Source organism: Cupressus sempervirens, chromosome 5 (assembly GCF_028749045.1).
Source record: "Cupressus sempervirens isolate cs-2001-9-10 chromosome 5, ASM2874904v1, whole genome shotgun sequence".
In the NCBI taxonomy this organism is placed as follows: domain Eukaryota; kingdom Viridiplantae; phylum Streptophyta; class Pinopsida; order Cupressales; family Cupressaceae; genus Cupressus; species Cupressus sempervirens.
Genome location: NC_143122.1, coordinates 246122591 through 246194679, shown reverse-complemented (window position 1 = coordinate 246194679; position 72089 = coordinate 246122591). Strand labels below are relative to the sequence as shown.

The 72089-nt window shown below is 34.8% G+C and overlaps 1 protein-coding gene across 3 annotated transcripts; it reads left to right on the top strand.

Annotated features, from left to right (window-relative positions):
* The first annotated feature begins 17146 nt into the window (after nt 1–17146).
* LOC149555450 (kinetochore protein) lies at nt 17147–64916 on the top strand. 3 transcript variants are annotated; one of them, XM_089829516.1, is made up of 12 exons: nt 17147–17231; nt 17375–17763; nt 18094–18184; nt 18618–18797; nt 24272–24361; nt 60480–60587; nt 60966–61019; nt 61120–61234; nt 61355–61512; nt 63983–64081; nt 64267–64369; nt 64463–64916. In XM_089829516.1, exons 2-11 carry the CDS (start codon nt 17387–17389, stop codon nt 64330–64332), a joined length of 1338 nt encoding a protein of 445 aa, XP_089685642.1. In that variant the 5' UTR covers nt 17147–17231; nt 17375–17386; the 3' UTR covers nt 64333–64369; nt 64463–64916. The 3 variants fall into 3 exon arrangements, with proteins under 3 accessions (XP_089685642.1, XP_089685640.1, XP_089685639.1); XM_089829514.1 differs by having other exon boundaries at nt 17147–17763; XM_089829513.1 differs by having other exon boundaries at nt 17147–17763; nt 64267–64916.
* The last annotated feature ends 7173 nt before the right edge of the window (nt 64917–72089 follow it).

Genomic DNA, 72089 nt, shown 5'->3' with positions numbered 1-72089 from the left:
TAGCTTTGCATTGTGATGGATCTTAAACAGGATAATTGTTTGAATCTTAACCATTCAACATTATTGTGCTTTTCTTTCTTAAGTTTGTTTTTTGGTTATAGGATTCAGGCCTTGCTAATGTAGGATTGAGCATGTAGGCCTTGATATTTCTTCAAGTATAGTTGCTTCCCTCTGAGATGTAACTAAATCATTTACTGATGGTTACTAGCTTTGATAAGGACTTGTTGTAGTCACTGTCTTATAGTTTGATCTCTAAATCATCCCTCTAAATATTGTTTAGAATCTCCTTTAACCTTTAAGTATCTCCTTCTAGTCTTTCTAACATATCAGACTTTTAATAAGGGTTTATGGAAAGAGCCCCTCAGATATCTATGGATTATGTTCTTATGTTACTCCTACTTCGATATGTTATTGCCTCTTTCAATATCCTCTATACTTGTATATATTTCTTCTCACTTTTTATTGTATGCCTCTATTGTATAAATTATTGTGTCTTTCAATCTATGTATTTTCATATGGCAACGCGGGTATTTTGGAGGATCTTCTATCAAGTAGTATTGACCATAAATATTGGTTATGTACTAAGCTCAATAAATTTGATACGGGTATGTCTTAACATAGTATTCTTATTTCTTTTAATGAATATATGATCCATGCTAGCATTGGTTAATAAGGTCTGTACTAACTATGTGTTATCACCTGCACTTATTATAACTGAGTTCTTCAATTCAAATAGCAAGTCGTGTCATTGGTCTTCCTATTCCTATCTTGAAGGTTCTTGACTTGAAAGAGACTTTACAGATGTATGGAGAATTTATATGCTTGCTTATTCAAATTTCTTTCTTCCTTTTTCTGGACTGGTCTTTATCTCTGTATTATCTATTGTCGATTTAGTATTACTTTAATGATTATCGTATATATCTGTATGCTGATCTGGATACCTCTCATCTCTCCTTATCATTGATGGGTGTGTTTATTTCTAGAATAGATGTGTCTCTCAGAGCAGGTGATGATGTTGGAATCATTGGTTTTATTTGCTGACTGTAGTTATTTCTAGTCTTATTACCAATTATATTTTTGTTGCTAATCTAAGATTGCTCAGAATGAAAATAGGATGCTCGAGAGATCCTTTCAGTTTCAACTTTGTCTGTAGGTGCTAGGGTGTTCATTGTTGAGTATGGTCCAATTTGTTACTGCCTGTTCGCTCCTTCTAACTCAGCATTGCAGTGTCTTGTTGTGATTAGTAATTGCAATCTTCTCTTAGATTATTCGATGGTTTTTGGCGCTATCATTCCTCTGTCCTCAGTGATGTTTTTCATCTGATGTTTTTCCATTACGCATTTTGTTATTTTCTGTGTTTAATTTTGGATTTAGGTTCTCTCTGCTTTTGTATTTTTATCAGAATTATCATTTAGATCCAATGCACCCATGAATTATACACTAGGTTTTCTATGTTCCTAAGCATTATCTATTTTGACAGATGATCTACAGATTTAACTCTTTCTACTACTCTATTTTAGCGTAGATTTCAGTATGATGGTCTGTCGGTGTAGTATCTCTTTCTGACATTTGCAAACCACATTTGGGTAGCTAATAGGCAGATAGAGGTTTTTCTGAACCCTGATAACGTTCGAAAGATCTGGTTTCGTGGAGAGGCTTTTATTCCAGGATTCAAGAGGAGAACATGATTGATATTTACTAACTAATTAGATCCTTCTCATTATTTACAGTAAATCTAATTAGGATATGTAGAGTTTTCACTTTATTGCTCTGTAGATTTTTAATTAGGAAGTTTGTTCATCCATAATCTTGGTTTGTAGTTAGTATTTTTGCTAGTCCTTGGCTATTTCCCTTTGATACATAGTTTGTACTTTTAGTCCTTTGATCAGTATGATAAAGGGTTCCATACTTTTCTTCTCATCTGTGATCTTCATTTTTCATCTTGGAGTAGGGGACATTGCAGTAGGCAGTCTCACACTCAATTGATGATGGTCTTTGTTTTTAAGTTTGTAAGCATTCATAGTAAGTGCATTTTAGCACAGTAGTTTTCTTTAGACTTGAAAGATTGACATATCCTATGTTGTCTTCTTTAAACTCTGAATGTAGAAGGATTTTGATTTGTTGAAGTCCTGTAAGGTAGGGAATTGATTCCCGTGCTCCAATCTTTACAGGGACTAGTAGTCTCCTGACTAAGATACTTTGGAGGCTTTCGATTACTCTTAGAGTTGTGTCACTCTAAGTTTCCATTTTGTTTCAGTATCAAGACAGTCGGATTATCTTACTAGGAGATTATTTTTTAATTTAGCCCCCTCATCGGATTAGGTAATGTAATTACACTTTAGTATCAATTTTCCTCATCTTATTTTGTGAATTGGATCAACTAACTCTACTAATGACTCATGATGTTTTACACTAGATGTTTTCAGACAGGTATTTCGATAAAATAAGGTTTGACCTCTTTGCTGATAAGAGGGAAGGAGTTTTTTAGCTAGACAAACTCGTCCATGGGAATGCCCATGTGGAATTTTATGTAATTTATTAGATCTGGGGTATGCCCCTATGGAAATGTAGTAATATAGGACGCAAGTGCTGGGCAAGACTGGAGGTTTTCTTCTTCGTTCTTTCCTACCAGTGCCCGTTTGAATGGAGAAACGCTATGTATCTTTACTTTTCCTTTTAATAAAATGATCCAAGGCTCTGGCTATTTACTAATAAAAAAATAAAAAATAAAACAATAAAATAAATATATTTATTTTTTAATTGAAACAAATATAATTATTTAATATATTTATTAAATTATTATTATTTAATTTAATTTAATAATTTTTATATAAATTATAAATTCATTTCTTAATTAATTTTGAAATATTAATTTATTGAAATTTTAAATATAATATAAAATTACTAAATAACAAAGACTAATATAAATAAAACATATATTTACATGCCTAAACCTCCCACACGAATTAATAATTATTATTTTTGGCGATTAAAAGAAAAGGGTTGCCATAATTCTATGGATAAAAATGTTATGTTTTAAATGTTATAAGGAATATGAAAGCACCAATCATGACAAGAATTCCTTTGCTTTAGAAAAGTTAACGCGGATGACCCCTATCGTGGATTTTCGCTAATCCTTGAAGCAAAAATTAAAATATTAAAAAATATAAATTATTTATATTTAACTCATTTTTTATGATATATATTTTTTGTTGCAACTTCTGAACAAATTCAACCTAATTTCACCATAGACATTCTGTCGTACAACTTGCATATTAAAAAAAGTAGCAAATATTAATTCTGTGACACACAATAAGCGTGCTAAGATTAAAAAACATATAAATACATTGAGTATTTGAATTAAATAATTGATTTTGGTCATGCAAATGGATTTCCCTACCATTGACAAAATAAGAGAAGTATTTCGTTAACAAACTCCCACGTATTTAAGATTGAAATCGATAAATAATCGTTTGTGATTGGCCACCTTAAAAAGTCTTGGATTTTTAATTGAAAAATAAGAAAAATCCCCCGCAAAAATAGGGCTGACCAATCGAAAAAAGGGAATTTTTAAAAAATAAATTGAAAATGACAGATTCAGTTGTACGAGCTTCACAAACATTATAGTTTTTCATTAATATTTGCACTGCCCGATGCGAATTAATTCAAAGCGGCACACCGAAAACATTAATCCTGCCTTTTAAAAGTGAGACTAACAATGCTACTTATTGAATTTTATAATACCTTCCTTATCTTTTTGGTGGTCTTTCAATTATGTAGCTTTGAGTGCATGAATCCGACAATCTACGCAAGTTCATAAGTAGAGTTTTGCTCATTGTGCAATCTTTATTTTATTTTATTTACTAACATGATGGCATAATCGTAGTCTTAGGTGGATCTCTTGTGCTAGTAGAAAATAGAACTACTGATGAATCAATGTCAGTATAAGGCACATCCTTATAGTAAGCGATAAAATGTTAGAATTGTAGAGTAGGTGTTAGGGATTCTAAATAAAGCAAAAATAAATAAATATGTACTGCAGCTTGAGTTGGATCTCCATGAGGCACAACCATTGATGAATTAGTGCTGATATGAGGCACAACCTATATGGAAAGCAATAAAATGTTAAAATTGTAGAGTAGGCATTAGGGATTTATATCATACACATAAGCAATCCAAATTGAGATCACAAGAGGGCTTCAACTAAGAATCTAGATGCATACCTCTGGCCTCTATCATATTTGACCCCATCTTTGATGCTCGAGACTCCTAACAAAATGAAATGAGAAAGGATTTTTACAAAGTCTTCAAGTGTCTTGTAGTACATAAAAGATAAATAACACATGTTAATAAGCCAAAATTGTTGATAATTACTATAAAACTGGAAAAAAAACATGTACTCATTTGTAAATGCAACTGTTTAATATGTGTATAAAAAAAATACATACCATAACCTCAAATGCATGTCTTGTACTCGTAGAAGGCAACACCACTGACAAGGCAGCTTTGACAATTTCCTCGATGAAAAAACATAACATGCTATGACACAGTGATAAAATTTAATAGAAGGAAAATATGAGATTTTACCTTATCACTTTCCTGAACATTAGTAGTGTCAGGTGCATTCATCAACTCTACAAAACTCAATTGTTTCTACATATATTCAACAAATAAGTCAATGCATATTCATCAATATTGAGTACATGTATATACATTCATTCATAATAAATTTTAAAAATATAAACTTCACTTGTATTTAATACATTTGTAGGTTTGGGTGTTCTTGTTGATTTCTTTCCCTTTCCTCCCAACCTCAAGCTATGTGGAGTACCCTAAAGCATAAACAAATTACATAAGAAGAATCAATAAGATACATCATGAGTTCAACTCAAATTGTAAACTTGATTGGTGTGCAAGCTATGATACCGCATAGTTGTCAAGGCCCAAGTTAATAACAGAAAGCATGGCATCATCAACTTGAGAAATTTCAGCCCTAGACAAGCCCTATAAAATAGTAAAGAGTATTGTTATAAATATTAGATAATCTTGTAAATGGAAAGAAGGCACAAGAACAAGAAAAAGATCACAAGAGGGCAAGAAGACACAAGAAGGACATGAAGGATGAGATTGGAAGGATAGTTGAAAGATAGAAAAATTTGGGGCTCAGAAAGGTTACAAGGCCTGAGTTGAAAACAAAGAGATTGAGAAGGAAAATAGTGGTGTGAATGAACTTTTGGCACCTTTTCAAGAAATACAAGTGTAGATTCGTGACCTCCACACTCTTGCAAGATAACCTAAGTGATATGGAGGTTGATAGGTTCTTTAACGGGGATGAGTATATGGAGGATGGACTCACGAAGTTCATTAGATGGGGTTTGAGTAATGTTAGGAGCAGGAGATGTGGATCGGAATTGGATGGATTTGATGAATGGGAGGGTTTTAGTGATGGTAGGAGATGGAAGGGAATTTATAAGAGGGGTTTCAATAATGGTAGGAAATGGAGGAGGATTTATAAGTGGGGTGGATGGAAGAGGGATGATAGTTATGGGAGATGGAAGAGGAATTATGGGTGTGGGAGATGGAAATGTTTTAGCGTGCTCACAACTTTACATGAAGTAGTTAGATGACATGACTTGTCAACTTAACATTGACACATATATTCTATTAGCTTCCTTGTAAAACTCCTTAAAGACTGAGTGTTCCTTGTAAAACAATTAAGAAGAAACATTTAGGGAACTTTGTATTATTAGTGTCATAAAAATTAAGAAACAATATTTCAAAGTCAATACGTATTATTCTACTTTTAATAATATTGAAAAAACTTTACCTCGAGTGTTCTTGCTCCTAGCCTTGCACTTGTAGCAGAACGAGTACTATGTGGTGTTCTCATACTACTTGTTGCACCCTACATTGCATATTATTCACATATCAATCTAGAGTGTTTCATAAAATAAAATAAAAATGTACTTTTACAATATTTAGGTGATTAAATAATAATATGTCAAAACTCAAACAAACAAACAAACTTGTGTCTCCTCTCCACTAAAGACCATCGTCATCAAATCATCTATGAGTGTTAAATCTCCATCTTTGTACGCATAACATGTCTTCCCACAATGTACACATGGATGAGATGACACTCCATCCTAAGTCGCCTCTGTCATGTTCCCCAATTATGGCTATATAATTTTTTTTTTAAAAATGAAACAAAATACTTATAATAATTATTCTAATAAATACATTTAAATAGACTATATATATTATGAAAAATATTACATACTAAATTACTGATGTAAATAATTGATTTATAAATTATATGGGTTCATTATAAATAAATATGATTTAATAAACATTGAAGAATAGAAAACAATATATTATTGTGACAATAAGTGATAATTAATCTAATAAGATCAAAATATATCACACAATAACAATATATTATAATACTAATGTATTAATCATATGTAATAATAATATATTTATAAATATAATAGAAAATTAAATTAATAATATATTCTACCTATAACATAATTATTAAAATAATTCCTAAGGGACACAACCTTTGAGAATTTTAAATATTTAATACAAGGAAGAAACAAGGAAAGGGGGACGATCAGGAAATATATTTCATTTCATCTAGAAAAGGCCAAAAATATGATTTGGATCATCACAACGTCACTATCTACCCCATCACATATGTGTTGACAAGTAAAACAAAAATGTTGATTAGGCCTCGAAGACTGTAATGATGCACATGATGATGATGCAGGTGGCACAAATGGGGATGACACTAGTGGTGTAGGTGATGATGATAGAGTTTTTGTAGGCTGTGATGACCCTAAAGGCACATTTGATGATGGTTGAGGTGTCGCAGGTGAAGTAATACCACCTAACTATGAGTCATGCTCAATGATGATATGTGTCAATGATGCAGTTGCAGGAAGAGTTTGTAAATCAATAGAATCATTTACGATTGTTGGGAGCACAACATGAGGCATAGTTTTTTCTATTGTACATCTCCTCTCATCTTGTGGTATCACCCTACAAGCCCCAAGTCTATCCCACGTGGAGCCTCTCCCTCTATCCTGGAACTTATGGATGTCAAAAGTAATTTGGCTTCTCACCAAGGATGAACTCACAATATAGCTTTCTCAAAAAATATAGAGGTGCCTCATAATTACTATATGGTGGTAGGTCAAATACCATATACCACCTATCCCAAAAACATGATCTCATCCTAGCATGAGTGCACCAATGAATAGGAAAAGTTTTGGTTGTGCGTAATAGGGAGTTGTCTGAGATAGGATCAGTGAAAAGAGCGCATATATTATCTTTTTATGTCCTTATCTTTCACTTGTTGATATGATAATCCATCGACGTAAAATTCACGACACCTATCCCTCCATGAACCTCATTCTATAACCTCCCTAGACACTTCATTCACATTTTGAATCATTTGTTCAAGTTTATTCTCTAGGTTTGAGTGGTGAGGAAGTGTAGATGACCACAACCTATTAACCACTTGGGCAGTGTGAGTGTTATTTTGTGTAAGGAAGTTTATTAGGTCCTCTTGCGTAATATTTACATGATGTACTGGTATGTGTGAAGGGTTTATAGGTAGCAATGGTTGTTGAATGAGAACATTGAGTAGAGGGTTTCCTGCCTATGTTGCATCATGTGGAGGGTTTTGTGTTTGTGTCACAATGGGTGGAGGGTTTTGTTGTGTCACGATGGGTGGAGTCTTTTGTGGTTGTCACTATAGGTGGAGGGTTTGATTGTGGTGTTTGTAGTGGAGGTGGTCTTTCGGCTTTACCTCATTCTCTTAGATTCTTGGATGCATATGATATTCAATTTTTAAAAAATAATTACAAATTATGAAAACAAATTATAAACTATGATGAAAAAATACATAAACGATAAAGAAAATGAACACATACCTTATTTGTGGGGCACCATGGAGGAAAATGCAAAAAAATACACCTTTCTTTACAAACTCGATCAAGTTTATGCTTGTCACTATCACTTAGATGCCTACTATTGTTGTTTGAGGGTATAAAAATGCCCTCAGACATGAGCAACAACAAATATTTATATTCCTTAAAACCTGATCAGGTTTTACAAAACTTGATTGAGTTTTTAAGAAATATAAATTAAAAAAATTTGATTGGGTTTTTTTATTACTATTATGGCCAGGCTTGGATACCAAGCCTTGTTGACATTTGAATTTTTGAATAACCTAATCGATTTATTGAGATTTTTTATTTTATGGGGTGTCCACTTTTTTGTATACCAACTTGGTGCACACACACACACATTGTTTAAATTTATTTATTTATTTAAATTTATTTCGATATTGTTCTCTGAGTGCAACAATATTTTTTAAAATTTATTTATTTTTGTCATATTGTTATCAGGCTTTAACTGTGTGATTTTGAGTCACACTCATTGACCCATATTTCATGAGTAGTGATTGAACATGAATCCATCTCTCATTAGAATAAATGGAACACTTAGCACTCATTAGATCTAGACGATGGGTCAATGAGTTTGACTCAAAATCACACAGTTAAAGCCTAATAACAATATCACAATTTGACTCACTATGGAAAATATTTCCTATTTGTTTATTTTGTTTCAAATTAAGTATATATTTTAGAACAATTACTAAAAGAAAAATCAAATGACATAATTTCTCATTTACAATATTCACTATCTACTAGATAATTCTAAGTGAATATATTTATTTTAATCAATGTTTTAATATTTTTATAAAAAATAATTCAAATAACATGTATATTTTGGAACAATTATTAAATTTTAGTTTCATTATTTATTATATAAGATTTAGTTGATAAATAATTTTACATTACAAAATATGTGTAGATAAATAAATATTTGGTTAACATTTAATATTTGAAAATTATATTTTAATATTAAAATAACAATTTCATGTTTTAAAAAGTAATCTAATAATAACATATGTCAATTTTTTATTAAAATTATTAATTTTAAAATTATTACGAATTAATATTAAGTGTTAAGCATGTTAGAGCCTATGATGGGTGCTACACCAATAATTGAAGAGTTGGAATTCATCAACCCTTCCTAAATTAAACAATGTTGGTTTTTTCTTTTATCAATAAGTGGCAAATGCCCATTTTAATTAATATCAAAAATATTTACAAAAAAACCTCGTTCAGGTGCAGGTGCATGGGGAAAAAGAACGAGGTTAAGAAAACCCTCGGTGTAGCAACTAAAGTTTTGAATACATACAGATGCCCTAACAGGGACTTGAACTCTTTTACAAAGTTTTTAGAGGGCATTCCCTCTATTACAAAAGTTCATAATATTTTAAAGGCTTAAACTATTACATTTTTAAAATATTTTATCCTAATACTTATTTAGTGAGTCAAGTTATAGTGAGAGGGGAGAATCCCATCCCTATAGTAAGATAGAGCTTGGAGAAAGATCCTAGATCCAAAGAAGAAGTTGCCTATGAAATTCCCTTGCCAAAACATACGGATAGGAAACCAAAAATAAACTTTTCTTGACAATGAATTAGTGCCTTATAACTTTTTAAAACCACAAACTGATTTTTATGAGCCATATGAATACATCAGATAAGATTAGAGACAAAAATCATTTGATTGTAACTAGGGATGCTTTGATCCCAAGCTAGCTCAAATAATTAAGAAAGAAAGAACACATTATGAGTGCCCTTTATGTCTATTTAAAGGAGAACTTCAAAAAAAAAACCAAAAACCCAAGCCTTTCTAATTGATTTAGGGTCCATGTTCAATCCTTGTTTGATTCCTATTTGGAAAATCTCCAAACCCACTACTTATAAAGCTTAAAGATTCATTAAAAAGAATCCTTGGAAGCAAAGCCCATCTCTGAGTGAAATAATGATGATATTGAAGATTTGTAATAATTAGTAGAGCATGAAAACTTGATAATACAATCAACCGACTTGTCCTAGCAGAAGATCATTGTACGACCATTCAGCCATACTAGCTAAAAATGAATAATATTCAAACAAGTATCCATTAAGAAATTGCCCTAGTCCCTATACTAATGGCCTCTTTAAAGTGAGTGAGCGAGAGGATATAATAGCAAGATTTATTGTCTTATTATGTGTAAAGATATATTTTATCATATATCCATAGGTTGTTAATCCAGTCAATGGATGAAATGGAGACAAGAGCGAAACATAATGTATATCGTAATCATGACATATAAGCATAAAAATTTATAATGCATACAATGGTCTTGGGAAAATTTTAGAACTCCCAATGACCTTATAGATGACAATAATGATTAAAAATATATTTACATTAAAGATAATCCACTAAGGAATTAGCTTGGTCACGGGTCTATTGGTCACCTAAATTCAAATGATCTGGAGACCATGAAGTTGACTCAGGCCACCATGAGTTCCCACTAATCTTCAAATTTTAATGAAAAAATCATTCAATTTCCTTGAGTTTGAAAAATTTCTGAGTTAGCTCTAAATAAAGTAGAGTTTGGAATTACAATAGAATTTATGCACTTTGAAGTTTACCAATATACATAAATTAAAGAGTAAATTATTCAAAGAAAATAGATAAGCTCCAGATTAAAATAAATAAGGTTCCATTAAGCTTATAAAATGTACGAAAGTTCATTTAGTTACATAAAATTTAAACGATTGTAAAAAAAAAGAAAAGAGTTTACGGGATGACAACTAACAAGAAAATACATAAAGTCTATGGAAAAAGGAACAACAATAGGCCCTAATTATCCCTAAATGCTTCTTGAAGATCTTCAATGGTCATCCTAAGGGATATTTCATGGAGAATCCCTTCATCCTCAAAGTAGTTTTCCAACCAGTTATCTTCGATAGGGTGGAGAATGACAAAAAAAGAGAGGAGAAATCAAAGATTTATCTAGTTGACCTCTCAATCTTCCCAGAAGTTGGTTGGGTCTTCAATAAAGATTATAGGGTAACTAGGGACTAGTTCCCCCCTTACGTATAACATGTTGTTATTTTTCACCAAAGGGATTGTTAGATCACCTTTGATATTCCTCGAGATGGTATCTTGATCTCCCAGTAATTGGTCATCAAACAATTCTCAACAAAGGCTGGTAATAATGTGATCATCTATGTAGAAGTGGTGAGAAACTGCTATAAACATGGCCACAATGTTTGCATTAAAGCGAATTTTTTTGGGGTAGTTGATAAATTGAGTCCCCAAACATTGAAGAACAACTCTCTAGATTACCTTATTTCTCACTAAAACAAACTGCATGATCCTCTCTATCTTAATGGGTTTGTCAAAAGCCATAAGTTGAGAGGGAGAAGTAAGATTAATTGGGGTGTCCATGGCTATTAGAATGCATAAAGAAGTCATCATCCCTTACCAAAAAAGAAAAAAGAGTGAACAAAACTCATTAATGGCCACATACCTCAAGAAGTTAAGTGCAGTTAAAGATCGCACATAGGATCGGGTGATGCATGTATGGAGAGTGCTTGCCACCTTGTCCATAGAACTAAATCATTGATGATCATAAGTACATCCAAGATTAAAATTAACAATGTTAATTAGAATACTAAAAAGATAAGAGAGTTTTGAGGGTTGCGGGGTGAATCAATGCCCATTATTAATTAATGTTAGTATGGCCATGAATGTCGACTAGTGGTAATCTAAATAATGATTGAGGTAGTGTGGGAGTGACCTAAAACCCAAAAAAGGTTAACTTATTTGTAAGTAACTCATTTCAAATAAAGGTTCTTGTGTGTTGAAGTGATATCACACTAATTTGAAAAAAGTTTTTTTTTCATCGATTTGAGGATTTAGACATTTAAAATAAAATAATTATCTAAGTTGTCCAGAGTTAGATCATAATCAAGGTGGGTAGGGATGGTGGAAAAGGATGGTTTCATTTTTCCCATCAGCTCCTTCATTAGCCAATTTATTAGCTAAGTTGTTGACTTCTCTATAAATATTATTAATAGTTAATTTATTGATGTTTTTAGCTAGATCTAGAGCCTTGGATGAGAGTTAATTCAATATTCAATTGGGCATCGATTGCTTTGTAAATGCATTAATCACAATTGCTCAACCATCTTCAATTTCCACTTGGTTCATATTAATTTTTAAACAAAGCCATAGCCCTTCAATTAAGGATCTCAATTCAGCTTCATTGTTAGTTACCCCAACTATTGGTTTCATTCATTTGGCAAGAAGTTATCCTTGATTATTTCTAATACAACATCTTATATTAGCAATCCCTAGGTCACCTCTTCAATCATTATCAAAATTATGTTTGATCCAATTTTCTGTTGGGGGACACCGGACACAAAGGGCTCTTTTATCCTTGCTTTCCTTGTCATTCTTCCCATAGAAAGCTAGTAATTTCAGCCTGGACCACTTGTTTCTTATTTATCATCGCATGTGTCATAGGCTTGGTTGTCCCCATTAAGGCTTCAAAATCTATTGTTAAGGGTTTCTATGATAGAAGCTTCTAACGTAATAACTAGTTAATCCCATCTCATATTGTTGTTTTTGAAAATTCTCATGTTTCTCTCCTCCCGTAGTTCACACAAAATAATGGAAGGAGATATTATCCACAAACCACAATATATATTTCCATAATTTAACTTGGGCCAGGAGAGAAGAAGCGATAAAAAAGAATTAGGAAGAGCCATGCTATAATTCATTTTTCCACATAATCGATACCATACCTTCGACGCATAAGAATAATTTAGTAACATATTATCATCATCTTCCTTAGTAATTATAACCATCTTTTGGGTTATATTCCCCATCCTTGGGTATATCCCCTATTATTTTGTCTTCTTGACTAGAGAAGGTTAAAATTCTCTTATTTAATACTTTGATTAGTTCATTTTCCTCTCAAGGGGGGATATTAAAGTTAGAGAATGATTTCCATCTCCATCCAACTGAGGAATCCTTATCTTCCTCAACATAGTTAATAAGGAATACACCCGTTTTTTCTTCTAGAATGGTACATGTTGATTAGAGGCTTGCCATTTTGGAACAAAATTGATAGCCTCCCCATGAATTAGACTAGAATCTTAGCTGATCCCCCTTGACAACTTTCCATGTGGCTTTGTTCAAAATGATAGATCTATAACTTGACACAGAGTTCCATTAAAAAAAAAACCTTTGGACGGTTTCTGGTTCTAAGAACATTGGATGAATCATTAGGATGCAAATATTTATTGAAAAGGGTCATTTTCCATTTCAGACGTGTACACTTGATCATCCTCTAGATAAGCTGAGCATTGAGGGCCATTATTTGATCCTTAATATTTTTGATACTAAAACCTCCTTCTTGCCTAGGTCTACAAACCTTGTCCTAGGCCATCAGAAATATTTTTCTTTTATCCTCTGACCCTTGCCAAAGAAAATCTTTTAAGATTTTGTTAATGTCATCCCTCTTTTGAGGTAGCATTTCTAGAACTGAAAGCTGGTGGGACACTGGACAAGACTGACTTGAGTATGGCAATTCTTCTAGCTATGGATAATCTTTTTCCTTTCTAGGATTGGACTCTTGCTTTAAGTTTGCCAACGAGAATATCCCAATTCGAAGAGTTTTTTATGTTGTTGTTCTAATTGAATACAAAAATATCTGCAAGGAAGGGTGTCCTTCTTAATATTCAAAATCTAACTAATTTCCAATTCCAAAGTTGCCTTGGTGTTGAAGAAGAAGATTTCTGATTTAGATAGGTTTATTTCTTGACCAAAAGCTACCATATAATTTTGAAGAATACTTTTCAAAAATTTAGCTTCTTTTATGTTGGCTTCCCCATATAACATGGTATCATCTACAAATTGCTAGTGGGCTATGGATTCCTCCTCTGTGGAAAGCTGAATTACTTTAAGGGATAAATAAGTTTTGAGATTATCCACGACCCTTCCCAGAGCTTCAGAGATAATGATAAATAGAAAGGGGAAGATAGGATCCCCTTGCCTTAATCCCTTGGAAGGAGAGAAGAAACCCTCTGGTGTCCCATTTACCAAGACTGAGAATTTTGGGGTTGAGATGCATTCAAAGGTTAAGTTTATCCAACACTTAAAAAAAGCCAAAGGCTTGCAAACATCTACATAAAAACTACCAATCTACCTTGTCATAGGCTTTGGTGATATCTAGTTTGATCATCATGCTTGAAACCCTATTGTGGTTGAGGGAGTGAATTACTTCTTGTGCCATCATAATCCCATCATAAATGGATCTTCCTAGGACAAAGCCAATTTTCTCTTCACTTATAAGAGTTGGTGGAAGGATTAACATCCGGTTTGCCAATGTTTTAGAGAGAATTTTGTAAATAGTACTATATAGAGAAATAGGCCTAAAATCCTTAAAGCTCTCTACTGAATCTTGTTTTGGTATGAGAGCAAGAAAAGTTGGATTAACCTCTTTAAGGAGGCCTCCTAAGTTTCTAAAACTTTCCAGACCTTCAGTGATCTCATCTCCTAGGAAGTGACAACATTTTTTAAAGAAACATGCAAGGAAGCCATCTAGCCTTGGGGATTTATTCAAGTCCATTTGGAAGAGAGCTCTGACAACCTCTTCCTTAAATATTCTTTGCAAAAGTGCTTTGTTATGATCATCTGAGATAACTTTTGGAATGTTATCTAGAAAATTATTTTGAAAGGTTATAAAAGTTCCTTCCAAGTTATTTAACATATCTTCAAAATAAGAGATCGCCTCCTTGGCAATTTCATTAGGTGATTCAATAGTAGTATTTTCTTTATTTTTTATTTTAGCTACTTTGTTGGTGGCTCTTTTTTGTTTAGTCTTGTTGTGGAAAAAATTATTGTTTCTATCACCCTCCCTCGACCAGGTTTCTCTTAATTTTTGTTTCCAAAAGATTTCTTCTTTGTTTAGGGTATCTTCTAGTTTTAATCTAAGGTCTTTTTCCTCAAGAAACAAATTTTCATCCATACCTCTCCTCTTCATTTATAGAGGCTAGATCATATTCAATTTCAACTTTAGTTTCAAAGACGTAGTTTTGTTCGGGTGAATAAGGTTTTCTTTAATAATTTTAAGTTTTTGTACCACCTTGTATAACTTAGAACCTCCCACTTCCGAGTTTACCAACCAGTGTTCAAGTAAAGTGAATAGGGATTCATCTTTAAACCACATATTCTCAAATTTAAATGGATCCCTAACTGGAGTTCCTTCTAATTCAAAAGATAAAAGGATCGGATAATGATCAAAACTAGAGAAGCAGAGAGTCTCAGAAAGTAGAAGAGACACCTCAATAGGAATTTCACCATATATAAGAAATCCATCCAATTTCTCAGTTATTTGACTGAAACCTTGTCTTCTATTATTCCACGTGAAGAAATTATCCTTAGACTTAATCTCTAGTAAAGCAGAGCGATGCATCCAATTATTAAGGTCCATTGAAATTAACTCTCGAGAAATTTGTTTCAATCAAGAGTTTAATATTATTAGATGAAACAAAATCCTCCTCAAACCCTCTGATTTCTCCCAATGAGTTACTTATTCGACTAAGAATAGAGTTTTGTAGTAGTTCAACCTGGATATCTTTAAACAACACCCATTTCATTACTTTAATATTATCAAAAGCATAAGGATCAAAATCCAGTTCCCATTTTATAAACTTTAAATGATAGTCCTTCAAAAAAATTGGATCTCTATACAAAAGTTTTTTCCTTAATTCATGGGTTGAACAATCTAAGAAAATAACATTATTCTTAAGGGTAGAGATTCTTACCTGGTCCCCAAAGGAAGTTTCAATCCATTCCTAAACTAGGGTTCTCGAGGGATCCTCACCGCTCCATTTAATGAAGAGACCCTTGGATTTGTAGTAATTCCATAACCCATTTGCATAAATATCATTGATAATTAGGGTTTTAGTATCATCATATGGCCTCCCATAAACCCTAGTGGGATTATTTTTAGTGTTAGCCTCCAAAGTTGGGGGTACCCTTTGATGATTCATAGCCAAGAGCAATTGAGATGGAGCCGAGGGAGGAGCCCTATGAACCCTTGAAGGGCCAAGAGGAATGACATTTGCTCTTGAAGCAATATTTGATGAACTATTTAGAACAATCTAGATTTGTTTATTAGAATGAAATCGCTTAGGGTTTTCGACTCAGGCGTTCCCCTCTTCAGTTCTTCTCCGTTTAGCTTTGTAATTCACCGAATCTTTGGCTTGCAGATTAGCAGGAAGGGTAGAGGAAGCTTTCCTCTTTGTTGAAGCCAAATAGTTCTCCATTAGCACAGTGAAAGGGTACCACAATGCTGGGTTTTAAATTCCAAGGCATAATCATTTTTTTTTGCGAAAACCCCTTATAATCACAATACTATCTTTCTTGCACCAAAGAATATTTCAAGATATTATGGATAAGAAAGATTCAAGGGTATTTGACCAAAATCTAATTAAATATTCTTCACATTTGCAATAAATTAGATACATTAAACTTTTTGTGCGACAAATCAAATATTGCAAAAACATAAACAAGGTCTCCTCTCTGTACTCTTGATGTGAAGCATAATTTATCATACCGAAGATGTAGAGAAATTGTTTCCTACATGTATAAGTTGCAAATGTGATGTATACTATGCACATAAAAATGGAACATCTTGGCGCTTACTTTCAATGGTTTAATATAATAGTCATAATATATCGTGCTATTAGCGTAACCCTTGCTCCTCCTTTAGGTGCAAATGCTAGTTTATATTTAGTTTTAAAATGACCTACTATTGGGGTTTGTAGTGTCTAGTAATGGTGACACGTTTTTTTGGCCACTTTCTAACCTATACACACTAAACAAGTTCTACATAATATATCGTTATAGGCAAGAAGCTGAAACCTTGGTTTTAAGCAGTTAAGTCGCATAAAAGAGCAACACAACAAATTAGAAATTTTTGACATCATTTGATACCTTAATTGAAAGCACAAAATTAACTATAGCTACCACTCTATATCTTCCATTGCTATAATATTTTATAACTTTTTAATAATCAAAAGTATGGTTTAAAAATATTCAAAATATTAAATCTGTTTTTTTAAAACTTAAAAAAAAAAACGGCCATGTAGACCATCAAATCCAGGCCTTGTCAATAACATCAATTAAATAAAAAAATTCAATTTCAAAAAGTCCTTACCGACTTGCTGAGCGGGAGAAATTCATGCGGAAAGAAGAGTTCATTCGGTTGAAAAAATTGTGTTCTGCAGGAAAGCGATCAAGGTGAGAATTTTTTTAACCCTCTATAGCTGCAGGTCCGACCAGTCCAGGCAAACTCCGTCTCATCATTATACATGGTTAACTTTTTGAGAAAAACACCAAAATTTTTACCCTACCCATTTGAGCTGTAGCTCGAAATATTGCAGCACGCAGTCAGGATGCCATATTCATTCCCTATCCTGTGCATCAAAGAAATTGTAACTAACCTGGCAAGTTTGGGAATTGGGTCGGTAACTGCTGAGCAGCTCATAAAAATAAACTCAGAAACTGCCGCCTATTTGTATGAATGCTTCGTCAAAAACATAATGACGGACGGTGCAGGCCGAGACGACCAGCCGGTATTTAGTGGATTGGATGTCTTAGAAGACCTGGAGCTGCACAGAGATTCAGTGGGCATTTTAAATAACATTCGGAAGGTGCAGAAAATAATGCGTGCTGCAGGGGCTTATGATTTCTCTTCCAAGGACATTTTTAAGCCCGATCCCCAGCGCACTCTCAAATTATTAAGTGCGTTACTCAATTTCTCCTGTTATAGGTAAGGGCTATGGATGATTTTACTGGTTGGAATTCGTCAATTGGTTGGTTTTCTGCAATCCGTTGGAGAGGTTTTCGTTTGATTTCTCCACAACATTATCTCTTTTCTTTGAGAACTTGCCCAATTTTCCTACACAACATATAATTTTGTTTTTGAGTTTTAGCCATTTGAAGTATGCTATCTGAAAGTATTTATTAGCTTCTGATAATGCCCGCATCTTATATAATTATTTCTTGGCACTACCAATGTCTAGTGCTCTGTAACGTATCTTTTTCCTCTCGAATCTCTGTTAATGCCCCACATTGACTTTGTTCTGTTTCTGCGCCACAGGGAAGATAAGTTAGCAGTTATAGGTTCGACATTGGAAGAAAGTCATCACGAGCTAGAGAAAGTTGTACTCCTCGAAGAGAGGAAAGGCGAGGTTCTTTCTTAATGCCCCTCTCTCTATTTCACATATTAGTTTTTTTCAAGTTGTCTTTTTTTTCGTGAATTTGAACCCCTTGGACTCCCTACAATAATCTCTGCGAGTACCGTCACAAAGAGTAGGCTTTTTGAGTGCATAATCACAGCAGCACTATATACACCAGTCGAACTTGTGTTGCAGATCGATTAAGACACGCAGATTAAGGGCTATCGAACTCTTTGCTGGCTTTTGATCCTTTATATTTATGCAGCATAGACTAGGAGGATAATCCCACAAAGATTAGAACCTAAAACACTATTGCGCTAATGCCCATTTATGCCTAGTTTAGGCACATGAGAGTAGATTTTTAAGTTCTCTTGTGTAAGATTTGTAATGGTGATGGACTTGTTCTATTAGGTTTAACCGCCTTTCAACTCTTGCTTGTTTTCAGTTGGAGCGTCAATTGGAAGAAATTGAGGCAGAGAGACAATCCAAGCAGCCCCAGATTGAGGCATTAGAGTCTGAAATTAAGGAGCTCAATCAGAACATATTAGCCCTTAATAAACAGCAATCGAATTTGCAAGCGGAAGTACAAAATCTGAAGGAGAAAGTCATTGGTTATAGTGACAAGGTAAACTTTTATATTTTTGTGGAGGTCCCATTTGAATTTAATACTAATCTCAGGGTCAATTGATTGTAACAAAATGGAAATATGACTACATACATTTATGCTTGGTGCATCTGACCGCTCGCCCAATCCTTGCATTTTTTGAGATCTGCATGGCAATCTCAAGATGTGTATCCTCAAAAGCATGCCAAATTGGCAAATAGCAATGAGTTACTGCAAGTATTTCATGAATTGTTGCAATAATTTATAATGTTAGCATGAATATTAATTTAGCTTCCCTGTAGCAATGGGTGTGAAATGGGCTGCGTTTACATTTTTTTTGTTTTTTATAATTGATGGAGCATCTATAGGGGCCTGTGCTTAAAAAAATATGAGAGATAAATACAACTCAAATAGTCTGAATGACTGATTAAGAACAAGTATAAAACTTGGCTTACAAAAACTCACCACCAAAAACATTCATCAACCTATGACAACCATCAGCAAAAGCAAAATAAAGAACATAGAAACAAATTCCCAGTAGAAAAGAGTTGCTAGCAGCTTTTGATACCCCTAGCCATGAACACCCTAGGCCTCAATTTCCTTTAACGCCACTTGCAAGCTTGGAATCTTATTTGGCATGCCACAACCCCTAGATGTGTTAAGACTAGGGAATTTGACCTTGTGCGAACACCATGGCTCGTTCCTGCACACAAATCAATCTATCACCATCCCTCCAAGGTAACATCAATGATTTGGAAACTTCCAAGTAACCATCAAATTTTTCATTACCATCCTTGAATCCTCATGGTGGGCATTAACATTTTGCATCTCTTGATAGAGTGCTATAATCTCTTTGCGTGCCATACTTATACCCTCCTTAAAATTGGTGGTTATAGTAGTCACACTTTACTTTTAACCACCTCTTTTTTTTTGATTTTAACCAACATTGGAGGGCCAAGGGTAGAAATGCCTTCAACTTCCAATCCATCAACTTCTTAAAGGAACAAAAAACATGAGCTTTCCACAATTTCTTAAGATAATGATATTCTGGCTTTTGGATTTAGCTGTGTCTGGTTTTTTTGCATTAATTTTTTGAGTTACACTATTCTTTTGTCATCCGAATAATTTTAGTGGCGTGTTATCGAAAATGTTAATTGGAAAAAAAGATAGTTAAACCCAAAAAATTGAATGTTGTTACTGTCGTAAGGAACCAAAATAGAGAGTTTTTGCCCCAAATCAGTCACGAATGAAGGCTTTTAAATAATTCACAGGAGATCTATCCAATCTTGATGAGCCCATAACAGTAACACACTTAATGAATACCAATGAAACTGAATCAGTCAGAAACCACACATAGGTCTTGCTAGACAAATTACCCCTAGGAAAGATATCCTAGGCTTTTATTAACAATTCTGTATTTCTAAGTCATCATCCACCAGAATAGAGTAGAACAGTGCATACAATCTCTTAAGCCACTGAAAAGACTAGCCACAAAGTGAAAACACAAAAGCTAAGCTACCAATCATGGTAGTAGTTCAAGTTTGCATTTTTTGTTTGTGTGTTTGGCCAATTTGTTTTTGGAGTTGGGTTGGTAGTAAAAATGTAAAAAACATAAATATATACATATTGACAACATGAAATCAAGAATGTTAACACAGTACACATATTTCTCAATGTTGTTAATTATATACTAAGTTCTAAGGTTCTTCCCTCAAGGGTCCTAGTCACAGATTTAATCAGGTTGGGAACAAGTTTGGTGTGACAGCATGCTGGAAGCAAACAAGGCACATCCTTGTCACCTTGGGGTCCCTGTCGGTACCTTTAGCATACCCATATGGAACTTGATGTTGTAGGGGTGCGTCTTGGCTTCTCTTGGACTCTCTTGTGACCTTCGGGCATGGATTTTTTTATGCAAAAGAAATAAATAAAAAGTATTTCTTAAAGGATTTTAACATAAAAGCAAAGCTTAAAAAGTGCCCCCAACTGTAATTCATGTATTGACAGATCTACACATTCTGCATTTTGAGGAACTTGGAAGATCTGATCAATAACTTCTGGATCCAGGCTGATGATGATGTTACCATCTACATCCTTGATTGTTTTGGTCTTAGGAATGAAATGCCGAGCACATCCTAAGATGAATTCTGGTTCCAGGGCAGCCATAGGAAAAGTAGACACGAACTGAATGTTACTTCTCTTGATGTGTCTAATCTCTCTGTTTGAAGGAGTTTCAACCCTTTGTAAGAAATCAGCCACGTCAACGTGTCTAATCTCCGTGTCAGAAGCTTGATTAAGAGGAGATGAGATGCAGCTGCATAGCTGACTCTTGGTCATATTGGTATTTCATCTTTCCTTTGGACTTCATTGATGCGGGCATATCTTGTGTTGCAACATGAAAATTCCAAAGGGTGAATACATCATTGGAAGATATGGACTTCATGAAGATATTGGCAAAGATGGATCTCTGAAGAACAATGTGTTCGGAGTATTGATTAAATACTCATGAAACTTATGCAATGAATTGAATGGGATATGGAAAATACATGTAGGGGGCGAAAATGCAACTTAGCAATATGAAATGCACCTGGGTAAAGATGTGCTTTATGCGAATGCTTCAAGAATGTAAGCTAGATGCATGAGAATACATGCAAATGATGACTTTGGTATTTAAAGAGTGACCTTCTACCAAAGTTGGATGTAATCATGACTTGATGTAATTATGGTTGGAGAATGGAAATGCATGTGAGTATAGACATAGTTACATGTAAATGCAGATGGAGAATGAGAATACATGTAAATGTGAATGGATGTATTTGTATATATTAGAAAATAGATGCAATGTGCTTTGGCACGTGTTGGTGAAATATGAAGTGGTGTGATGCACTTGCATGAAAAGGTGAAAAGTGAAATGGTGAAGAACACTCTTGTATTCTTCGGAAAGAACCTTAGCTTTTTCGAAAGAGGAAAACAAAACAAGCAAACAACAAACAAAACTATGCACAAAACAAAAACATAACTTTGGTTTTGACTCAAACATGACAAATACCCAGTTGCTTTCGTATGCAATTTCGAAATTGGAATTTTGGGAAATTCCAAGCACTTAAAAATGGAAGTTTTCATCTTATTTAAAGAAATTTTGCACAATACATGGCTTATCTTTGGACAAATGTACAAGGATGAACCAAATTATGCAATGAAATAGCAAAGGATTGAAAGCTTTAACTTATTGGTGATCAAAGAGCCAAATATGGAAGATTGATAGGTTTGAAAGAGTGTTTCTCCTCCAAATTCGAATCTTCAAACAACTTCTTGACTTTTTCAATACTTGCAAATGATGGATTAGATTGAACAATGTATGAGGCGTTTTTGGATGGGGATGCCAAAAACGTGTTTCTCAAACCTTCAATATGCCATATATTTAAAAAAAAAAACCATGCATTTGGATGTTTTTATTATAAAAAACGTGATTTCCCAATTCAAGAACATAAAGCGTTTTAGCAAGGAATGGCAAAAACATGACTTCCAATAGCAATAAAATGCATCCAAACTAAAAAATGACACTCCATTGATGGAAAACATGAGCTGGAAATGATCAAATCTAGGCGTTTTTGGGCAAAAATGCGTCCTATTTTAGCTTTGAAATCAATCGATTTGGAAAGGAAATGAACGCCAAAAGCATGAATGTGGATAGAAACTTCAAAACGCCTCCATGTAGATTGATTTCATGGATTAGAATGAAGAAATCTGGAATTTATCATAAAAAATGCACCCTTGGATTGCATAAACATGAACGTTTTTGTTCTTGAAGGCAAAATCGTGGTCTCAAGATGTAAATGCATGTGATGGAATGTGAAGTCACACTCTATGAAGGTCTTTGCATGTTTTAAAATGCAAGTCTTTTGGTTTTATATGTAAATCACACTCTCCAAGTGCTTTTGCATGTTTTAGAATGCATGTATTTGGAGTCAAGAGGGAAATCACACCTTCTAGACTTCATTACATGTGAAAACTTGCTTTAAGAGGTTGAGAGAACAAATCACACTCTCTAGGCCCTTTGGCATGATTAGAAATATGCAATATGTAATATGCATCGAGCAATTTTGGCCTCAGAAAGCAAAATCACACTCTCCCCATGTATTTACATGTAACACTTAAATTGTAAAAGACCAATTTTATGCAAATTGCATTCTTGGAAGTCAATTACATGTTTTAAAAACATGTTTGAAGTGTTTAAAAGTGCCTTTCTAGTGCAAATCACACTCTTGGAGGCCCTTTATATGTTTAATTGAATTTTGAGGAAATATCACTTAATTGGGTCAAAAATAAAATTTACACTATATAATTAATATATCATGTGCAAATATCATTCAAAAAGTAACGTCTAACTTAGATGTTTTGAAATAAAACATTAAGTAACTCAAAAATAAATCAAACTAAATAGTTTAATAAAGTCATTTAAGTGAAAAATTAAAAATCAACTCAACTTAAAATTATAACATAAAGTGCTCTATAGTCACTTAAGTGATAAAGTAACTTAAAAACATAACATTAAGTGATTTTAAGTTATATTTTTCAAAAACTGAATTAAAGTATAACATGATTTTTTTTAAAATCATGCAGTTGCACCTAAAGAGTCCATTATTTGGGCATAAAATGATCATATCTTTTGATTCCTAACTCTGATTAAGCCCTAAAATAGACCAAATCGAAGGGAAAACCAAAAGCAATGATTTGAGCTAAATCAAAAGACCAAGAGTTAGCAAACACACACTCAAAAGTGAGAAAAAGGACATTGAAGGCTTAAAAAATCAAGCATAGGCCAGAACAAACAGAAAAACTAAAAAGAATTGATGAAAACCTTTAGTAAAAGGATCCATTATAACAATTGGAGTCGATTTGTTAATCAATGTTATCCAATTAAATAACAAACCAACTCAGAGAAATGCAAAACTAAGTTGAAAAAGTTTCGTACTGTTACCTACATTTTGTGGTGACAAAATGCAGGACAACAATATCAACACATCAGTCTCATATTTGACCCTTTTTCACATTCAGGTTAATGATAACAAGCATTTAGAATAACTATTGCACAAAGTGGGCAAAATGCTGTCAAATTGGGCAATGGAACTAAACACCAAAATTGAAATAAACCCACACCAAAAGATCTATACATCTGATTGAGCAAGACAGCCAGTCTACTTGGATGCTCTGGCATCAGTCTATGCCTAATTCTAATTTCTTTTCAAAATTTTGATATAGCTTGAATTCAGTTGTTAGTCCATTGGTGCTTTTTTGTCTTACCAAGTATGTGAAAAGTATTTCTAACAGCATATTGAAGTGGATTCTTTTTCATGCGTGCTGAAACACAAATTCTAAATTTGTCTGTAGTCTTATCTGTTGGTTTTTCAAAATGAGGCTAAGTAGAGCTTTTTTGTTAGTGAATGATGATCAGAGGGTATTGTAAATGCCAATTTTTTTTGTTTGTTTTGTTGCAGATTAGAAATGCAAATTTCTTGTTTGTACAGAAGAAACAAGAAGCTAACGAGCAGCAGACTCAAATAGTTCAATCACCAGACAAGCTTCAGGTTTATACATTTGAAAGAATAAAATGCTTTTTTGTTTCTGGTTTCTGGTAAATATTGATTAGTAATTTGTATTTTTATTCTTGTTTGGAATGTAAAATATTATACAAATTTATAGTTTGTATTTTAAAATTGTAAAATTGTACATTTTGTGTTTCATATATTTGACTTGTAGATTTGAGTGGTATGCTTGAGAAAACATCAGATATTATGTACAATCGTCATGTAGAGCTGAACAAAATATAAAATTAACATAGATCACACAAAAAATCGAGGGAATACAGTATGGTTATAATTTTAAATTTGGCTGATTAATATTAAATTTTTTAATTTACATTTTTTCAATACAATAAATACTGTTAGTTAATTGGTTATAAACTATGTTGCATGGGTACTCATACCCATATTCCTGGGACACATACCAGATATTTGTACATGTACCCAAGTACAGGGTACTCAGTGGAAAGCATCATAGCGAAGGACCTTGATTAAGATTTCTAATATTTTGATTCAGTTTTTTGTTTGTGTATCAGCTTCCTATTTATCAAGCTTATTTCAATATGCAATCTCTAATCAGTTTGATACTTTGATACGATAATTGTATGACATTTCAATTTGTGTACTTAGTTTTCAAAGCTAATGTTTGACAGTAAACTTTATCACTGCTCTTGTTTTGAAAGATCAACATTATACTTTCAGATTTTTTATAAAATATAAAACTATATATAAAAATGATGCATCCAATGTACCCATCTCCTATTTTGGAAAAATAACCTTACCTGTAATTGTACCCATACCCGTCTTTGAAGGGACCCAAGTAACTCCATCTCCGTGCAACCTTAATTATAAATCACAAAATGGCTTACTAACAATTGACTACTTGGTTACTGCAATGGGCTATAGTTTATAAATCTCAAATTAGTGTATGGGCTATATCTTATAAATCTTTAAATGTAATACTTTGTTATTGTTGGCTAATAGTGTGTAGGTGGTTGAGGTAGTTGTTTGCTGTGAGCTAGTCTGTGAGTTGTTTGTTGTGAGCAATGTGGCAATTTGTTGGTTAGAAACTTAAACAACTTTGAACTGTTGTTCTTCTCTTATTATTGTGATGGTATTTTGATTTCATTTTAGCTTTCTCTCTCTTATTGCACTTGACACATGAAATAAACAAATGCACCTTATAAAATTTGCAGGTACATGTTTAGTATTGCTGTAACAACAGTTCAAGCTTTTGCAGTTAAATAGTCAATAGAAAATGTGCTGAAACCTTTGTCAATTTCTGGAGTTGGTTTGGATTTGTTCCTGATTGAACGTGGCAACCTTAGAATTTCTTGGGTACGAGTTCCAATATTTCAAAGAAAATGCTGCAATTTAAACCTCGTGGAAGTCCACAATTTCAAGCTGATTTGGTGACATAGGAATATAAGGCTTACCTTTAGTAATAACACCACCCTTGTGACTTACTTTTATGTTAATAAATAATTCATGTTATTTTATGGGTGGTTAGGTGGGTGGATTTTATTTACAAGAATCCAAAGATACTATAAACCAGTGCATATCAATGTAAAAGTCAACTGATTGAGCTTAATACAATAAGCTGTTTACATCGTAGTTACATGACTCAGACTCACCTTATACTTGGCAAGCTAGGTTAGGGCACAAACTTAGACCCAATGTCCAGACTCGACAAATTAAAAAAACCAAATAAATTCAATTTTTTTTTGAGGATTTAAAGCCTTTTTCATGCATTATTTAGTCAATTAACATCAAATACACAAAAATTGAGATAAACAGAAGCTACTTTGCACACATACCCAAGCTTATATAGATCACATAAGTATAAATGCAAACTTCTAAAGGAAATAAGTTAGCTATTAAACTAGTTACTAAATAACACATTAGTATTTTGAAATATAAATAATGACACTATCTTTAGTCTACAATATATATGGAATATGAAATCCATGGAATCAAAAGTTCTAAATATATATCAAAATAAAAAACTAGAGCCTAGAAGACTAAGGCCTTGCCACCCTATATCTTCCTGCATGTACACCTAGTTTGAGCTCAATCTCAGTGGTATCCTAATCATCCTCCTCTTCATAATATTCATTATCCTTGCAGCCTTAGGGTCTTCCATTGGGTCTCCTAACGCTTTAGCCCCCTCCAATGCAATCACTACTGTCTTTGCCTCTCGATCCACTTGATCGACCCATTCCAAGTCTTCATCTCTAAAGACACGAATCATCAATCTTAGTGTTCCACTCTACTAGTGGATCAACCTCCTCTAAAATGATAGATGTATCGGTGCCTAGGATTTGTTTATGATGAAGGTGAAGGTTGTAATGCACAAACACAAGATCATTCTTCCTTTTTACTGCCAACCTATTGCGCTTCTTCAAATGTATATGCTTGAATACATTCTAATTGTGTTCACATCCTAGATCACTACACGGCTAGCTCAATATATGAATTGTAATTCTCTGTAAATTTGGCACTGTATTACCAAACATCTCCCACCATGCATTTAAACAAGAAATTTTAAAAATCAATTCTATAAGTTTGACTTTATCTAGTAAAATGGTAATAGAACTAGAACTTAAAATTAAAAATTTAGGTCTTAGAATAATAGATTTTTATTAGCATTAGGGGTGTCCTATTTTTCTTCCATAAGTCTCCTTGCGAACTATACATACATTTCTATCTCATGGAGTACATGTGTTCTAATTGTTCCATCTATGACATTCTCTCGATAACATTATAGAGCCCACTCCACACCTCACATCAACCTTAAAATTTGGGTGAATTGGAATGTCAAATTAAAGAGGTGGGTAGTTGCATATATAGGCTTGTGAAGTAGATTGTGCCATCATTGATCAATGACAACCCATACGGGACCATATTTATCCAAATTCCTTGCATAAAATTTTCTAGTGGCTCTTTCACCCTATCCATCCCCTCATAAATTTAATCTATTGCAGGCTTCTCTTCAACAATTTGTACGAGAACAAGAGGCACTATGAACTGCAATCATTGTGAAAGTAGGAAGAAATATTAAGCTTTAATATTTACTTTAAAAAATGAACAATGAACATAAATAAGTGTGAACAGAAATGATGAAATGAGGACAAAAAGGAAAATTACCTCCCCACTCTCCTTGACCAGTTGCCAAAAGCCACTCATAAAATATCCGATCAATTGTCTCACTCCTTGTATTGGTCTTTGCATATGATCTAAGTCACAATGTTCGAGTTCGGGTTTGAGTCGAGTTCGACGACTATGAAGTTCGGATGAAGTTTTAAAATATATAAAACATAAAACAAAAATAAAATGATAATAAAATGTAATCTTAGTATTTAGAAATTAAAAATAATAACAAAGTACACTAATAATAAATAAATTAATAATCATAAATAATTTATAAATATTTTATAGATTAAAAATAAATAAATATTCATGTTTTCCTACCTTTAACATACATTAATGGAATATTTTACAAAAAATATATTAAGTTTTCCTATATTTTACATAAAACATAAGAAAACATTAAATGTAGGAAAATATAGGATAAAGATTTTATTAAAATAATTAAAATATACAAAGTATAAATGTTTTACTACATTTAATCTTTGGTTAATAAAATCTAATAAGAATAACATTTATTGTTTATGATTATAATCTTATAACATATGAAAACCTAATAATATAAATACTATTTATTATAATATCTTATCAAAGATTAATCTAAACAAATAAATAAAAAACAAATAAGAGTTTGTGTGTCGTCGGCCATTGAGATACCAAAGATGGCAGAAGCAGACAACGCTCAAGCTGAAAAAGCAGATCACAATCGGAGCTGAAAACACAGGCAAAACTAGAGCAGCAGACACCAAATGCCAGATGCCAAACACGCAATCGTTTTGACCTCTTTTTAGCAGAGAAAAGGCATGATTTTGTAAGTTTGTTTTGCCAGAAAACTCTTAAAAATAGTCGAATATTATATCATTTCCTGCAAAACGACAAGAAAACTGGTCCGTATGAATTTTATGACGAACTAGAGCGAATTTTTAAATTTTTTTAAGGGTTCCCCGATTTTCGGATCTAAAGCCGAAAATTCGGTGAACCTTGTGACTTAGCATATGATGATGCAGTCCACTCCACATTTACAAACATGTTTCAAAGCATCCTTGAACTTAAGCAAAAATTGCACTGGGAGAAAATTTGTTGCAAATTGGGTGACCCCTGGATGAGACAACTTCCTCTTGAGGTTGAGGACCCAAGTATGATTATATATGGATTTACTTATATCCCTTCCTTTCTCTACACATTTTTATCCAAGTAAGTTTGCTAGGATCTTCAAATGTGAGGTCAATGCAATGAGCAACACAAGGGGTCCAGAACAAGTGGCAGTGCCTCTCCATAAGAAGTTTGCATGCAACGACATAATTTGCTGCATTATTTATGACTATTTGCACCACATTCTCCTCACCAACCTCCTTCAAGACTTCCTCAATTGCCTCACAAAGATACTCAACATTTTTTGTTTTCCTTGAAGCATTAATTGATTTCAAAAACAATGTGGCACTTGAGAGAAAAAAAGTAATTTAGTACAATCATAGTGTAAAACCTTAATCAGTGAATCAATAGTTTACTACTACTAAGTATAAGTGCAAGTATGGTGAGCAAAGAGGCAGGCAAAGTTTTTCAAAAATGCACTTTTGCAGGAAAACAAAGTTGACCATGGCAGATCTGCAAGCACAGAGGAGGTAGTTAATGGACATTAGAGGTTTAAAAAATACTTTTTAGAGGGAAAGCAATAGTGCAGCCAGCTAAGTCCTTTTTCATCAATCCTAGGTTCTAGTTTCAGAAATTGAATCAACCTGTTAGGGCAAGACATTCAGTACTACTTGTCAATCAACCAAATGTCAAATTGGGAGAGATTAAGAAGAGAAATTCTAATTGCAGTAGTGCATTATCGGATTTTTAAGGTTTTCAGACTTTTGAAATTGGGGAATCTTCAAAGGGCAATACATTTATTCGTAAGCAAAGCAAGCAGGACAAGTTTAAGTGAGATAGAATGTGGGATACACAGATTCATTCACTCAACTGGTACGATAGATGGGGTAATAAGGGATTGAAAGATCGAGGACAAAGAAGGGCAAGGGCTCATAGAAAGCAACAATAATGGGGCTGAACAAGGGCGAGGATTCACAGAAAGCAACCGGTCTTTGATATATGTGAAGGTTCCCCTCCACAATCTCCTTGGGCTAACCATCATCTATTAGTTAAGGAAATTGGTCATTTGGATCATTCTATTGCAAATAGACATGAGCTGAGTAAGGTGGGTAGAAAATAAATATTGACTTTGGGCGTTTCCCTTCTTACATTTCATGGTCGAACATTGCTCCTATAATGAACTCTAGATTTCTTAATAGTCCAAATAGTGTGCCGCTTCTTCAAAAGGAACCTCCAAAAGATTTTTCAACATCTACATATAATGGCAGAGCCCCCTTCGATTCCAAAAAACCTACAAAATTGTTGATGTTTTTGTAGCTTCTATCGGATAAATCCTATGAGACAAATAACTATTGAAGATACATACATATATTTAGTATATATAATACATTATATATATACTTAACACACACACACACACACATATCTAAAATATAATTATTATGTAATGCTGAAGAAATTAATATATTGATCCAAGAGATATCATGTGCATATACATATATATTTTTATATACACAGTCATAAATAATTGGTGTTTTATTAATCACATAATAATGAATACACATGTCCCATGAAGGGACATGTCTCTCATTAGCTCATCCTCAATATAAATGCAAGAGAGATTGCTGCCTTTGGAACACACAGAAATCATAGGCAGTGTTATTACATTTGCAGCAATAAAAACCTTAATACGGTATCAGAGCAGGTCGATTTCTGCCTGTCATGCATGCTGCTGGAGCAGTAGTTGAGATAGGCTGACTCACATAAAATGCAGCATATAACATTGTAACAGAAGTTGGTGAGAAGGAACAAATGAGAGAATTAGAATCAGTCTTATGCAATAAAGGGTATAACAGTAGGTTGAAAATAATGGCTTCAGCAGTCAACTTTAGTGAAGATGGTGAGATTGTTTAGAATATTCTAAATGAACATTTAGCGAATCAATTGCCAAAGTCCATATGTGGAGGAATCAAATTAACTATATAAACAAAGAGATAGCATGATTACTACAGACGTTAGCAACAACGTCTTCTACATATATTAAAATATGCAGATAAAATACAAAGAGTAAGATATGCATTATACATCATAAGAGTTGCATAGATTAAAGAAGCTACATATCTTTTATGCCAGAGATAAAAATGGTCAAGTTACATGAAAGAAAAATTCAAGATATAAGTCATGCTTTCAGAGCTGAAATCAATGAAAGGCAATAACGAAATAGTGCCATCGTGGATTGCCAATGATGTAGACATTCCATGTCACATATGGAGTGTGCAGATTAAAAGGGTAAGCGACTTAATTTTAACAAAAATTTCAAAAGCAATGAATGGCCTAGACATGTCAGCATGGAATATACATGTCTGCTGCCACTGAAAGTCCTCAAGGTCTAAAGACCAATAGTTTTTGAGATTATTGATGCCAAACCATGGGAAAGACAGTGATGCATTTATCTTGCTGTAAGTTCGAATAGTTAAGACAGAAATAGGATAAAGAAGGGCGTTAAATACAGTAAGGCATGATAGTCTTACTATGACATCGATGAAGCGTGTGCATGGTCTCAGTCAAAGTCGAGCAGAAGATTCCAAGGCAGCCCAACAAATCTAGAATAGTGAATATGAAGTAATACTAAGTGAATCAAAGCCATTTGAAAGCCTATGCATAAGAACAAAACGATGTGATACATTGCGACCATTGGGGATTGTTTTCACAGGCTCACTATGGACCATGATGAAACTTATATTAGCAACATCATCAATTATAAATTCACCATATTGTACATCGGTGAGTATGATGAATGGATGAGAACAGATGGAGAACAAACCAATGCAAATCTTGATTGACATAGCATTGAGGAGTCAAGAATTTTGAAGCAACCTATGCATCTGAAGTTTTATATGGCTAGAGTCAATACAAAGGTTAAAGGAGTATAGGCGATTTCGAGAGTGAGGTGAATACAAGTTTGATGACGACAGAGGTCAACAAGAATATGACTGAAGTTAGATGCTTGCTATAAAAGATGAATATATTGAGCCTCATAAGAATAGTTAATAATACTCAATATGTGCCGCTAGAGTAAGTTAATTGAAGTGGAATAAAATTTATTAAAAGTGGGATTAAAATGAGATTGAGATCATAATAAAGGAATTTAATTAATAAAATCAAAAGGTGCGATGTAATATGTATTGAAAAGAGAGGTCTTTTTAAAGAGTCATAATTGTTCATGAGAAATACAAATGTTATAAAGAATTCATTTGTGAGTAATTGAAGTACAATGAATGAGGAGGATATGTAAGAAAAAAAAGAGTGGAGTGGATAAAGAGCAGAAGAGAAAAGATTTGATGAGAAAATAACTCTACAGTGAAGAGTTTGTAGACATCTATTTGCTTGATCCCCACAATGGAATGGAGATCGAACAATTTTCCTTGATTATGACCCACAGAGGCAAACACATTTGAGAGGCAAATTGAGGAGAAATGCATGTAGGAGTTGTCGATAATCAAATCTACTGACGGACCACTAACTGGAAACATTCCATTAGAGGTTGCCAATCTTCATAATATTCAACTTTACTTCAATCTATCCAACGACCAATTAATTGGGTAAGTCCTTGGATTACTTATGTTAAATATTAACCATGATATTCATATTGGTCTAAGAAGTGCGGACTGCACCTTAATCTTCTCCCATTATATCATAGAAAGCATATATATATACTAGACTTGGTACTAGAATGGGCGGCGATCCTTGGTAAAAATCATATCTTGTACTATCCATAACAAATTGTTATGTTAGTTAAACATTGTATTATTTCCTTAAGGTGCCGATTTCTACAAGTGGTGTTTGGGCCGACCTAGAGAGGGTCATGTCCTTTTAAGGGACATGCCCTTTGGTCTTGATATAAAGGGTAGGTGTTATTGTAGTTTGAGGACACACAAGAAACATAAGTCTGCTCCCTCAAGCAATAATATCTATATGAATTTAATGCAGATATAAAACAAATTCAGATCAGAGTTAAAAGGTGATAACTCCTCCTACCTTCAGAACGTTAAGAAGATCATCTTCAGCAATTCAAAGGATATTATAGAAGTCTGAGTTTTAGAACAGAATTTGCAGAAACTTTGCATGGTATCAGAGCTCTGGTAGTCGAACCTAGGCTCTGCAAATTAAGTAATCATACCTTTATATATAGCTAGCATCATTCTCCTATCTTCAATGGCATACACAATCAGACTCGAGGACAGGTTTGATGGGAAATAACACTTTGATGCCTGGAAATTCAGAATCATGATGATTCTTGAAGAAAATGATGTAAAACAATTTGTTGAATCAGCATCCAGACAACCTACAGTTGAACCTCATAAATCCTTTTGGATTAAAGGAAATAGGAAAGCTATTCAGATCATATTAGATGGAGTGAAAAAAGATATCGTACCTATGCTAACAAAACATCAAACAATATTTGCTATGATGAATGCACTACAAAATGCATATGAGGTTAACAATGCAACTAAAGTTCTCGCACTAAAAAGGCAACTAAATCACATACAAATAAAGAAGGAAGAATCGATGAATTCTTACTTCCTAAGGGTTTCCAGCCTAAGAGATGAGCTTGCAAGTATAGGAACCATCATTAGTGACATGAAATTAACACTGATGGCTATAGATGGATTACCAGATTCATGGAAAATTTTCGCACAAGGAATAAGTGCCAGATATAAACTTCTTGACTTCAATATACTTAAGGGAGATTGTCTTCAGGAAGAATCCAAAAAACTAAAGAAAGGAGGGAAATTGAAAACGGAAGATGAAGAACTTCATGTTCTTAATACAAACTCCTATAAAGGCAAGAAGAAACATTTCAAGAAGAAAAGGGGAAATCAAAAGAATGACAAATCTAAGAAAGATCTATCCAAAATAAAGTGCTTTAGATGTGAAAAGTTTGGACACTGCAGATCTAATTGCCCTTAGAATTCTAAACAACAAGTGAATTGTACAAATGTTACTAGGAAAGAAGATAACTACGATCCTAAGAATCGTGTATTGTATTCGTCACTATTAAATGAAGTCTCCAATAAAGCATGAGTGATTGATAGTGGATCATCTAGACATATTACAGGATACAAAGAAGCATTAGACACTATATCAGAAAAAGTTAATGGCGAAGTCACCATCGGTGATAATTCAACACATTTCGTCAAAGGAATTGGAAATTACACCTTGAAACTAAAATCAGGAAATTCTCTTCTTCTCAAAGGAGTACTCTATGTACCAAGAATAAAAAGAAATCTAATCTTGATCACAACACTCGAAGATGATGGACATAATGTTGCATTCATGGACGATAAAGTAATAACTTGGGCTAAGAACTCCTCAACTAAGAAAGCAAAATTGATTGGTCAGAGAAAAGGGTATTTGTATGAATTAAATTCAGAACCCAGTCGACCTATTCAAGCCTTAATTCATGAAGTTGTAGACATAAATGAAATATGACACAGAAGGTTAGGACATCTAAATTTCAAAACCTTATCAACTATGGAGAAGATGGTTACTGGTTTACCTAAACTAAATAAAGACCACTCAAGCATAGGCAAAGGGTGTGCTCTGGGTAAGAATACCAAAAGTCCATTTCATGATAGCACTAAAAAAACCAACAATGTTTTGGAATTAATCCATTTAGATTTATGTGAACCTATGTCTGTTCCTTCTCTTGGAGGATTTTGGTACTATATTTTGTTATAGATGACTTCTCTAGGAAAACTTGGATTTACTTCTTAAAATGCAAAGAATCAGAAGAAATCCTAAAGAGATTTAAAGAATTTAAAACATTAACTGAGAACTTATTAGGACATAAAATTAAAACTATTAGAACTGATAATGGAGGGGAATAAACCTCAGATTTGTTTAAAAGGTTTTGTAAAGAAACAAGAATTAAGAGGGAGTATATCGTTCCTTATAACCCAAAACAAAATGGGGTAGCAGAAAGAAAGAATAGAACAATTATAGAAGTTGTTAGAGCTATGATATTTAATCAAAATCTAAAATATTATCTTTGGGTAGAAGCCTCTTGTACTGCTGTCTATATTCAAAACAGAAGCCCTCACTCCTACTTTAGAGATAAAACTCTTGAAGAAGTCTTTACTAAGGTTAAACCCAATATAAGTCATCTTAGGATTTTTGGGTGCCTTGTATATATCCATGTTCCAAAAGAAAAGAGAACTAAGTTAGAACCCTCCGAGAGGAAAGGTATTTTTGTAGGGTATAGTGAAACATTTAAAGCATATAGGATTTTCATACTTTGACAAAAAAATATTGAACTTAGTAGGGATGTAATTTTTGAAGAAGATCTAGCATTCAAAAGAGCCCTAAGTTCTGAAGAACCCTCTCCTTTACCTACTTTTGAAAGAAATACTATCTCAGAGGGAGAACATGGAAGAAATTGAAGATGAAATTCAAAACCTCAATTTTGGAGAAACTCAAAATTCAAAGAAAAGACCACTTTGGGCCATTAAAATAGTCGAGGAAGTACAAGACTTTGCTACACCTTCTAGAACAATCAGAGGAAGCAAAAAACCCAAAAGATTTTCTAGTTATACAACAAACAAGAATGATTTGTCTAAATCGGAACCAACCAATACTTTAGATGCTATTAAACATATAGCTTGGAAAGAAGCTATGATAGAAGAATAACAATCTATTATGAAGAATGATGTTTGAGAAATTGTTCCTATACCTTAAGGAAAATTTGTTGTTTCTTCCAAGTGGATATTTAAAATAAAGCATGTTGCTGATAGTAGCATTGAAAAATATAAAGCCAGATTTGTAGCTAGAGGATTCTCTCAGAAAGAAGGGATTGATAATGAAGAAACTTTTGCTCCTGTTGCCAGATACACCTCTGTAAGAGCAGTCCTAGCCATTGCAACATCAAAGGGATGGAAAGTGCATCAGATGGATGTAAAACAACATTCCTAAATGGAAAGATTACAAAAGAAGTATATTTGGAGCAACTTGAAGGATTTGAAACTCATGATCCTAACGTTTTTGTTTGTAGGCTCAAGAAAGCTCTCTATGGGCTTAAGTAGGCTCCAAGGGCTTGGTATGAAAGAATTGATAAGTATCTCACCAACTTAGGATTATCCAAAAATGAAGCCGATCCGAATTTATATTATAAAAGGGATAAAGATGATATGGTAATTTTGATAGTGTATGTTGATGATTTACTAATAACAGGTGATGATCATCTCATAGATCAATGCAAGAAAGATCTAATTAGAGAATTCGAGATGAAAGACTTGGGACTCCTTCATTACTTCCTAGGACTGGAAGTACGACAACATTTTGACATCATTATACTTAATCAAGGGAAGTATATATCAGATATTTCGAAGAGATTTGGAATGTGGAATTGCAAGTCTATGTCTTCTCCAATGGAGACTAATCTACATAAACTTAAAGAAGCAACAACAGAATCACCTGCCATAGATTCTACCCTCTATAGACATATGATTGGGTCCCTTATGTACTTGGTAAATACAAGACTTGATATTTGCTATGCTGTTAATGCCTCAAAATCAGCTTATGTGTGAGCCAAAGGGGATTCACCTAGTTGTAGTAAAACACATTATGAGATACTTACAAGGCACTCTTAATTTTGGGCTCAAATATGAGAATGTTGACTTTTACATGGATTCACTAACTCAGATTGGGGTGGAAGTGTTAAAGACAGGAAAAGTACTTTAAGATGTTTTAGTTTAGGATCAACAATGATATCTTGGATATGCAGAAAACAGTTTTTAGTAGCACAAAGCTCCATTGAAGCCAAATACATTGCAGCAGCGATGGCCTCCTGAGAAGCAGTTTGGCTAAGGAAGTTATTTGTGGGATTATTTGGTCAAGCCATGAATCCTACGATTATTCATTGTGATAATCAGAGTTCCATCAAGCTTTCGGTGAATCTAGTTTTTCATGATAGGTCCAAGCATATCGAAATTGCTTACCATTATGTAAGAGATATTGTAGACAAGAATACTGTAAAATTAGAATACATTTGCACTGCAGATCAGACAACAAACATTCTCACCAAACCTCTCTCTAGAGTGAAGATAGATCACTTCAAGAAAAGACTTGATATGCTTGAATTGTAATTCATTTGTATTCTTTAAATTATTAATTAAATAATTTTATTTGTTACGCTATTGACTGTTATGGGCTCCATCCTGTGTATTCATTATTTAAGAGGTGACGATCTCTGAGGTAATGAATACTTGTATTAAAAACACTATGAGAGATGACGATCCCTTTTTTCTATTAGATATAAGAGAATCAAAAAAGACCAAAGGTCACTAGAGTTACATCACGAGAGCAACGGCGATCCCTTAGATAATGTATTGAACAGTATAGAACTACTGTTAGATCTAGGTGAGTTCAAGATCATTTGTGACATAAGCATTTCCATGTCTATGAATCACAACTTGGATAAAAGAAGAATTTATTATTCAGACTTTATCCTGTGTTTTGGTAGATCTTAACTGAAGATCAATTTGTGATATAGGATTGCTAGTTCCAATGAATCACAAAATGGATAAATGACGAACTTAATCGTTCTTTAGATTTTATCCTGTGTATTGCATTACATGCAATACTGACATCACTAGTATAAAGTGATAAGTCATATCACAGGATGGTTATATGACTTAGTATCATATGTTACATGATACCATTTTTCTTATAAGATTCAAATAAATATAGAGTATCAATTTATGGTTATTCATTGTAATTGATGATGCTTGATATGTTATCTCTCAGTATGATTATCAAGTTAAGAGGGAGTGTTAAATATTAACCATGATATTCATACTGGTCTGAGAAGTGCAGACCGCACCTTAATCTTCTCCCATTATATCATAGAAAGCATATATATACACTAGACTTGGCATTAGAATGGGCGGAAATCCTTGGCAGAAATCATATCTTGTACTAACCATAGCAAATTTTAATGTTAGTTAAACATTGTATTATTTCCTTAAGGCATCGATTTCTACAAGTGGTGTTTGGGCCGACCTAGAGAGGGTCATGCCCCTTTAAGGTACATGCCCTTTGGTCTTGATATAAAGGGTAGGTGTTATTGTAGTTTGAGGACACACAATAAACATAAATCTGCTCCCTCAAGCAATAATATCTATACGAATTTAATGCAGATATCAAACAAATTCAAATCATAGTTAAAAGGTGATAACTCCTAACTTCAAAACATTAAGAAGATCATCTTCAACAATTCAAGGATATTATAGAAGTCTAAGTTTTAGAACAAAATTTGCAGAAACTTTACAGCTTGGGGGAATGAAAATAGTGCAAGCATTAGATCTCTCTGATAACATATTAGTAGGCATAAAATCAAGCAATTTGTCTATGCACTAAAGAAACAAGTAAGGGGGATGCTATGAAAAGAATCAGATAGAAGAAGAGCGGTCAAGAGCTGGTTGAGTTGAGTCAACTTTCATACTTGTTTGGAATGGGATAATTTCAATCTAAATACTAGAATGACCTCTAGCATGGGACTTGCAAACAAATTCAGCGTGCTTGGAATAAGTGGGAATTTTACATTGTGGGGGGAATAATAAGCAATGTTCCATTCCCATTGGAACCATCCTTAGAGGGAGATGTCAGAGAAGAGACTATTAGAGTTAAAATTTGAACCGTCCTTAGAGGGGACACGATTCAAAGGGGAGATGTCTCTCAATCAATTTGAGAGTGTTTACTTCACAAATAAAGTATTATAGAAACCTTCATAATGACAAATGGGACCACGAACAATATACTCAAATTGTTTGACAAATGCTTATATGGAGGCATTTTTTGATTTGATTCATTGGAGCAACTTGTTTTAGTTTCAAGGATGTTGATTTACAAATAAGTATTTATTATTGTAACATCCACTTTTTCCGGTTCTTAACTAACATCATATCATATCAAGGAAATACAGTTAATACTTCATATTCATAGGAAGGTAGTTATAACAGATACATTCATGTAAATGAGATTAATAGTTACAATCAGTTAAAATGGAAATTTCATAACTAACAATTGAAGACACCTTTAATGGATTTAACAAGGAATTTAAATCTACATACTGTAGAATTCAAAACCGAAATCTATCTATGGCTGCTTTTGCAAAACCCAGGTTAGTCCATAAATATTGGTGAAGGAATAAATAGCTATACCACTTTATCATAATGACAAATAGCATCAAGCACCATTATATCATCTAGGGCATCAAATACCACTGTATCATTTAGGACATCAAATACCACTGTATCATTTAGGGCATCAAACACCACTGTATCATTCCTTTTCTTCCTATTGCTAACTATGACAGTAACATATAGATAGAAGATACACATATTCATTATTCACATGAATGAAAGACTGAAATAACAATCCATCAGATAAACCTATCTCTTCAGTTGGAAGATCAACTGATCTAACTGGTTACCAATTATATAGACAAGAAAAGTTGCTTTCAATAAAGGAAATAACTTAATCAATGGTATAAATCAATCCATCATATCTTCTACTTGTATAACATCATAAAAGTAAAATACTTGTTGCCAGCAAATGTTTGATTGCATAACTTATCTTTGTTTGGTGCAGGTTTTGACATCTTGTGGAGAGGGAAAACATTGTTAGGGGCTTAACCTCCCAACCGCGAACTTTAACTTATCCCCACACAATCTCATCCGAGAAAGGCCCTCCCTACGTGAAAATAGATGGGGAACACCATATCCTACAACTGAGCATCTTGGTATTAGAGTATCAACTCACCATTCGATTTGGCAACTGAGTATACTTGGACAATCATGAGCTAATGTTTAAGTAATTTGCATTTAAAGATTCTTATCATTTATGGAATGACTGATCATGTAGTTTCTTTCTTGTAGGGGAACCTCTTCTCTTCATCCATTATCTAAGGCTTCTCCGCCTTGGTGAGTCCTTGGAGTTTACCAGACTTCTTGAGATCCTTTTACACAGTCTTATTAAATGTATTCACATATAAGAAGTACAACGTGCATTGGCACATACTTTAGTTTACTTCTAAAAAAAACCAGAGCTTTCTTAAAAGGATAAAGTTCATAGAATATAAGAACAAGATATGGATCGTATCATAATTAAAGATCATTTCTGGCCTTGAGTTTGGCCCTCTGATATAAAACCCAATTAAACATTTATAAACTTGTTGGCCGCTCATATAGAGGTATAACAAACATAAACTATTGTAACAGAGAAAACATCAACTGAGCACAAGAGTTGTATAACTAAGTTCTTCCCAACTCTTCTTGCATGAGCCAAAGGACTAGGCCGCAGGACTATATGGAGAGGGAGAAAGATATGAGGAAATAGAAAGAATGCTTGGAAACTATTCCCTGCTTTGCAGAAATGTCAGATGTATCTGTGAAAATATTAGAATTACTGCTTTGCGGATTTAGCAAATGAAATGAGAGAGAGATCTATATCCAAACCTGTATCTGCGATGATATATAATAGGAACATGTTGTGAGGTTTTCACACATCGCCCCAAAATCTTGGGGACCCCCTTTTTAATTGCCTTTAGGGCCAGTGGAGAAGGTTAGATGTATTTTTCACCCGGTTTCAACTTGATTTTCCAGAGCTATCAGTTCTATCCTTAGGCCGAATAAGTTCAAAATTGATTTCAACTTGGCAGGATAAGATTGTGAATTTTGTACTTAGACGATTTCTTTTGAAAATTTGGATTTAATTGTAAATTTGAATGATTTTCAAATAAGGAAATTTTTCGTTAGACTTAGGTTCTTGGAAAATCTTATTTTTTTTTGGTGAAATAGAATTTAATTTTGTAAGATGAAGTTAAATTGCAGAATCGATTTTTACTCTAGAGGCAATTTTATTTTTTGTCATAAAATTTTAATTATTTAGCAAAATCGATTTAGAGGAAAATTGCAAAAATTGGCTTTAATAGATTAAATTTGCCTTGAAAGCTTTTGGTATTAATGAAATTGGTAAATTAATATTAAGAAATGGCTTTTGGTTAGCCAAAATTCAACTTCAAGGATGTATTAATTAGCAAACCATCATTAAATAGAAATTTTTAGCATCCCCAAGGCACCATTTAATTTCGTTTTGCAATTTGTGGTTAATTAGTAAATTAAAAGTGCAGTTTTCATTTTAGAAAATTAAAATTTTGGCAAAGTATTTAAAGTGGGCCACTAACTTAGCTTTAATTTTGGTTTTTTTTTTCCTCTATAGGACCAAGTCGGCCAGCCTGGGAGGAAGGTGAAAGCTGCTATAAAGGGAGTCCCCTCCCATTTCATTTTCATCAATTCATTTGCTCCTCATGCTTGGGCGAATTTGAAGCAAGGCCAGATTTCCAAACTTGGCCGAAATTGGTGGAAGGCAGTTTTTTGGCGATTTTTGGGCAATTTCTCCATTGCCATTGTTGGGCGATTTGTCTAAGGGCCAGATTTTTTGCGTTTTTGGGAATTTTTGCTCCACTTTGTGGGCTGCGATTTGTGCCCTAGGTGGCAGATTTTACAGATTTTGCTCCTCCTTTGCTTGGGCGAATTTCGTGGAAGGGCAGATTTTTTTCATGCTTAGCCGAATTTTGTGGGGGCCGAAATTTGTGGAAGACAAAATTCTGATTTTCTAGAGGGGCTGCAATTTTTATATCAGATTTGGGCAATTTTGTTGGGAGAAGAGATACATATGAAAGTTTGATTTTTGCATAGAAGGCAAGTGTTGGATAAGCTTAGAGGCTTTGTTTTCTAATTTGCAAAGGGATTTGTAATTCTTTGATGTCATATCCCGGGTTCCGAAAAGTTGCTGTAAGATTATTAGTTAAGGTGAAAGTCATCATCTAGAGTTGCAAGGAGTGCTTAAGCTGACATCCATTCTTTCGCTCTTTTCTAAGAATTGCACTACTTGGTTCTTCTTGCCTTTTGGTCCACCACTCTACCATCCCGTAATAGGGCGACGAGCATGGAGGATGATAGTGCAAGTAAGAATCCCAAGCGGGCAAACGCTAAGAAAGACAAAGAGGATATGACGCCCAAAACTTCCTTCTTCTCGAAAATGAAGAAAATAACCGATACTAATATCGCTACAGTGGACATGATACGGATGAGGGACAGACTAAAGGAAGGACAATCCCCCTTGGCAAAGAGGATATACAAGAGCGGAATTGTACATGCAGCAGCTTTTCCTCCTACTTTGCCTTGTTCGGAATTGATTATGGAGTGTGCATCCAGATTTGATCTAGACAGTAAATCCATCATTTTTGGCGAAGGGAAGAGAGTGTTGGCCAACATTGGCGAACAAGCAATTGAAGAGACATTTAATATTCCCCAGAGCAAGGGCATGACAGTTGTAATGGTGGATCAGGCGGCCAAATCATTTCAAGGTAACCAAGAGGCCTACTTCTCACATCTAAAGCGGAATTGGATACACGAAGGAAGGAAAGGAGTTAACAAATCAACAAGGCTTACAGTGGCAGATTTCAAGCCGGAATATGGCGATCTCATTGTTCTTCTCAGCCGGATCATGGGCCTAGCTCAAGCTATGCAATTCGAAAATTGGATGTACTTCTTTATTGATGAAATTGAAAAGGGAAAAGGAAAATTTGATTGGGCTAGGATCATAAGTGAAAATTTAGAGTTGCAACTTAGAACAGTTCAAAACCAAAGGCAATTCTACATGGGATCCTATCTGTTTTACTTAATTGCTAGATTGTATGAGAGTCCGGGACTTAGGGCCTTAGGAGAGATTGGTAATGGGCCGGGGCAATATTTGGTGCATGAATGCTATCCACAGCTTCATTTGCACAATAACAAGGATTACAAGATGTTTTGCGATGCATTCGCCATGAAGACAGTAAGGGTATTACAAGGGGCGCCTGCTAAGAGACTTTCATCGGAAGCAGAAGCAAGGATTAAGAAGTTTGGGAGTTGGTTCATCCAGTTCTCGCAATTCACATACATTAGAGTGGCAGGAAGTACAGTTTGTCCCAAGAGGCTTCCAAGATACCCGCCCGACAAGGTAGTTTTGATGGAATTGGCTAGGCAGCTTGAGCACTATGATAGAGTAATGAGGAATTAGGGGAAAACAGGCGTTTCCTTCTCAATTATAATTGGCAATGATAGTTGCCCAAATCGGGCCGCCTTTGAGGCTGCGGAAAAGGAATTGGAGTGGTATCATCTAGGATGGTACAGAGCAAGGCAAGGATTCGACCCTGTTGGTCTTATCAAGGCATCTCATGGAAGCGAATTTAAGCATGTTCCCACTATAGAGGACTTTTGGGCCAATGCAAAGGATGATTTTCACGTGAGAAAGCTAGCTTTCTCGAGATTGTCGGTGAACATGATGAGAGATATCAGATGGAGAGGCCTTGATATTCCCGATCAATTGGAGGATGATCGTAGTGTGTTGAGAGAAGACTATGAGACAGTAGTTGGAACAGAGTTGAATCCAGTGGATTGGGACGATCATCAGGATCCTTCCTTGGAGGCAGTCACAAGGACAGTAGATTTGCATACCGAGTCGTGGTATAATGCCAAGTTGAGAAAGCTACAAAGACAAAAGGTTCTCCTTACTTATGACATGATGAAACGGAAGGAAGGTCTAGTAGAATCAATCGGACAGAAGGGTGAAGGAAGTGGCCGGCAATCGGAGGCAGTTAGAAATAGCAAGAAGAGGGCTTTGGAGGTAGAGAAAAGCCAAGAACGTTCGGAACCTCCAGCCAAGAGACAGCGGGCAGCGCCGTCAAGGGAGAGTATAACTAAGGCTAGAAGCCAAGAGGTCAATTTGAGTGATAAAGGGGCCGCAGTGGAGGTGAGCTCTGATTCGGAATCAAGTGGCTACAGTGAAAGTACGAAGTACTCCCCTCTCTCGGAGAACCAGCAAGGAAATATGGCAGAAACTAGTAGAGAAGAAGATGGGCCGATTGATATTGAAGAGATAAGTCAGGCGTCTAAGACCGTTGGTGATGCTTTGTTGGTCGAACCGAATCCAGATTTGGGGAGATGCACTGCACCACTATGGTTAAGGCAAATGCTTATGTCGAGAGGCGAGGTGGTAATGGCTCACGCAGTTGATGATATCCAATGACTATTAGAAAAGGATGATAGCGAGAACCAAAAACAGATGGCAAATACGGTGGCAAGGGTAATTAGAAGCCACAGTGATGGTCACCGAAGGGTTCAGATTGCTATACCAACAGTCAATAAGGCAGCGGATGAGATTGCAGCCCAGGAGTACGAAATAGTAGAACATAATTTGGGATGAGATTGCAGCCCAGGAGTACGAAATAGTAGAACATAATTTGGGAAGAAATACAGATGATATGGAATGTGAGGAGGTTCAGGAAGGCATAGCATCAATCAGAGAAAGATTGAGGAAGGCAAACGAAAGGATAGTAAAGTTGGAGGCCGAAAACAAATATTGGAGAGATTGCCAGCCAATCCAACAGCTACATCAGGCAGCCCTTCCTCAAGACAGCGGGAGCAATTCAGAAGAGGTATCAGCTCAGTTACATGAAGTAAGGGGTTGGATCTATGATACAATCCAAGATGGGCGAAATTTCTTGCCCTCCTTCATCTCAACATTCCAGTCATTGGTGACTGTTAGAAACAAATTCAGATTATTTGAAGAGGAATGGAAGAATTTTCTTCCCATCAAGGATTTGGTTATTCCTAGGCTGCAGGCGTTCATTAGGCTACCGGAGGCATATTTGGAAAGAGCCCGGTTGGTTGATGAGAGAGGATTGAGCATAGTTGAATCTTGGTATGTCGCATTGACTACCAGATTCAGAACACTTGAAGAAATTCATGATGAGATTGCACAACACGGCCCAAGCGTCGACACTTCCATTTCGACCATGATGAGCGACGTTGGGGTGGCGCTTGATTTTGAGGGTATTAGAGAGGAGGATGTCAGTGAGACAGGATTTGGATCGAGATTGGGTGAGTTAGGAAAGGCTGCCGTCAAAAGGAAACATCTGAACACCCTTTCCTCACTCAATGCTTTTATTGGGTTTGCAAAGGAATATGAGAAGGATCACGAAAGGATACTACAAGCAGCAAACAGCGTGGCAAAGTCAGCAGAACTCCGAGCGAAGCACACACCTTGTCCTCCTATGGAAGAAGTTAACGAAAGGCTAGCTAAGTTCATTGCCTTAGCTAAAAGAACAAAAGAAAAAGGAAGAATTATATTAGAAGATCATCTTATGTAAGCCCAAGTCGCAACTTTCTCTTTCTTCTAGAATAGGACAAGTGTTTGTTTCTGATTGGCCACCATTTTGGTGCCTTCTCATTGGTTGCCACTTTTGCACTTTTTTCATTGGTCCATTAATGAGGTGGCATCTTCTCATTGGCCGATGGGGTGGCAACCCTAATTAGGGTTTTTGGATCCAATCTGGATCGTCGATCTTGTTTTGATCTCTACTGTCCATTGTATTTTGGACCTCTATATAAGGCCATTGGCTCTCATTTGTAAAGAGGGGGGTTGGAGAAATTGTTGCGAAAATAATACCAAAGTGCTCTCTTTTTCATTGCATGTTGACTAAGAACATTGGGTGTTATTGCATGTTTTCTACTTCCACATAGTTAAATTTTCTTTTCAAGTTGAAGCAATTTCATTTCAAGTTGTTAGAGTAAGAGTAAAATAAAATGGATTGTTGCATGGTAGCTTTGGTAGATGTTTGATAGGGGTCAACACTAGGCCACTAGCATCCTAGTGGCTGGTTGGGAGGCTTTGTGTGGTGATCTAGTTTACTTTCCTTTGAAGCGTTGCATCTATGGAGGTAGGGCCGCTGGTTAGCCTTCATTAGATTCGATCCCCGTCCATCTGCTAACCTTCCATTCTTAGGAGTAGGAGTAGTTGAGCAGCCAAATTTCATGCTTAGAAGAGGTTAGTTAGAGAAGTAAACCAAAACATCGGCATTCTCACCTTCCATTGCCATTCACCCTACATTGCCATCATCGCGCCATCAACATCATCTAGCATTCACACCGAACCACCATCTCCATTTTCTCACCAAGATCCAAATTTTTCTCAAACAAGAAAACGTAAGGCCGCCTATGTGATTACCAGCAAATCACATTGATAAAACTGAGCGAGTATCCAACGGTGTAAGGAACATTGGAGTTATACTCATGTCCCATGAGAGATAACTTTTCAAGAGAGGAATTGTGTATTTGATATTCTGTATCAAGCATCCAATTACTAATATGTTATGTAGTGACACAAAACTCGCATCAACAGAACACTCGATCGGTCTTAAAGAAGAACATTGGTTATCAAGAATATGTAATTTGCATGGCCTACGCTCAAGAAACTCATTAGATGCTAATTAAAAATTTAAAAGAAGAAATATGCCGATACAAAGGTGGCATACGCTCAATGACATGGAGCCAAAATAAGGACTTAGAGATTATATTTCTCAAGATTTATAAAACCAAAATATATTGGCATTATGGTATTGTGCCATCTCTATTTGTGCTTCCATGTTTACGTACATGTGCATATATTTTAATTATATATTTATTTAATATCATCATATTGATATATGCACATATACATGTACATGTATGTGCAAGTATGGATGTCATAATAATATGGTGTCAATATACTCAGGAGACTCCACAACGATCAAAGGTAACAATTTAAATTATTAAGCAAAATGCTTAATGTTTTCTTTTTCGGTCTTATGAATCAACAGGGTAGCTCATGGTTGTCCTACGTACACTCTTGCTTGCCTAGTCATTTACCCATAGCCAGGGTAGTTAAGGACTCATACCTATTTGCCCAGTGATGGTGGTGCCCCCCATGCCCAATTCTTTTCTGGCAATGCTTCCCCCCCTTCGACATGCTCCTGTAAGGAAATTCCCCACGATTATACCATGATTTTCATCAAGTTATTATTCATAAACCATCATAATGGCTAACCACCAATTCACTTCCAATTTTCCAAAATTTCAAGATAACAATATAATGACATCACAACGATTAACTAACATGTCATCTTCATATGAAATTATAGCGATTACCCATCTTACCATTTCACAAGATCATAGCTAAATTTACATGTCAATTGACTTCACATGAAACCTCAATGGCTATATGAACATTTTAAATTGAGCCAAAAATTGGGATGTAACAATTACCCTTAAGTATTATATTTAGCTACTCATTATAGTCTCTCTCTTATTTGTATTTCTATACATACTATAAGAGCTATTTGCCTTGATCGTTTCCTTTGTCTCCGTGGATGTTCTTGCGAGAGAAGAATGGTTAGACTCAATTTGATCAGAATAATGAGTATCCTTTTATAACAAGAGGGAGTCAGGAACATTCGTCAAAGGTAAACTTGGAAGTCAAGAGTTTGATGCATGAATTTGGAGCTTCAGAAGGGAGCCACTTTAGCATGAATGCTTGATATAACCAAACTTGGGGATAAATTCACAGTTTAGTGCATTCGCAACTGTTGCTATGAATGAAGGTATGCTTTTGTAACGGAGGGAGCAGATATATGATATGTTTCAGTTGACTGTTGAGGATCTTGATCATATTTATTCAAAAGGAGTAGACCATGTTGAGACGGATTCTCCAATGATCAAGAAATTTTAGCAGTCAGATGACTATGATTCATGAGATGAAGTTCCATATGTTCAGACTAAAAAGTCTTTATGCGAGTGCCTAAACCATGGATGGATACTTGGAATACTATTCATTTAGAATACATTATCACTGAAGATCTGAAAACTGATATTTTCTCCAAGCCTTTTGCCAAAATGAAGTTTGTACAATATTGAAGACAAGCTTGAAGTAATGGATCGAAGCCTTTAGTAAGTGGGAGCCTTAGCAACAATGATTATCAGAGATGTTCTATAATGCATCCTTCTCTGTGAAAGCCTTTGTTCCACCCTCTGAAAATGTTCATGGCAGATGTCATGTGAGTTGCTACATGACTTCGTGGGAACATCATGGAAGGTGACGATCTATTATTAATGTTTCTTTGTGGTTACTATAGTAAGGTGATGATATTCTCTCATGATTGATATCATATGGTTGGTGTCTAAGCGTATCATCGTAGATTATATCTTGTAAATCAATCTCGACTAAGAGATAGATACTATCTAATAGATATCCATGTGTTGTATTGTATATGTATATCATGGTGGTTAACATCTGTAAACAAACCATGATTATAATATTCCTATGGTAAGTATCATAGAGTGATACATGTGCACATACCTTATTAACATTTTCAGTATTTGGTGAATATCATGCGACTTGATATTTGGAGGCCATTACTCAGAGTACTTGGTGAATATCATGTGACTTGATATTCTGAGGCCATTACTCCTGATATGATGAGATTATATCATTATAACAAATGTCTTCTGATCAAAGATATCCATAATCATGCCATTCTTGATATTACATTGAGGTAATATCAAATCTTGTGGTTATCCTTCCTAGCTAAGAGAGCGTGTTGATGTTTTTGTAGCTTCTGTCAGATAAATTCTGAAACAAAAAACTATTGAAGATATATATATATATATATATATATATATATATATATATATATATATATATATATATATGAGACATGACATATATACTTAACACATTTAACATATATATATCTAAAATATTATTATTATGTAATGCTAAAGAATTTGATATAATGATCCAAGAGATATTATGTGCACACACACACACACATAAATAATTGTCATTATATTAGTCACATAATAACGAATAGACATGTCCCATGAAGGGACATGTCTCTACTTGGCTCCTCCTCAATATTAGTGAAAGAGAGATCGCTGCCTTTGGAACACACAAAAACCACATGAAGTGCTATTACATTTGCAGGGATAAAAACCTTAACAAAACGTTTGCTGAAGAAAGGTTTCTCTTGATCAGTTCAAAGCCAATGTGCATAAAAGTGGATGTTGAGATTTTAAGGTATGATTGCTTTTCTCCTAATAAAAGCGTGTTGGAAAGCTTAGAACAATCTGTAAGCATCACCTTTCTAGAGCATTTCCTATCAACAAACATTTATTTTCTATGGGAAACAACATTAATAGGCAAGTTGTGGGATATTCCAAAACAAATAGATGAACTTCTTGAGCAGACTTTAGAACACTAGGAAGGGCTACAAGATATTTTTTAATTGATTTAGAGAAAGCGTTTTCCATCATTCTGTTGATTCTAAGGTCCATAGAGATGCAATTCATAGATTTAGAGGGCGATTTTACAAGTGTTCTGGTCTTTTTACTCTTGCATGAATCCCAAACTTCAAACAGGATTCTAACTTATGCTGCTTTCTGCCATTCTAGATCATATTCCCCTCACCTCTAGAGTATAGAGAGCCATATATCATCGAACTATTTGCTAATAGATTGGTTATCTTCATTAAACATGACTTCATTCCTTTTGAGCATACTCAACTCCCAATTAGGGTCTGCTAGCTTCTTAACATGGCAAAACTCTTGCCAAAGGAGTTCATTGTCAAATTCAAACGGGGTGATTGGAACCAACAAGTTGTCATTCAAGATCTTGAAATAGTTGATAAACATGAGGATTTTTTGGGCAATTTTACCACCCATTGTCAAGGGATGAAGCATAAGCCAGTTAGGGTATGCAATGATCATGCCTCAAAACCATCCCACTGTATCTTTTTTCGACATAATAACATGGGGATAGACGAGACTTCAAATCAACAAATAGATCAGGTTATAAGACAACAACTGTCACATCAAAATGTAATGCAAAATAAGACCATATTGTTATCACATGCAAGTACTCTTAAGAAAAGGAGTTTGAGGGGAGTAGACGACTTTTATAACATTTTCAAAGATTGTAATATTGCTATCAGGATTTAATTGTGTAGTTTTTGAGTCAAACTCATTGACCCATGTATCATGAGTAGTGATTCACACATGAATCCATCTCTAATGAGAATAAATAGAACACTTAGCACTCATTGGATCTAGGTGATGCTCACAGAGGTGAAGCATTGGGACTTCCCGGGAGGTCACCCATTCAGTACTACTCCAGCTCGAGCACGCTTAACTACGGAGTTTACTACATGGTTAAACTCACTTTGCTTGCAACCCCATTTGCAAAACCTTCAGCAAGTGTTGTGCCTTATGAACCATTAAGTGGAAAGCCCCTTAAGCTCATTAATTGATAAGTAGGAGATATTTTCAAAAAACTTATCTACTCCATTTTTGGATATTCAGTTACTGGGCGTATGGTAATGGATAGCAGGCGGTGTAATACTTGAAATCATATTGCTTTATACCATCAAATGAACTCTTTTGTCTCACCCATTCTTCAAAATAAGGTCTTTTACAATGCGTGCACCACAAAAGATGGCGCTTTACAATAAACAAAGTGTTAATCCTTTGCCTAAGAAGGTGGCTTTTTTCAATATGGAAAATATTATGCAGCAATTTGTTCATGATCTGATGTTTTATAATAATCCAATTAATATCATGCCATCTTTACCTGAAAAGAAATCAGAGGCAGAACTTGAAAAAATGGCTGATGAGCTGGCCTTAGAGGTAGCGTCAAAACTTTATGATGAAATTGCTCACGAAGAAGGGTTTGGGAAAATTGGTATAGATGAGAATTCCTATCTTTTGGGTAGCACAAAGCTTTCTACACAACTTTATGGTGAAATGGCACATGATGAATTTTTAGGGGAATTTGACAGTTTTGAGGAAATCCATTCCATACCCAATGTCGGCATAGATATGGGCAAGGTGGTGGATACGCTTGGAATGGTACAAAGTGGTAACTGAGCTCCAGATTCTGAAATTAGAGTAGATGAGAATGCTCACTACACCCAACAAATATGTTTTCTGCTCACTTTTCATGTCAAAACCCATCACTCCAGAGGGAGTGATACATGCAACGTCAGAACCCAATCAACCCCTACTGAAAGCAGACTATGATTTTTTGCGGGCTTTATTAATTTCTCAAACTCCTTTTACAAGCAGCACTGAAAAGAAATCTTTCAAACCAAAAGGTTGGAAATTTAAATATAGCAAAGTAGGGGAAGAAATAGAAGCGAGAATACAGTCTACTCTTGATGGTAAGTTTTCAGCAACAAGAAGGATTATGAGGATGACTATATGTTCTCCTCAAAGGATATGAAGATACTATCATGGAATGTCAAAGGCTTAAATGCCTTTGACAAAAGAGGTAGAATCAAGCATCAACTTGATTCTTCTCAGGCAGACATCCTCCTCCTCCAAGAAACCAAACTCTCTACTGAAGCATTTCAACAAATATTGGAAAAATGGGCCCAACGGAGATCAGTTCATTGCTTTGAAGTAGGTGCCTCGGGTGGTCTTATTGTCCTCTGGAACCCAAAAACAATAGCGGGACAGATTGTTAACCAAGGTAAAAGTTGGCAGCTTTTATAAATATAGATTTTTGATCACTCCTTCCACCTTAATGTTTATTGTCTGACACTGACTTTAGAAAAAAAGATATTGCTGGATACCCTTACTAGCATTATTTAGCATGTGGATGAGGAAAACATCATAGTTGGTAGGGGCTTCAATGCAATCATCTCGCCAAATGCTTCAATGCAATCATCTCGCCAAATGAGAAGTCAGGAGGAATAATCTCGCTAGTAAAAACAATGGAGGACTTTTCAAACTTCATTGAAGACAATAACCTGACACACATATTCCCAAGTAATGCTGCTTTTACGTGGATAAATGAAAGAGCTGGATTTCTGCAAATTGCTGAAAGGCGTGTCAGATTCCTTATTTTGCAAAATTGGAGAATTCAAGGCTTTAGTATCTAGTCTGATATTTTGGCCTTTGTAGGATCAGACCATTTTTCTAGTCAGCTGTCCGTTTCCAAATCATCATCCTTGTCTAACAAGATGCATAGGCCATCTTTTAAGTTTGAGAGCATGTAGTTTTGGCACCCACACTTTCATGCTTTACTAAGATAATATTGGGTCAATGCTCCTCAAAAGGGGACTAAGATGTTTCATTCCATTAAAAGATGCAAAATGTCAAGGCTCAAATAAAAGATTGTTATGTATGATTAATGAGAAAATGATTTGTCATGGACTAGATTCTCACACTTATTCGAACAGAAACAACTGCAACATGAATGTGAAGAGTTGTGCAAGAGGGAAGAAGAATACTGGAGGGAGGAATCTAGAGAATTGTGGTTGAAAGAAGGGGATAGGAACACTAAATTTTCCCCTAATGTCAGCTAAACAAAGGAGGGCAACTAGTACAGTCTTTTCCATCAAAGAGTCTTCTACAAAGTAAAATACTCTTTGACGCATAGAGTATTTGAGATGAGGGTGTTAGGTTCTTCAAAAGTCTTCTTGCTCCTCCCCCCACTCCTCCACCTTCAATAGACCAAGAACAAGAACTTATTGATGCTATCCCTTCACTTATCTCCTCTCAAGATAATCATGATTTTCTGACCCCTTCCATGTTACAAGAAATCCATAGAGTTGTTTTCTTCCTTCCTCTGGACAAAGCCCCGGGTCCTAATGGCTTCAGTTCCTGTTCCTTTTAAAAGAGCTAGGATGTTATCTGTGTAGATTTGTTGGCAGCCCTAGAAGAGTCAAGAAGAAATGGGTCAATGCTTAAGAATTTCAATACCACTAATATTGCAATCATCCCCAAGATCAAAGATCACAATACCATTGTAGATTTTCGTCCCAATTCATTATGCAATACGATATATAAGATTTTCACCAAAGCCATCTATCTTGGACTTCAAGAACTCATGACAACAATTATTTCAGTTGAGCAAGGGGGTTTTGTCCCAGGAAGTGACACTATAGAAGGAGCTTTAGTAGCTCATGAAGTTCTTCATTCAATGAACACCAGTTGTTCTCCAACATTTGTAGTCAAGTTAGACACGATGAAGGCATACGAAAAACTAAGCTGTTCTTTCATGTTTAAGGTTCTTAGGAAGTTTGGCTTTGCTGATAAGTGGTGTCAATGGGTGAAGGCCTGCATAACAGGTGCCTACTTTTCTGTCACAGTAAATGGTGTTACAGCTGATTTCTTACCTGCATCTCAAGGAGTTAGGCATGGGGATCCCCTCTCCATCATTGTTTATAATCATGGCAGAATAATTCAGTAAGATAATCAGGTTCAGACAAGAGAAGGGACTTTGGTTGGGGGCTTATATTGATGGTACTTCTATCTCCGCCACACATTCCTTATTTGACGATGACACCCTCTTATTTGGTAAATCAAGTGTTCAAGAAGGCAAACACATCATTAGAACATTAGATATTTATATGGATGTCTCTGGACAAATAATTAATGTCAAGGAATCCAAAATATTCATATTCAACACTAATCCAGTGGTTTTCAAAAAAATAGTAAACATTTTGGGCTTTTCACAAGAGATGCTCCCTTCTACATATCTTGGTATACCCTTTTTTATTGGGTCTAGCAAACCATCATATTCGAAATCAGCCTTGGATAGAATAGATAACCACATTTCAGCATGGAAGGTGAGATGGTTATCATTATCAGGTAGAATAATTCTCATAAAATCAGTTTTGGCAGCCATTCCTAATTACTATTTTTTGGTTATTTAAAGCTCTGAGTGCACTGATAAGGAAAATTGGAAAACTTATTAGGGAATTCTTATGGAAAGGGAATATGATAGGTGAAAAGAAAATCCCTTTAATTCATTGGATGACATGGCTCTTGACAAAGATGTTGGAGATTTTGGATTGCATGATCTAGCCAAATGAAATAAAGTATTTGAGGGGAAATTGGTATGACAAATGTATGCTAGGCCAAAACATAAGTGGTGTAAAATTATGCAGGCAAAGTATTTGGATTCTCCTAGTCCACTAAGAGTTGTATCAGTTAAAGACCCTCCAAAGGGATTAGCTATTTGGAATTTCATGATTGCCTCCTGAGATGTGATCACTAAGTTTTTAAAATGGGAAGTGCATAATAGCGAGTCTATCCACTTCTGGAAAGATTCTTGGAACAGCCAATCCCCACTAAGTCAAAGCGTAGAATTAAAAGATTCTATTGAAATATTCAAGGATTGTTGGGGTAAAGAGCTGGTGGAATACATCTCAGCAGTCGACATTTCTCAGGTAGAGTTATTTGGAGTGATCCTTCTTCCCTCCCCATATCCAATGATCTAAAAGTGAACCTTCAAAAGATTGTATCAGAGAAAAAAATTCTATCAAATCAGTAGTATAAACTTATCTGGGCTCCCTTCAAAGATGGCGAATATTCAGCCAAGGTAGGGTATAAGGCTGCTTGCTATACGGAGTTGCAAAAAGTCAAATTTCGTGCTTTGTGTGGCTGGCTCTGAGGAAGTGAACTTTAACTATTAATAAATTGGAGATGTTATGGATAGCTCAACCTTTTAGTTGTGTTCTATGTGAAAAATAAATTGGAACAGTGGATCATCTACTTTTAAGATGTGATTTTACTCAACCATGTTTGTTTTATATCATGAATAATCTCATCTATTAATGCCACTTCATAATACTCTCTGGGATGTGTTTTAGTCTTGGCCTACTCTTTATTCTAATCCTCTATGGAAACGCACTCTGCTATGATGATTTGGTCAATATGGTGGGAGAGATATGACAATTTTTAGAAAATCTACGTCCCCTTTGCAGACAATTCTGGTAGGTATAGAATCTTCCATAAATTGGTTCGTTGACATGTCAATAGAAGCAAAGATTGGATAAAATTCACCTCATGGGACATTATGATTGCATGTGAATGGAATAATATATTCATTACTTTCTTGTCTAAGCCCATAGGAAATATAAAATGTGCCACTGACAAGTTAAAAGTTAAACAGATTCCACCTGAAGTTGGATACATAAAACTGAATTTTAATGGATCATCCAGAGGTATTAATCCTGGTGATTCAGGTTTTGGAGTATGTGTTAGAAATCACGAGGGCATTATGTTGACTTTTGAAGCTATGCCTATTCCTTTAGGTAAAAATAATCAGGCTGAAACATATGCTCTTCTTTGTGGCCTTGAGCTAGTAAAAAAATTCAATTCCTAAAAGTTGCATGTAGAAGGTGATTCAATGGTAATTGGTAATGCTTGCATAAATAGGTAGGTTGTTAATTGGTGAATCCTCTATATCCTTCAACAGTGTTGGAGCTTGTTGGGATCATTTCAAGAATTTACTACATCCCATACTCTTAGAGAAGACAATAAAGTAGCAGATTTGCATGCTAATATGGGATGTATTAAGTGGGATATTAACTCTATAAGGAACTAACGTAAACTAGAAGATTTTCCATTGCTAGACCAATTTGTTAAGCATGAAATGATATGGTGGGAGAAGGAACTAATGTTCCTACTTAAGCAATCAGACTTATGACATTGGATAGAAATGGATCCAGGCACATAAACAAAGTGTTTTAGTCTTTGAATCAAGTCATTTGGACTTCTTTGGATTTATACCAATATATTTTTCAGTATTGACAAAGGAAATACTGATAACATGCAGAGGATTTAGGGCGAAAATTTAATCAGAATAATGTACTTTGATAAGTTGCACAAGAGCAAGAATGCAAAAGCATCAAGAAGACGTTTACTGACAACACAATGAGCAAGTGAATGTGAACATAGGGAAAACATATCCCAATAGACTCATCAGAGTAGCATGACACTATTGGATAATGAATTATAAAGTCATACCAACCTTCGATAGATTGATTGAGGTAGCTTGCATCGATGGGTATCCCAAATGTAAAAGTACTCTTATCAGATGAGGTCTTTCCGATAATGATCATCAGTATAGTTAATGAAGTCAGCTTGACAATATAAATATTCCTTCGACAGCAAATAAGCTCATCGAGATAACCTATGGTGACAAGGTACCATATGAATGATGAAACTACATCGGGGTATCTCTTAGTGATGGACATGTCAGAATAGCTTTATTCTGTGGGGAGACAAATTTAAATCTACATTGACACCCAATAAAGTTATCTGGAGTTATGTTGATAAATGAAGAAAAGGAACATCTGGATATACGATGCGGATAAAAATGTTGAGCACATGTATACATGACCATCGAGAGAACATAGGCCGATATTATATATAGCAAATCAAGCACCAAAGTAAGTTATACCAATATAGGAACATTGATGTAAGATTGCTCAACTGGAATAAGATTATGGAGGTTATACTGACACCCAATGAAGTTATGTGCTTGACGATTGTCGATGAACATACCAAAAGGATTTTTAGAGATGCTATACTAATGGAGCCAAAAGAGGGCTTGGTGTAGTTAGTTGCTATGCTGGAAATCATAATAGTTTTTTCACAAATTGTCAATGTAAGGGATATTAGATTATTTTGACAAATTTTTACAAATTGTATTCTTTAGTATAGTGGAGATGCTCAACATTATGATATTGAAAACTTAGTTTCGCTCTTAAATTACAAGTTTTGTGTGTGGGTTTATTGTGTTGGAGACAATATGTAGTTGGACGAGTATGGATTCGACATAGTAACCATGCAAGTTCTACAATTACTTGATGAGGAGACAAGAAAATTCAGCAGTGTTCTATTTCTTTTGTTGGTCCAACCATTAGTCATTATTATGCAACCCTTCTCTATACCTCACGCTGCTCCTCAATTGCAATTTTGACACGAGCCATCTTTCGGGTCAAAATAGGACCTTTTAGCTCCTCATCGTTTGGGGCTTTAAACCTCAGACCAGAAATAGTAAGACCATCTATCACAATTTGCCAATAAGGAGATCTAAAACAAATTAAATAAACATAATAAGTATACTATTAAGTTTTACTTTCATGTTGAAAAATTAATATAATGAATGTGACATATTCTTGACTCTCGAAGGCAGGAAAAATAAGATAGAAATTAAAATAATAAGTACCTTGTAGAATTAAATGGAATGTTGTTCTAGAAAAAGAAACCTCCAAGTGCCATTTTTGCAGCCTCATGCTTCTCCTTATTTCAACTCATGCTCTCAAGTGATGGTTGGGCACTTGGAGTTGGGCATGAAATAAAAATGGAATCTAGTGAGGATTTCTTCTTACAAATCTGAGGCCCAATCGTACCAGAACCACTACTAGATGGAGGTAATGGAGAACAAAGATTTGGAGAGCTTTGTCCACCTAAGTTTGCCATTTTTTGTGTTGCATTTCTTGTATAACATCTTGGGGAGCTACTTTGCATGGTTTAGCATCATGCCTTGATATATGTGCAAGGTAATATTCTAATCTATTAATACCTCCCCCATGTTATTTAACATTACAATGCCAACATATAACTTCTCCTTTTTTGGGCCTGAGATGACATGTTTCCATGTCTTATCCTCTTCGATACAAACAGGATCTGCATTTCGATCAAATGGAGGCCTAGATCTCTCAGGTTGGGACATTATGCTACTACTACAATAATATATCATAAATAGCTAAAACTAAGCATCTACGATAAAGAAAGTCATAGTCTAGGGCTTCTTACTTTTTGAGTTTTTCATCAACATAAAATGTAACAAATCTAAGATTCTAACGAGTCAAAGACAAACAAATGTAAACAAAATAGAAATATGAAAAATTTGAATCTGAACAATTCAGAAAATAACACAAAAATGTAATTCACTTTTCAAACTTGCTCCAAAAGTGAAGAAATTTAACTCAAATTTATGGAGACCTCCTCCAAATGCTTTTTTAGCTCCTCTTAATGTGTGCCTACAAAACAAAAACTAGCACAATCAGGCAACAATCGATATATGAGAGCTAATGAATTTGCTAATCAATATTCTAAAACCTATATATTGTTCTCCCCAACCTTTTCTCTCTCTTCCAAGTGTTTGCAAATGATGTAATGACCTTTTTAGGACTTAGTGAAGGCATACAACACAAAAAGAATGGTTAAAAATAATCAAAATATTTTGCTTTTTGCTTTTGATGTCAAACTGGATGCAACAAAGTCTTCTTGACGGGACTTGTTGAGTCCATAGAGTTCTTGGACCTAGCGGGTCTTGCAAGACTCGGTCAAGTCAGTTGGTCAAGCAAAAAATGACTCTCCGAGCTAGACTTGGCTTGGGACTCGCCAAGTCTTGTAACTATGGTTTACATTTTGAAGTTTATTGGTTTTGTGTAAGCAAAAATGACTCTGCAAGACTCTGCGCGCCAAGTCTTGCTAGGATTTCCTCGAGTCCTGCCAGGACTCGCTAAGTCTTGTAACTATGGTTTACATTTTGAAGTTTATTAGTTTCATGGTCTACCTTCTTTTTTCAATAGTTAAGCCACCATTGGGGACAATGGAATAGACATGGGGATAGAGGATGTCAATTTGGGGACGATGGATGGGAGGGTAGGGTGGGGTGCAGTGTGTGTGTGTGTTGTTGTATATACTATATACTATACATATGGTACTTAAAATGCTAGTTACGAAAAGACTTATAAGACTATTAAAAAGTAAAATAGAAAAATTGCAAATGCCAAATACTAAATGGGAATACTTGAACATTGAACATTGAAGTTTCAAATTTCAAATTACTTATTAGAAATTAGAATACTCAATACTAAATAAAATCATAAAATTTTGAATTGGCAAATGGAAGATTTCTATTATATTAAAAATATGGTTATGTTGATTACAATGAGTAGCATGATATCAAAACAAGTAGAAAATCAATACGTGAAAATATAGTGAAGGAGGCATATAATCATCCCTTGGCTCAAGACAAAGTTCCTTGTCAGTAGAACAATTGGACTCCTCAAGGTCAACATCTACCAAGGAACACCAACCAACCTTATATTGGACGTTGCTACATCCTCATCCTCATGAATCTATGATGGCTATTGTGGCTTTGCATCCCATCGTGTTGTTGGACTCTTCTTGTATGCACGTGTCTTGTAGTGAGCAATACACAAGACACTTTATACAATCATTGGCTCCTTTTCTCTCCCAGAGGTAAGTTTGTTCCTCTTAAGAGTGTGGATGAAGCTATAAGTAGACTATTTCCTTTCAAAAGTTGAAGAACTAGAAACTTGAGTTAGCAAGTGAAAAGGACCTCTAGCCCACTTTGCTAAAAGTTGGGAGGGACAATCATTAGCAAGTAGTGCAGAAGCCATATAACTAGTTTGCTCTTCCAGATTTGGCCCATGCTCACCCCCCTCGTTGGGCTCATCCTCATGCTCAAGTTCATATTTTGGTTGGCTTGCACTATGAGAATGAATTTCCATCTTGTCCTCACTCATATCATGACTATGAGAGCTCATTTTGACACTGCATTTCACAAAATGAAAAAAATACAATACACATAGTTTCAGCTGAGGCCCTACTTTAGAATTAAAAAATAGAACTCTATATTTTGATTTTTTTTAACAAATTTCAAATTGTAAAACAAAATCTAAAATTGATTTGGAAAATGAAACAAGAAGATATGAAATAAGAAAATGAAACATCAAGAAATGAAATACGTTGAGAATTAGAAAATAAAACAAAAAATAAGTCAAAAACCCTACTTTGTGCTTGAAAATCCTCTTCAACAAGGTGTAAAATCTTCCTCTTCTTCTTGCTCCTTCTCACTCCTCTTTTACTTGCAATCTATCCTTTCACTTCTCCAATCACTCTTTTCTCAGCTCTTCAGTCTTCTTGTTGTTGTTGTGATAGGCTTCCACTAGCATCCAGATGCCTAGGAGGTGCTTCCAGGTGGCTTCCACATGCATCCGCCTTGGAATCTGTCTCCCAAGGCATCGGCTTCTGCCTCCAGGCCCAAGATGCTTGCTTCAACTTCTAAGCTTCTAGGTGCATCTTTTAATTACAACAGCCTGTCTTTGGCATCGGCTATCATTACAAGTGCTGTTATTTCTGAACAAGATTTCCCTGTGTATTAAGGGTTAGATATATCTCTGCTGTGGATGCTGAAACAATACATTCTCATTCTATTTTCATTTCAGTAGTTGACGTATAAACTCCATGCACTATGTTTTCAACCCCAGTCTTCAAATATACAAGGTCAGATTTGCATTGATTTAAACTTGTAGACCTACTATCAGCGGATTACGGGCAGCCATATATTTTCTTAGTTCTATGTTTATTGCTTACAGTTCATTTCATTTCATAGTGTTGAAAGCCTTTGGACATTTTTGTTAGATTTTTTGTGTAGTATGCATGCACATTGACAATGAAAGCATTTGAATTTTGTTTGCTGATTCTCTTGTGAAACTTCAATTCAATTATAATGCTGTGTCTTAAGCATCTACAATGTCTTTGACGAATGCTTTACTAATGTTGTAATATGCATATTTGAAATTTCTCTATATACCTAAAAATAACCCTATTTACTAAAAGCTGTCCCCTGCTGTCCCCAAAAACATGTTCCAAAAGCACCCCTGTACCAGAAACATGAGTTATCTCCTTCCATCCCTGTGCCTGATACTTGGCGGAACATACAAGTTGCAAATTGAGGCTTAAATTGTTATCTATGTCACATGGCTGTTCCATATGAGTCAGAAGAAGTCTGATTATTTCTCTTGATGCCATTCTTTTTTAACCAGCCAAGATAAGCTGATAGTATTCACTGATTTAACCACATGTAAATTGCTTTCAATTCATATGTTAATCGCTGTCTTTATTTTGTTTCTTATGAAAAGTAATATATGGTAAATTTTACAATAATTTTCATTTCCAACAATTGATATAATTATAAATTATAATGATTTTGGATTTAATTTTTTTTCTTGAGTTTTTATAGCTTGGGACATGTGATGATACCGTAGATATTGAGCTAGTTTTGACATCAATGCAAGCAATATATATTTTTAAATATATTGCTAATGTTGCTTTCTATCTCATTGTCATAGAAAGCCCTGGAAGAAAAGAGGGCCCTCAAAACACAACTTGAAACCAATGTCGAGTCTGCAATGGAGTCTTATCAAAAGTGGAACACTACAAATGGAGCTTACACAAAGGTAAAGCTGATATAGCTAAGCATGTTTTAATAACATCATTTGTTTATTTTTTGATAAATGAGTATTACTGTACAATATTTGTTGAATAAAATTAGTTACCACTCTCTTGTATACTTTCATGCATATAAAACTTTGTAAAATGAAATGTTTACTTTTGAGGAAAGCAATAGTTTTATCTATTTCTGGTTAGAGATTATTTTAGTGATTTGTATGCAGTATAAGTTTACCAATGTATCTTACAAAGTTACAATATGTATGGCTATTACATCAAGTTGATATATTTCCTTAACAATTGCTATTTAGTTTCTATTCAAAGTTTTGGAACATCCAGTGCACTGGAACTGTCATGACTGTGTGAATTTTACCTTCTCCTTTCAGGCACACAACAAAGTGAGGAAGAGTTTGGCCCTAGTGCAGGCTCTGCAGGAGCAGGTTTGCTCCTTTTAAGTACATGCATACAGAATACAAACTCTTGATGCAGATTAAGTTAATGACTGGCAAGTAATGTCGTCTCCTTGTTGTCTCTTCTCAGATAAATTCCTTCAAAACTGTTGAGAAAGATGTTAAATCTCATAAGGCAAAATTGAAAGATGCAGAGAAGGAGGATTGGGCACTTGAGAAAAAGAGAGTTGAACTTCAATTGGAAGGTTTTTACAGCCAATATTTTTGTATTGCTCGGAAATCATAATAGTTTTAGATTCAATATAGTCAATTGGAGGACATAGATTGCATCTTGTTAGCTTGTTTACTCTATTTTCTCTTCATAGTGGAACAGCTGGAGAGGGCAATAAAAAACATAGAAGCAGACAAGGAGGCAAAGTGTACAGAAGCAGAAAAGGAACTTGATTCTTTGAATGCACAGTTAGCTCCAAGATGGCAAGAACTTGAGCGATCAGAGAAAAAAATGGCTGAGAAGTTTGCTGAGGTAAATGTTTGATCTCTTTTCTCTTTTGATTCTTATAATAACTCCTTGTGGCGCGAACTTTGGCTTAGATGCCATGAGCAAGGGGTATCTCTTCCCTCTTGGATACACCTAGTATGTGCACCTAGCCAAAAAGTTTATCTAGGTATATGTTTCTAGGTCGATATTTGTTTTTGTTGTTGTTGTTGATAATTAACATCTCCAATAGAGGGTTCCTTCAGCTTGCATGCCACACCCAAGAGGTGTCCCCTGTCGTATACATCTAGGACTTGCACCTGGCTTTATCAGTTGGGCTTGTGATGCAAGGATGAAGGTGGTTACTATGTTTTGACTTACTAACTCTTTCACTAAGGCTTCTTCCAAGCCTACCTAGCATAACATATACTATCCCTTCGGATTCTCCAAGGTTAGAGACAAGGTGAATGGCCTTTTCCTTGTGCCACTCTCACCTATTCCATTTGTCTCTATCAAATCCTCCACAATACCCAAACAACAAACTCACAAAATACCCAACACCTCCATCACCTTACACCCTCCAGGATCTTTATCAACACCATAATTCAATTTACTTTCCCAAGGCTTAATTCATTACCAATAAAGAGATTCTAACATGCAACGGTTCTACACATCTTAGTGGGCTTCACAACACCAATACAAACTACTCTACCTTATAGCTTACTTTGGAATCTAGGTTAAGAACTTAAATTCCTTAAAACATCTCTCAAACTAAAAGTAGATTCTAATATCTTTTACTGCACTTTCTCCAATTCCAAAACCTGAGATTCTGACTTGCTCATTTAAGCATATAACTCGTAGACTCAGGTCTATGCTATTAGGCATACAATCCTCACTCAAACTATGACTCTTAACAACCTCAAATAACTCTACCAAATGAACTTATATACTTCATTACCTTATTAAGATCTTTCAAACTGCTGATGTTTGGGATCCCAATGATTGAGAAGATCATTAAAGTGTCAAAGCTGTGCCATTATGTTGGTTTCCTGCTGCATATGATAATTGTCTCTCTAATTCCCGTATCTCCTTGGTTCCACTCTTCAAAATGGTTCTTCTGCACTCCAATAGATTTCCAACACACGTGCTGCTTCAAACAAACTACTGCCATGGTTTTATAGAATGCTGAATCACAATCCTTTTACATACAAGAGCAATGAATATGCTGATTCACGGCATCTTCTTCTAATACAAGGAGTAAAGGCAGTGAGTCACCTTGATAAGTTGGCAAATTAAACACACAAGGGAACTTTCAAATCTTTCCCAATTCTCATACAAGGTGAAGGCCTCTAGCTAACCCGAGAATGTAAGTAATTTGCTGTTCAAACGTTGACTGCAGAGAATTATATCCGTAATTATTGATATTAGATATTTGTGCTACATTGATATCAGTCCGTGCCTTCATTACTATTCATAAAGAAGCTTAACAATCACCAAAACCATGAGACAGTAAGGAAGAACAGAAGGCTGCAATCAAGTACCCGAGAATGCAGATTTTACTGTCTAAGAAATGAATACAGCAAAGTATTCTCATAACCCGTGCTGTTAGAAAAATATGCAGCAATGGTAATGATACTTAACTTCATTAACTTATATAAGGAAATTCAAAATACCATCATAGCCACGAATCCAAAGATAAGATGTCAGGGCAGCCTTCAAACATTAATATATATGCAGATTTTCCACCAAACAGCAACACACTTTTATTATCAAAATCATACCATAACCTGCATTTTCCTACTCCACATCTCTTCTCCACTTTCCACTCTTTTTAACTATATGAGATTACATTGTTTTATAACAAAAAACAAGACCTTTCACCTCCTCTAAGAAGTTCGAACAATATGACTGTTACCTTCTACACTTTGTCCATTTTTTTGCAAAGAAATTGCTGATAGCATTTCTTGGCAATTTTTACACCTTTTTTTAACATTTTGAATTTTATGTTCTAATATACTTTCCTAGGAACTTTAAAAGGTTTATCATGACATCTTAACACTATACTAAACTCCTATTTATGCCCTTGTATGGCATTTTCCATTTTTTAGGAACTTTGACTTCCTTTGACTAACATATTGCTAAACATAAGAACTTGGTCAACATGACCTTAATTGAACGCTTACTAATATGAAATGAAATGACTAAATCCCTAAGGTAATATGACATAAAAACCTACTAATCATGACCCATAATTCCATGAGAGATGGTCAGGGTGCCCTGCACCAGCAAGCCACACCCAGAATTGGATGTAGTAAGTTGACTGATTCAACACATAACAATTAATACTCAACATTTTTACTATGCGACTTGTTGATTGGCAATTTGAGCACAAATCTCCATTGGAAAAGGCACAATGATTTACCACTTGAGCTCATCCTACTTGAGAGATGCTTGTTTTCTTTCAATTAACTGGTTGTACATTATTTGGATGACAATTAGTAAATTTCTTTTTCTGCAGGCAGAATATATTATTAGAAGGAGAATAGCAGAAGTGACTTCCAGCAAAGAAACAGTTCTCAGTAAATTGGTCAGCACACATTTAACATTGAGTGAAAAGGTTATATTTTACTCCAGTGCTGGGATACGTTTAACAAGCCATTATTTATATTTATATTTCCGATTTTGCCCCTTTTCCAAGAGCAATCAGTATGTGAAGTCTCTAAACATTTTGAAATAGAACAAAATATCAAAGAAAGGTCGGGATTTAACTGACCGTCTGACAAAAATATGCTTCTTGAACAGTTGGACAAGTACAATCAAGGAATATTGAAGACACTTGACAAACATTATGGCAAGTGGGATGCTTAACAGCATGTTGATTTTGCAACTTTTCCAATAGCAATCAGTATGTGAAATTTCCAAACATTTTGAAATAGGACAAAATGTCAAAAAAGTTCAGGGATTTAACAGTCTTTGACAAAATATGTTCCTTGAACAGTTGGACAAGTACAATTAAGCAATGTTGATGGCACTGGACAACATTGTGCCAAGGGGGATGCTTAACAGCACTGCTTTCTCAGATTGGCTTACTTATCTGGTTATTGAATAAATAATGCAGGATGATTGAACTTACCAGTCAGTGAACTGAAAAGCATAAATATTGGAATATGATGATAAACGTGGTATATTCAAGTTATCTTGAATATAGACAATCTAATCATCTAGCCACAAAGCAGCAGCTTTATCTACTGTGAGCACACGACCATGCAGTGCTGATGTATGTAAATTCAGCTTCACCCACTGTGAGCACAACTTAGTTTTGTATCAACCATGCAGTGCCAATGCATAATCTGATTATGTAAATAATGAGGGAAAGCTGAGCTGAAATCTGAACTAAGACTTCTACGTTGTTGAACTGAAGTTAATAGGTAAATAACTATTAATTTTTTTCAGTTTTCTCTTTTTAATTTACTAGTGTGGCGACAAACTAATAGTTTTGCAAAGCGGCCTATATTTGCCCAATACCAACCTTTTTATTGTATAATTTTCACTGCAAATTAATCCCAAATTAAGTGTACCTTCAAGGGCATATTTGGGAAGCCAATTATTCTTGTGTTTGTGGGTGCTGTAAGTATTTGAGTTGATTCATGGCTCTTTTGACATAATTTTTAGCTTTGGTTGTTTAACAACTTGTGTGTGCAATGTAAATTGTAGATCTTAAAGGTCTTTTACACATGTTTTCTTACTAAAATCTGTAGCTTGGCATTATGGTGTGCAGCCTTTTCATATTGACATCGTTTTTGAAATAAATTTGTAGCTTGGCACTATGTTTTGACACCCTTTTTGTATTAGTGCTAACTTATTTATGGATTCAACGTTGTCGGATTTGTTTGCATCAATGTTTTGGATTACACTCCTTATCATCCTTTGGTAACTTTTCATTCAGCTTTGCTTGCCCTTTCAAAGAGCTAAGCTCAGGGTCACTTTGCATGAGAATGAGAGACCATTTGTGTTACATAGTGAGAGTTATGTTCAACACTTGCAGTTTTAGAAATAAATATTAGACTAAATACTTCAATCCAAAGCAGGCACAGTTGATTGGATTTAAGTCATGGTTGGCTTGAGATCAATTATTAGGCAAAGTGTGAATCGATAGTTACTTGGCCACAACACACCAGTCCATATTCTTGATGTACAATTGTAAAGCAATTGTGTTCATTTTGGTGTTTCTCATATAAGAGGCATTCTTCATTGTAGGTCTCAAATCTGAAATATCATTTGGAAATATAATTCATTTATCACTTCTTTTTTTGTAATGTCTCCAGGCTTAGGGATTCTTACTTTTATTTTAGTCATTCTTGATCGCAGCTTTCTACATCATGTTCTTGGGATTGTCTCTTTTTGAATTTAAACATTCCTTTAAAAGTCAAAGGGTGTTAAGATTGTTATTTTATTTATTCATCTAGGTGTATAATCTCTTCTTATGTAACACTATACCAAATACTTTAAATTTCATTAGTCACTATGCCCACAATTTACAAAATTGTGACTTTAGATGTCTCATGAGATTTCTCTATCCTCTCAGCATCATGGGAGACTCCTCTTGTACCATAGGTGGCTTTGACAGGAGCTTAATTGAAATTACAAAAATTATAGTTCTCATAACCAATTCCTCTTTTTTCAAGGATGATTTGCATACAACTACAACTCTTCAACTTGACAAAAAATGCTTTATTGCTACAATAATACCAATGAATTTGGAATTGATGCAAGAACAACACTAGGGAAGCAATTAACTTTCTATATTTTTTCTAACACATATAACTTAAAGTTTCTTGTGCTTGTCTTAAATGAGGATTAATTAGAATAACCAATAAGACACAAAGTCTCTTATTGGATACTCTCAAACTTAATAAAAACATTTACAAGTGAAGTCTAATGTCTTTAGCTTTAAGTAATTAAAGCTACTACTAACTACAACAATTTATTGTCTTAGAGCACAAAGTCTTTAAAAGTTCAAATTGGTTATGGAAGCAATATATAGCTCAAAGTTTGCATAATTGAATTCAAATCCTTTTTAAGCAAAGCACTAAAATTCACAATTAATTTAAGGAAATGTTGTCACTCAACATATTTAATTGGCAAAAGTTTGCTCTCGTTTGCTGCTCCCTCCATCGCCTGGTTCAAGAATGGCTGTTGAGGTCGCGTCTGCTCGATTTGTTTCTTTCGATGGTCGATCGGGGGTTAGGTTTCTTGCCTTGACTGTTGGTGGTAGCATTGCTTCCTTTGCAGATGTGGTTTCTTTTGAAGCTGAGGTCCATGGATCGGGGCTTCTGGCTGTGGATCATTCGGTTTTCTCCTTGGTTCTAACTCTTGTCACGGTTTGCATCCTATCCGGTTGGAGTTGGAGGATGATGTTGCCAAAGAAATTGCTCATAAGATCGAGGACTTCTTTGAGAGGATAGCTATTTTCAAATTTTGAGGCTTTTGGCCTTCACTTCAGACTCTTCATGCTTGGATTTCTAAGCATTGAGACTTGTTGATTTTTGAATCTGTCCAGATTTACCTTGTGGCTAGGGGTTTTTTCATAGTAAAATTTGATATTGTTGAAGATTGGAGGGCTATTTTGTGTAGTCACTTCTACTGGGAGGATTGTTACCTTTTGTTGGCCAAACCTTGGCACGAGGGTTTTGACCCTACATCTGAATCTTTTTCTCATATGTCTCTTTGGGTCAGGCTCTCGAATCTTCCCCTTCACTTGTGGCTGGATTCGATTCTTCATGTTGTGGGAGATGCCATTGGAGATTGCCAAATGGTGGATTCTAAATCTTCAGAGATTCTTCATACTACTTACGCTCACATTCTCGTGGTGGTTGATATTTTTGAAGGGCCTCCTTGAGAAGATCAAACTTGAGGTCCCTAATGGTTCTTGGATTCAGACTCTAGACTATGAAGCAATTCCTTTCCGTTGTAGGGTCTGCTTTGGAATTGGACATGTTGCAGCGCGCTGTCCTGCGTAGTTGAGGAAATCAAAGAAAAGACCTTCTTGGTGGTCTGGGGCTTTTGTTCAACATTACTTTGTCCTTAAAGACTATGCTCCTATGGTTTCCCCTGCGACTGCGGTTGTTGCGGGTGCCTGTAGCTCTTCCCCGTCTGACCAAGCTTCTAGTTCGTTGTTGGATGTGGATGCCATGGTTGCCCCTCCCTCTGAGGGTCGGGATCTTGTGGGCAATTTTTTTGGTTTGGTTTTTCCTGTTTCTCTGGTTGGGTCTAATGTCGATGCTTTGGTTTGGGAGAAGGAGGCTTCTTTGGTGGAGGAAGGTTGGACAAAGGTTAAAGGAAAAAAAAACAAACATTCCCAACAGTCCTCTGATTAGCTTCTTAGATCTCACTCTTTTGGGACTGAAGGGTCCTAAATGGTTTCATTGAGTTGTAATTTGGTGGTAGATACTGTGTTTTTTGTGAGCCCACCCTGGTCACATTATTTTGGTTGGTGACTTGATTCACCTCTGGTCTATTGTATCTTTAGTTTGGGCTCCATTGAAAATATTTTGATGTGTAAAGGGTTTCAAGCACCCTTCAAAAATTGTTTTCCTTAATCAAAAACATATTGAATTGGCACAAAGTCTCAAAACAACTTGCCTCTTTTATTGATAGTCATTTAATTTATATTCGACTAGAAAGTCTTAGAGTGCACATACCAATTGTTAGAATTTTTTTGCTCCTGCCAAAAGATGATTATTTGAAATGAGCTCCCTCCTTGATATAGAAAAAGAGTGGAGAGACACGGAGAAAGAAGGGGAAAATTCTTAACCTCCTTAATTTTTTCCCTAACAAACTTCTAACTAACTTTGACATGTCTAAAGTTGTATGCTTAACGCACTTGAAATTTGATTACATGTTACACCTTTGTACATGATACTATCACATGCAATTACATCTTATTTTTGCATTACACATAATTTACCAATTACAAAATATAAATACATGATAAAAATATTCTAAGTCTCCGACAAGGCACGACTTCAATTACATCATCCATTGTTAGTCTTTATGTGGCTACAAAGATGCTTTATGATTGACGTGCTCAAGTTTGGGGGAAGCACCTTGACTTGGAAAAAGGAACTTGCATCATTGTCCATCTTGCAATATAATAGTGGTTGTTTCTTGAAAATCATTGATGTTTCTGTCCATCTCTATCTTGAAATTACTTTATGCCTATAATCAATCTATCTTTCATCACTTTCTTTGTATGTTGTCGTTCTCTAATCACCACAAAAACCATAACATAACATTTGAAGCTTGAACTTTGCATATTTGGAAGAGCACGTGTATAAGATATAAGTGGAAGGCCTTTGAGTAACAAAGGGAGAAGGATTTTAAGTAAAGAAATTTCTTTACATGAGGTGAAAAATTCAAAAATGGGATTTTCAAAGGCGATTGCATATGTGGACAAAAAGTTTTATGTGAGAAAATGAAGCATGAAAGAGTCCATTGCACACTTTTTGATGTACAAGTTGTTAGAAAGCAAAGTCCACCAAGGTAATTGAGGGGGCGATGGGGGGTGGGGGTGAATCAGTTATCCAATTAAAGCATCTCTTATTAACTTTATAAAATTTGAAACATGTAATTAATAAGTGCAACAACCATAAGAAGATAATCATACACAACACCAAATTTGTTAACTAGAGAAACCCTTGATAAGAGGGAAAACCCTGGTGGGGATGGTACCCACAAAATGATGTATTAATACATAAGTTCCTTCTAAGAGGATGGACCCTGTTAGAAGTCAATGAAATACATTCAATACATATTAGTCCTTGTTAGGAGACACTGAATCCCTATGAGGAGATTCCAACCATGTTAGGAATTGTGGAAGGTAGAAGGACCCATCGTCCAAACAGCTTCAGGGGCAAGACCACTGAGCTCACTGTCCAATTGGCCTTTGTATTATCCTTCGCGAAATAATATTAATAAACAATTATTCACTATAATATCTTTTTCAAACACAATCTCTCTGTTAGTTTACTGTGTCTAATCCACACCAAACACTTCTCTGATCTCTAAATACTCAATATCAGATTTGTTGGATCTTATATCTAGGTTCGCTCACTCACACTACATATACTTAGCTCACAACCACAATCACAATTACTTGCCACAATCACACTTAACCAAAAGGAAAACAACTTTCCTTTATACCATTAGATCAATTATTGAGCAATCCTTGAGGCTTTCTCAATTTACAATTAATATAGGACCACATTAAGATAATTTATAATTACATAACATTGTCTTTTCATAGTCTTCACAATCCTTCACACGTGTAACCTCAAACTTAGCACGATCAACTATGCCATCATCGTCATGTCTTCTACCTCTATTCAACTGTGCTTAACCATATTTTATCTCTGATAGAAGATATAATCCAATTACTAGAAATCGCTTCTCAGAAACTCTTCCAGAACTCTGTATTCAATAAATCTTGAACAACTATCAATTGTCTTCATATTTCTTCATGCGCTCTTAACCACATCATCATTACACTCTATAAAACATGTCCTTAACTATGCTTATCCTTATCTGCAATCCTTGGACCTCATTATCTCAATCTCTATCTATTGCTCTATCATATTTCATAGAATCATTAATATGTTGACATCAATGACCAACACACAATCATATTGACAATCTCCCAAATGCTCCAGCAATGCTAGGATACTCCCCTATAGTAATATCATCAACATTCATGCTAATTGTTAATGTTTGGTAGCTTCTATCGGATAACTCTATGGATATATATGTAATTATATATGAGACATAATTCTATGTGAGATATAAACTTATATATATATAATTAAGTTTATATAAACTAATTATTTAATAATTGAATAGACATGCCTATTCAATAACCTATGCTCAATATAAATATGAGAGGATGTTGCATATGGAAAACATGTACCTTATTATAGGCAATGCTTAGTACATTTGCAACAATGATCTGAGAAACTTAACATGGTATCAGAGCCAAGTTGGGAAGAGATTTATCATTCCTCATAACTTGATAAATAAAATAGTGCAATCTTGTTCTCCTACTAGCTTTTGAATTTTTAGGAGTAACAAGAATTCTTTGAAGTTTCACGAATAACAAATTTTTTGAAGTTTCACGAGTAACAAATTTTTTGAAGTTTCACAAGTAACAAGAATAAAAGAAATGGACAATTCAAAGGTATTTAAGGACTAAACCATTTTACAAACTTCTCAGGATGTCCTCTTCTTGTATTACGGGGCCCAATTTGGTGTTATGGTAATCAATAGATATATTGTGTTTGTAAGAGAATTAATTTATGGAGACTTGCTTTAATTAAGTCTTACGAAGAACGGATTGATGGTTTTGGAAGTTGGTAATGTTTTATCGGGCCTTCATATGTTTTAGAAGTCGACACATTATTGATATTGGTATTCATCTATAGTTTATTTATTGACTAGCTTGTAATATGTGCGAGAAATGTAAGTCACATGATGAGATTGGCAATTAAAGTTTTTCATGAATTAAACTTTGTGTGTGAGAAGCTTTAGGAGTTAGAGTCAATATTTGCTTGGAACATGGGATCAATCTGAAAGAGACCCTCTCTTTATTGTATATGAGCCTTTCTTTCATTGAGGCACGAGCTGGAGGAGTCTTCATATTGTCGTTCATACTATCTTTTATGTTGAGAGATGTTCTTTTATCTACCCATTGTCTCTATTATGTTTGGGCTATATGACGTTTAAAGAAAATTACATATAATATATCTTTGAGTCTTGCATGTGTTGACTTGGCACCGTACGGGTGAAATGGATTTGCTGGCAGTGTATATCATTGATTATTTTTGACTTGGCAATTGGCACCTTGTGGGTATTAATAATTGTTGACAGAGAATATTGTTGATTAATGTCTCTGAAAGTGCTAACGGTTTAATTGTTGGCAGTGAATATTGTTGATTAATGTCTCTGAAAGTGCTGATGGTTATAAATATATTAAGAAAGTAATCATTAAAAGTGTGACATGGAGGTAAGTATTTATCTCTTTATTTCTTATGTGAAAATTCATTACTTAATATGTATGGGTTATTCATTAAATAAATAATAATTTCATAACCTTAGTTATTTATTTAAAATGAAATAATATGTTAAAATATAGATAAAAGTATATATATATATATATATATATATATATATATATATATATATATATATATATATATATATATATATATATATATATATATATATATATATAGAAGTTTGAATAAATGCATATATATTCAAAATATATTTTGTCTATGTTTTATTGGAATGGTCTTATTATGAAAGATTATTTATTATTCTTAAGTATAATAGTAGCCTCCTTCTTATGAGCTATATACCTTGATCTTTTCTTTCAAGAATGTTCTTGCAGGAAAAAGAGGGAGATTGAGATTTAGAGGGAGCCTGACAATTTATTAGAAGCGACCTTGGAAAGAGAGGGAGAAGACTGTAAATGCCATTCAGTTAAACCTTCGTTATCTTGGTCTTATTGATTGAGACGGAGTAAAACATATTTATATGGATTCCCTTGTGATCTATAAATTGTGACAGTCATG

Bases quoted from the DNA above. Each gene is read 5' to 3' on its own strand.
- LOC149555450 (XM_089829516.1), top strand. From the start codon at position 17,387: ATGCCATATTCATTCCCTATCCTGTGCATCAAAGAAATTGTAACTAAC. The intron at 24,362-60,479 runs GTTTATACATTT...TCATTGTCATAG, and splicing joins AATCACCAGACAAGCTTCAG to AAAGCCCTGGAAGAAAAGAG. The intron at 61,235-61,354 runs GTTTTTACAGCC...TTCTCTTCATAG, and splicing joins AGTTGAACTTCAATTGGAAG to TGGAACAGCTGGAGAGGGCA.